Source organism: Callorhinchus milii, unplaced genomic scaffold, assembly GCF_018977255.1.
Source record: "Callorhinchus milii isolate IMCB2004 unplaced genomic scaffold, IMCB_Cmil_1.0 Scaffold2, whole genome shotgun sequence".
NCBI lineage: Eukaryota > Metazoa > Chordata > Chondrichthyes > Chimaeriformes > Callorhinchidae > Callorhinchus > Callorhinchus milii.
In genome coordinates, this window is record NW_024704743.1 from 77117130 (window position 1) to 77189218 (window position 72089).

The window sequence follows — 72089 nt, forward strand, 5'->3', positions numbered from 1 at the left end:
ACACTCAATTAAATAAGGAGGGGACATGTCTTGTGGCATGTAGACAACATCCATTTGTATGATATTCAACTCTGAAATTACGTGGTTTCCAAAGTATCACCTGTGTTTTCATGAAACTGACAACTTTGTAAAATATCGCATATCCAGAGGTGTTTGGTCAATGATGTACACGCTGTATGTATCACACTTGTAATTAAACAGCATTTTTGACACATGAAAAATTCCAGAATGCAGTATTAAAAGGAACAAAACATGTTATTCGTGTGACAAATAGCAATGTAGGCTGTAAATCACAAATAGCAATGTAGGCTGTAAATCACAAATAGTAATAAACTGGTATCTTTGTAAAATATTTTAATTTTTCTCAAATTTACTCTATATAATCTCATATACTGCGAATACTGAATAAAAGATTTGTTTTAACGAAAGTGTTTTTAAGACAACAGTTGAGACCAATGAAATAACACATCATTTTGATTTCAGCTTTGCAGTTTCCCTAGTTTCTTATTTTGTGAATCGAAAGAACTTCACACTTGAGTTGCAAAAATATGAGGTTTTTGTGAGTGCACCTCGTTGATATGAATATGTAATTTTAAACGGTAGCTTCAAAAAAAAAAGGATAATAGATCAATGACACTGACTGTTATAAATGAGGGAAGAGGCGTCTCCTCAGCTTAGTCAAATCCCATTAAGAGTCATCATTGTATTAATACAAGACTTTATTAAAATACAGTCACGACTTAATGAAGAACTGAAATGCCCACCTTGCATATAGATGATATAATCTCGATATTGCGGATGATGGGTTTTGTGGGGGTTCTTTCGGGGACTATTGACAGATAGGCTTCTGCATTATTACTGCCCTATTGATACCTTCACCCCCCCTAACACGACAGCATTTATATCCATTGCAGTCACAGACAACGGCGCCCCTCTGGTCCCGTTATGTGTGGTTGGCACTGAGGAGTGGGGATGAGAATAACTCACTTTGGAAACAAAATGAGAAAATCTGATTTATTTCCCCAAATGTATCACGGGGTAAGCAGGTGGGAAGAAAACGGATCCGTGGGTAAAACGTGTGTTTTCACCCAAATGAAATATGAAAGCTGGGAATGCTCAAATAAGCAGCACAAGCATGTTCCTGATACGAGGAGGATATGGGCGAAATTTGTTCCAAAGAAAATCGCTGTTGGGTTTTATCTGTTTGGGGTGTCTGAGGTGACCGTCTGTGTAACAAATGTGAGAAATCGGACGCTCAGTTTCAGAGTAATTAATTACATAAACAAAAAGTGCCTACAGAGCCCTTGTACGTCTAGACAAGTCTCGTTTCCTTATCTAAGGCGAGAGAGAAACAGAAATAAAGATTCTCGTGGGATAAAAATAAACGGTAGATGATTTAGTAGAAACATTTGACAACAATAACAGCAGTCTCTGCGCTTTTGTGTTTGCTTTAAGTAAATGCGTCTAGTTCTGCCATCTATTTCAAATTGGCATTCACCGCTGAGTTTTCAAAGGAATTGAAATTAACATATACAACGGACATAGCATAATCCTAAAATAAACATGGAATCTGAGAAAAAAACAAGACGATGTTTACTGCCCATCTTAAAAGGCAAAATAATTAGTCTTTTTTTTTCTTTTTCCATGTTTAACTGCATTCCAGTGCCAACCTTCACAAACATATCTTTCTGAGGGAAAATGTAAACCAATGGAATAGGAATAAAGCAACGAGTGAGAGAAGCCTACACCTCAATCAGCGCCTCAAACAAAAAGACAGGTTACAATTTCGGATTGGACTCCAGTGAGAGAGTTATGATCAATGGAGGTTTGTACTGCAAACTTTCTCTTTCAGATGTTGATTGAACTGCTGAGCATTTCCAGCAGTCTTTGTTTTTATTTCAGATCTCCAGAAGTCGCAGTTTTTCTTTTTATCTCCAATGATATAGGAATGCAAAACATGCACGATCCTGTGGAGTTTTAAAGCATTCTTGGAGCTAATAGAGGTAGCAGGCGATCATACTTTACAGACGAAAGCGATCTTATGCAATTATGTAAACTATTGATTTTGTTCGAATAGCTGAAACATGCATTATGTAAACGTAATGTTCTGCAAATGTAGTTATGACCTAACTTGTTAGCGGTGCATTTAAATTTGGTGTTGGACTTTTGTAGAGATTAGAGTGCAGTGGTCTGTGTCAAGGAATGGATTAACCCCAGTGAGAGAGTCTGGTGCAGATCACAGCACTGAAGAAGGCTCACACTAACTTTCCTCCATCAGCTTCTAAACAATACTCATCCAGCATCCAAACTCTGGTCTGTATCAGAAAATCAGTGAGTGATCAATTTAGCACTTAGCCAGTCGTTGGCTGCTGGTAAGGCAGGTATTATTTCAATTATAGGAGGAGTCAATTGTTTTTTTTACACACCTGAAATAGTTCTAAAAGAAACAACACAGTGACAGGTCGGTCGCTGAGCTTGAGAGGGAGCAGAGCAATTGGATCAGAGCACAAATTGGATGTTGAGTAAGAATGCAATGGCCTCTGGAGGAAGTGACTAAATGTTTGTGTTTGGTTTAGCTGATCTTTCAGAATTGTCGGTTTAATACAGCTGATGGCCATGTTCTGCGGAAATTGGACCATTTAGGAGTTCCAGGGCACTTCTTCATATCAGGAATGATCACACGTATGAGAAGTGTTTGTAAATGCTTACACTCAAGTTCAAAGTTTCAGAGTCTGAGAACTAACCAGGGACACTCAGCCGACTGTGAGAGGCGGAACAATTCCTTGAACCTATGTTCCAGAAGATGTCACCCCTCTGGTAGTTAGTGAGGTGACCATTCATAGGGTAGCAGTAGACGGGAGGAAGATTCTGTTAATGTTAACTTGTCAAATAGATATGTAGCAGTGAACATCAATGACAAGGACAACATTCCAAAGAGAACTGGACTAAGGGAGAAATCAAAATATAGAGTGCCTCTACTGAGCAGGCGGACACCTGAAAGCCAGCAATGTTGGTATCAGTCTTCACATGTGTCTCCTGAAGTAATACCATGTTCTTTCCAGTCCAGTACCTCAGTGAGTAGTACTCTCCCCAAATGTTATGGTTTAGGCCACATGTTAGGACATTGAGATGTCTGAGTTCACAGTCTAGTCTGACACTCGGTGCAGTGCAGTGTCAGAGCTGCTGATCCTCCAGATGAGATAGATGGACGTTAAAAATCCCATAACATTATTTGTAAACTGAACGGTGTTTCTTCTGGTGTCCTGGCCAAAATGTGTTCAGATAAAATTGATTATTCACATCATTGGTGTTTGTGTGCGCAAAATGGCTGAAACTTTCATTTACAAATGCACAGTAAACTCTTGTGAAGCGCTTTGAGATGTCTCAATGACATGATGGCACAATAGATCACAAGACTGATTGAAAGAAGATCAAGCGCAATGATTATAAGTGAGGTGGGGAGGTCTTAAACTAATATGGCAGTTGGGAAGGGGAAAAAGAAGAGTGAGGAGAAAGGAAATAAACATTGGGGGGAAGGAGAAATTAATGCAGAAAAGTAATGTAAAAGGAGTAAATAACTAACTAGCTTAGTCTGGGGATGGACTTGGAACCTGATATTCCTGGTTGCAACATTTTCAGGAGAGGAAAAATCAGAAAGGTGGGTTGGCTAATCAAGATTTCACTGCAGCATTGGATGATAATAAAGGATGGTGTAAACACGTTTTTTTAAGAAGTTAAGGAATAAGAATGACCTTAGTCTTCAGAATTTATGAAAGAACACTAAGAGTTGAAATGAGACTGAAAAGATGTGAAGAGATGAAACAGTGTCTTTCACATCGGGAAGACATCTCAAAGAGCTAAACAGGATATACTGCAAAGTGTAGCAACTGTATGTTTTTATAGGGGACCACAGCAGTCAATTTGCAATGTCTCACAAAATAGCCATAGAGTGAATTATCATTTTTTTATTTGGGGGTTTGTTGGCCAGGACACCTTCTCTTTTATAAATGGTATCATCGAATTGTTAATTTCCACCTGAATAGGCAGATGAGAACTCAGTTTAACATTGCATCGAAAGGAAGATGTGTCCAACAATGCAGCACATCCCGGCAGTGTCATGAGTTCAGTGCCCCGATAAGGAGCTTGAACCCAAGCGATGCACAGAAATAACAGTGTCATAATAATGGGTTACTTGAATTATCCAAAATAAGATGCAATAAAAATAATATGTGGCTAAAAAGTGTTTCTACAATTTGTCCAGGACTACCTTTTTGATCAATATGGTTCTAGTCCATCAATGTAGGAGGCACAGCCTGGTCTAGTTTGGTGGAATGGGCAGAAAAGTAATCCAAGAGGAGAACATTTAGCAAGCAGCTAAAAAAATAATTAGGTTTGATTAAAAAAGAAAAGGAGGGAGAGCAGTCAAAGATAAGGTAATGAGGTGATAAGAAAAAGCAATAAGATTGTAATTAAACAGTTGGAAATCTTCAAATATAAGATAGGTAGAATTCATATCAGATTTAGTTCCACAGAAATAAAGAGGTGCATCAAAAGCTACGGTTCCTTTTTTGAATCGATTGGAATATAGAGAGAGAAAGGGGAAAAAAATAGGAAGTTTTAAAATTTTCAGAGGATGAGGAAAATTAACATTAGCATAAAAGGAAATAGTAAATGATTATATAAACACATAAAAAGTAAAACAATAGTAAAGAAAGAGTAAGACCAATTTCAGATAAAAAAGAAATCTTGTCTTGGAGGATAAAGGAATAGCAGGGGTAATAACTCCTGTTGACCTCAGGAGTATGATACAAGGGTATGATAAGGGTAGAAAAGAATGAGGTATAACAATATGACTTAACAATATGATGAAATTCAAAGTCTGATCAACTTAACATAGCAGTGAATAAAATAAATACGAGCTATAGCATAGGATAAAATTAATAATTACCTCGAGAAGCATGGACAGACAGTGTATGTAAAAAAAACTATTGTTGGACAAATGTATTAACTTCTTTGAGGAAATCCCTGGTATATGAACAAAAATGAATGAATAACTAACACGTGTGTGGTAGTGGATGTTGTAGGTATGGATTTGCAAAGATGTTGGAGTACTAAAACTGACCCCTGAGTAACATCACTGTTTACATCCCTCCAAACTGATCCATTTCCCCTCTAATCCGTTTTCTGTCGTTAAGACAACCTTTTATTGACACTGCTATTCTTTTTATTACCATGCATTTTATTCTTTTTAACTAAGCTCCTAAAATGACACCCTAAGGTGTTCAAAATATGAGTCATTTTGATAAGATAAATAGGGAGAAACTGTTTGATGAGTGGATAATTATAGAGAGCATACATTAAATAATTCCCACCCCCACCCCCAAAAAAGGGAAAGGTTAAAGGACGTGTTATCCTTTACGTACAGAGTGTTATTTGGACATGAAATGTACCACCAATACAATGGTTGAAGCAGAATCAATAATAGCTTTCAAAAGGGAACAAATATTGGAACTGAACAAATATTATATGATTTATTTATATTTATAAATCTAAATAAATCTAAATGTTATAAGAGGATATGGGGACCGAGGGCAGTGGGGTTTAAGAGGGCAGATGTGCCAGAGAGGAACTGTAGGGTGAATGGGTTGGTTCTGTGCTGCTCTCTTGAGAGTCTCCCATCGACTCCCTCCAGAGTGTACCCCAAAGCGCACGCGCACTCAGCTCCGAACGACCAGGCCAGGTCTGCGCAGGCGCCTAAAAAAAAAACACACCAGTGCCCGTTATCGGCCGGAGCAGCAGCAGTGACGTCAGCGGTCGTTGATTGGCCGAGTTCCGAGGGCTCCTGGATACGGAGGCTCGGAGGCACCATATTAATTGACAGTGCGGGACTCGATCTGGAAGAGTTGTGAAGCGAAGTGCTGAGCGTGGGGAGGATCTCCCGGGGTGTGAGAGGAGAGGAGAGGAGAGCAGAGGAGAGGCGGAGACCTGTGCACCCACTCTGGTGGCACTGCAAAAAACCCATCTCCGCAACTTGAGTCAGCAGAACACTAACTAACTTTTCATCAGCAGTTTTGCTTTTCACTCAAATCCCACCAATATCTTTCCGATTGACTTGTTGGACAAAAATTTTAAATTGGTGTTTTTTCTCCCGCACAAAAACAAGACAAACCTCAGTAGTAACAGCCCATCCTGACTTTATGAAATAATCGGCGTCTTGAGAAGTTTGGACATTTTTTTTTGGGGGGGGGTGGTGGGTGGGGTAGGGGTGGGGGTGGGGGTGGGGGGGAAGAAGGTGGTGTTCTTCCTTTAATCATGGAGTACATCATTCCCAAACCGCAGCTTTCGTCCCGGGCTAATGCTTTCTCCATCGCTGCTCTCATGTCAAGTGGAAATTCCAAGGCGAAAGAAACCGAAGAAAACACAATTAAACCACTTGGTAAGTCAAGGCTTTAACCCAACTTTCCAGTGTCACATCTAAATGAGTCACTTTTTTTAAAAAAAAAACAAGAGTCACCTTTCCCTATATTGTTCTTAAATATCCCAGGAGCTGAAGTTAAGTTATTTTGAATGGGGGGGGGAGTGGGGGGAAGGGGGGAGGTGGGGGGTGGGATGAGTGTAATTGTTGGGAATAATGTGTAATGAAGCGGGGCGTGAATGTTAGCCAAGGATCAGAGATTTGTTCATTAATATGCTTCACCATTGAGTGCATCTTCCTTTTGCCGTCAATAACATCAACTGTATTTTCAACAAAGCGTCGAAACAAAATAATTATAAACAAAGTATTTATCGTAGTGCTAAAACCAATTGATTGCGTGATGCTGGACAGAAAGCCGTATATATCACGATATGGGGGGGATTTGCTCCGAAGAAAATCGCTATAAGTTCAGTAATTTTATCTGCGTGGGGCGTCTTAGTGGGATTGTTAAATTTCTCGTTACAAAATATATTCGGTTCTCCTGAAGTTGGTCTGGAGATGTTAAACTTAGCTGTGAATGCTTTATTTCCTTAATAACACGTCTTTAATTCGAGGTACGATAGTAGTTGCAGTAATGATATATGTGGTCATGGTTTGGTACGGTTTGATTATCACTACGAAACTGATTTTCACTGCAACATGTAGACTATGTAGTACATCGCTTTTACCGCTTTTTTTTGAAACAGAGCAGTTTGTGGAGAAGTCGTCTTGCGTTCAAACCTTGGGTGACCTGAGCAGCCTGGAACACAAGGATTTCAGTGAGAATGCAGCTGCCGTCTGCACAGAGCCGCTCATCCCCACGATCCCCACTGTCCCCAGCGAGGAGATGGCCAAAATCACCTGCAACCTCGAAACCAAAGAGTTGTGGGACAAGTTTCACGAGCTGGGCACTGAAATGATCATCACCAAATCTGGCAGGTGAACCAAACAAACAGCATTATATTTCTCCAGTCAACCAATTGCGATTAATTAATATCATAGATTGGTTAGTAATGTTGCATTAAATTTCTGTCTTCCACATAGCGTGACATTATTTATTTAAAATCTGAAATAACTATCAATTATCTATCTACCGGTTGATCATTTCATATTAGCAACAGTTTCAGATTAAGTCTGAAATACTGTATGTATATATATATGGATATAGCTACCATTTGAATGGCATTGGGCATTTGCAACACATCGTAATTTTATTGTAATATATAAATCTGGTAACGTCAATGCTCACTGCGCCATATATCTCCAACTGCGCTCTGCAATCTTCCATCATATCAAACATCATGACCAACTTGCACTTACGCAGGAAAGCGTCTCGAAGCGCTTTTATGGGAGAAGTCATTCATTTTCTATCGGTATAATTCTAATGTGCTGTCAGCCACGGCAATGTCGAGATGTTTGTGTAATGAACATGAAACCTTTTATGACTAATCTAATTATGCGATACTAGATTTTTTTGACAAGATTTCGGGATCACATAGGTCCTTTTTCCCCACTCTAAGTGCCCGTACAAAGTAGGATCGTTGTCAATTTTTGAGTGTAAGTGACTGAAAAGCCATCCAGGTTATTATACCAAACTTCCTTGTTCTCAGTATGATAGTGTTCTGCATAAGACAGAAACCATTTGTGATACTTCAAACGAAACGTAGTTTAACTGCGGGACTCTTACCCTTTTGATGTAACTTTAATTACGTCGAAACAAAGCGAGGCTTTAAATGAACAAATTAGTACCGTATTGTAAAACAACCAAATAAATCGAAACCTGAATGAGACGATCAGTCTTAGAGAGCAATTATAAATAACACATTGTAATGAATACATAGTAAACAGAACCATTGTAATAACAATACATTGATGTGTAAATGATACATGTTAAATTAACTCAGTATTACCATATAGGTTTTTTGCAGTGTAACTAGAGTAATTCTGTTCAATCCAATTGTTATACAGTGTATTAGGTGATTGCAGGGATGTTTTTCTGCGGCAATGTTGTCCTTGGAGTGTAAAATACATTCCACAGCGCAATTTTTTTTAAAAAATCTACCTTTTATGCCCTTCTCAATAGAACAATGCACATTATTTTCCTAATATTTTCCGCGATATTTTAATTTCGAAATTAATTACTGAAGCAAATAATTTCAGATACTGTACATTAAAAGTGGCGGAAATCAATTGAATACCGTACACGAACACGAATCCATTCCTGCCTGCACCCACGCTATAGTCTTTTTTTCGCTTCACAGTCACGGGGGGGGGGGGGGGGGGGGATCTTAAGATTTAAACATGATGTATAAACAGCAATAAGTATTCGATAGTGTGAGAGGTTGAGAAGACACATTGATGAATTAAACGACTCCCCCATCTTGTTTCAGGAGAATGTTTCCTACTATCCGTGTGTCATTCTCCGCGGTTGATCCCGAAGCAAAATACATCGTCCTGATGGACATCGTGCCTGTGGATAACAAGAGATATCGCTACGCATATCATCGCTCCTCTTGGCTTGTGGCCGGGAAAGCCGACCCACCATTACCTGCGAGGTGCGCACATAACAGTGCAGTGCTGTGTTAAAGCAAAGCATGTGTGCAGAGCCAAGCCCAGTGCATAGCCCCGCAAACCTATATCTCGACGTACCTATGTCTCAGCATGTTTCATTCGTTTAATTATTAAAATTACACCCCTCTCCAGTTTATGCATTCACAATAATATTTTTTTGATTCACAAACCTACAACAGCAGCGCTGGAAATACCATGGAATTCAGAAGGGTGAAGGAGAGGGGGTGGGGGTATCAACTTTAGAGAATGGGCGTTATAATTCCCCGCCTGTGAAATCTGATCTTAGACCCAAATATGCTGCCAGTATTTTTTGTTGGTCGGAAATATTTCGTTAAATACGACGCAAGAAAAGTAGCGCTGCCTTGGGAAGGCTGTTTAATGGCTGGTTGTGGGTACACTGGGAATGGTCGTATTACAATTCATGGAAATAAGGCAGAGTTAGAATGTGTTCAGAGGAGCATTTTCTCGGCGTTGTTGACGAGGCTGGTCGGCGGGGGGTGGGAGGAGAGGGGGGGGGGGGGGGGGGTGTTGTGAGGGTGTAGGAGGGGGGCGGTTGTTCTTGAGCTAATAATGCTACAAAGGCAGTGAACTGACTGAATTGCCTCGTTCACTTCTCTTCACCTCCAGGCTTTACATTCACCCCGATTCCCCTTCACAGGGGAGCAGCTGCTGAAACAAATGGTGTCCTTTGAAAAAGTGAAACTCACTAACAACGAGCTGGATCAGATTGGCCACGTGAGTTATACCTGGTCTTTCATTCCATAACTCAGCACCAAAGGCCAATCTGGACTAAAAGGCACAAGATCAGTGCATGTTGTGGTCCAATTGCCAAAATTATTTCAAATAACTTACCTTCCCAGTTGGACTTTAGTTGTTAACAGGGTATGATACCCACCTGAAAATGTGAAAGCGGGGACGCGTGTGTGTTTCAAATAATCCAGGGGCTCAAGAATATCAAAGTGTGAAAATATAAATATTGTGGAGAAAGTTAAAATTAATCTGAAATACAGTATAAACGTGGAAAATGCTAGAAATCCACAGAATTATCTGAAAGAAAGATCTTTTTAGGTTTTCGGGTGTGAACTTTCATCAGAATATTGCACCTTGCAGTGAGCTTTTAACTATCGTGAAATGTAAGGTGACCAGCCATTCAAAGAGCTGGGAGTGTTTCTTTGTGTTTTGTTATTACAGTCGCCTACAAACTCAATATAATGTATTCAATGACTGTGAGATTTGTGTGCACATTGGTAACAAATTGGTTTCTGGCACTTCTTGGTCTGCTTTACAGATCACTTTTCTCTTACATTCCATTAAGCTGGAAATACTGAGGTTGTCTTTCTAAATCTGGAGCCCTGTCTTGATTGTGCCAACCTTCTTTTACAGTTTTACTCTTTGGTCCATTTAAATGTGACTGCACTAGACTACAATCTTAGCAATGGTAAGCATAGAGATGCTTCCATTTGCCTTCAGCTATTCAATATTCTCTCAATCAATGGTGGCCAACCATTTTGGGTGTTGGCCAACAAAATAAGTTGCGTATTTTGTTACAAATTCTGAATATTTCTTAATTTATGGCATAAACCTCTGCCATTTTGTTATTTATATGATTACAGTGTTTGGCCAACCAAAAAGCCTGGGTTAATAGAGGAGGACAAACTATTCACAACCCAGGATACATGCTCATTTGTCATATTCTCCAATTCCACAAACAGCATGGAGTTCAAATGAATGAATAGAACTACAGATAGTACCCAATGTAGTAGAGAGCCAATTATCGGCCCAAATCAGGACGGTCCTTCATCTCTCCTCCTTGGTTGTAGAGCCTTTCATCCACACCTTTATCACATCCAGGATCAAATATTCCAACACCATGCTTGCCTGATTCCCCAGTTCCTCTCTACACAATCTGCAGGCAATCCATAACTCTACAGCATGTGTCATCTGCTGCACCAGACTCAGTGGGCCCATCACCCATGCCCAGCTGATCATATTCAAGATCTTCTTGCGCATTTTCAAATTCCTCAATGGCCTTGCCCAACCAACTCTACCTTTGGAAACTCCTGCAACCCTATTGCCTTTTCTCTCTATTTCTGTCTCTAATTTTCTATCTTCTGTCTCTCTCCCTCTGATTTTTTTTCTATCTCTCTGGCTTTCACTCTCTCTAACTTTCTTCTCTGCCCCCTATCTACCCAGCACTACCCTCCACCTTACCTGTACCTAAATAAAAACTTACTTTTATTTACCAGCTCACACAGGTAAATGAAATCTCTCTTAACCTTGCCTGCATGTTCACAATTTTTTTTGCCAATGTCACAGCCCTGTGTTTCATGTGGGTATGCAGTGTTCTACTGTAATCCTAAACAATATATAAAATTGGCAGTTGGTGAGTCTTAATTAGGGTTTAACATGAAAATAAGATGGTGCCGGGTGCCACTTAGATTGCAAATTTTGCATGTGCTGATCCTAGGTTAAAATTTGTATTATGTACCTGATAACAATGAACATTAGTTCATATTTTTTAATCGAATGAAGACGTTTAAGGGCCAAAGATATAGATCAGAGAGGGGAGAATTTGTGAGCCACAGTGAGGTCATGGCCATATTTATGGTCAGAAAGAATATGGTTTAGGAAAGTGATCACCTCAGGTGAACTTAATCTCATCAGTGTAAAGAAGAGCACAAAGAGCGAAAATAGTGTACAAGATTGGAGGTTTACATTACTGTATATTGCTGTGTCAGATATAAATATTGTTTTGGGCCTTTTTCTTATGCCAACAGTCTGACATGCTACTTTTATGTTGTCAGTTTGTCTCTGGAGACAAGCCTGTCTTGAAACAACTAAAAATATTCAGTAGGCATTTTATCTGGCTCCAGATCCAGCAAGACCAAACTAGGAGTCAGATTGTCAGTTGCCTCTATATTCCAGAGCTCCAACTCAATACTGTAAACTTATCAAGTCAGAGCAAGTAGACCAGACAATGTTTTTGACACCATCATATAAGTATTGCTCTGATGCCATGAGAATTGTTCATGTGTGAACTGCCACTTCAGAGGCTCATGGCACTTCCCCTTGTCAAATAGTAGTTGCAGAATCACAAAAAATCAGCCAAATCTTTCATCCTCTTCTAGCATTATCTGACAGGAGAACACCAGCCAACAATTCTAATGAAATTCATGCCTGTGTGAACACTTTGGCATTTTCTAGAAGCTTACAAAAATATGTTCTCACCTACGGAGATTATTCAGGTGTTGTTAAAAGCAGCGACCCCAAGAACCATAGTATAACACACATTTAGATATTTTCTCACTACTCCGTCTTCCTATTGTATCCCTCTAGACATTTATTTTTCCCTCAACTGGCCTTTTTGAAATGGGTTTAAGGTAGAATTTCACACCTTTTAAAAATATGTGAAATGTTGGGCAAGTTTTCTTACTCCACATACCTCTGCTTACCTAGCAGTAAGGAGGAACCTGGTTGTTAGTTGATTGGCGGATCGCTTTTCTGGAGATAATAATGCTTCAAAAAACAATAATAATAATTTGGACACTCAATCCACTGTTTGTAGGATACTGCAGTGTGCAATTGGCTGCGACATTTCACCCATAAGACATACAGTCAATTCACTTTACAATATATTCTGTAAAGCCCTTTGAGACGTCTAGAAGACGTGAAAAGCACTATATCAAATACAAGGATTATTATTATTATATATTGTTTTACCTACTCTTGTTGTCTTTTCTTCATTATCTATTACCACTATTTCGCAATATGCTACATCTATATATTCAATGATGTTTAACTTCCAAACCCCCGAGTCCTCCTCTCCACGTTCGGTGGCTGTGCCTTCAGCTGCTATGCCCCGAGGCTCTGGAATTCCCTTCCTCACTCCCTTCACCTCGTCCCCTCTCTTCCTATTTTCAGGTCTCTGCTGAAGACCTTTCTCTTCGACCGCGCCTTTGGTCACCTTCCTCCCCCTCCCCCTGGCTCGTTACTGTAAAGCGCTCTGAGATGCCGTCCGGTGTGGAGGTCGCTACATAAATCCAAGTTGTTGTTGTGTTGGTTACTCGAATCCTAGTTTCCCTCTATTTTAAAGCAGCTTTCCCTGCCACCGTTTAGTTTGATGAAAGTTCATATCAGACATTAAACAGTCGTTTCTCTTTCAAATGCTCATCGGCCTGCTTTGCATTTGTAGCATTTTCTATTTTAAAATGTGAACACATCTGATTAAATGCCAGTCCTCTTACACACAAACACACTATGTTGTAAACGTGAGCACAGGGAAAGCAACATCAGCTCGAATACTCCAGGGTATATAAAAACCTATGAATTTCCTATATTGTAAGAGAGAATGAGATAGCATGTTCACTGAACGGGGACATTTAAGTAAACAATAATTAGAGGGCTTTTTGTCACAATTGTTAGCTTGGTTGATGTTTGGTTCAATGGATCGAAGCTACCATGCTAAGGCTCATTGTTTTAGTCTCCTTTGGAAGCCCTGTGTAAGGGTTGTGCAGATTTGCTTTCTGAAATGTTGTCGATGAAACCTCCCAAGGAAGGAAACAAAAGAAACAATAAGTACATAATCAGAAGGAACAAAACTCTGAAAATCTGAAACAAACATCACAAAACTTCGAAAATAGTAATAACAGGTCAATTGCAATCGGAAAGAAAAAAAAGTTAACGTTTGTGAAATATTGAACCAGATTTCTCTCCATGAGAGTAACTTTAACCTACTGCGTATTGATAGCATTTTTTCTGTGTTTTTTTAAAAAATTATAACGTATACTTATTTGGCTACGAGTGTAACTATGATGAATGACTTTTGCAGATAATATTAAACTCGATGCATAAATACCAGCCCCGGGTGCACATTATTAAAAAGAAGGATCACACAGCCTCTCTGGTTAATCTGAAGTCAGAGGAATTCCGCACCTTTATCTTCACAGAGACAGTGTTCACGGCAGTCACCGCCTATCAGAACCAACTGGTGAGTCTCACATCTGAGTATTTATTTTAACTAATGTCCTATCAGCTCGAAGGCGATTTGCAACTGAGTTTTTCAACAATCACTCCAGCACCTGGGAATAGTGTTCCAGAGTATAATCGGGAGCTCAGAACATTTCACCAAATCACTAAATGCCAAGTCCGCTTTGAAACCATTTATTCTTCCTCAAATACGTTCTTAACAAAAATGAGTTAGCACATGGACAAGAAACTGACTTGCTGCGTTTTTGGCAGCTTTCACAAAATCATTCAACAAATCTCAACTCTCATGATTTGCTACATCTGTAAATATGTAGACGTGGGTACATGCAGCAGTCGGTATGAGTTTGCCTATAAAAAATACTCAGTCACTACACTTTGCACCAAGGCAGTGAAAGTGAAGCGCTTTGAGATGTCCTCCGGACCATAAAGACGCTACGTCAAATGTAAGGAATATTATTCTATCTTGAACTTTCCAAATGTCATCAAAGCGAGAAAATTCACTGTTAAAAATGACTTCCAAACAGGTAAATTAATATTTTAAAACTTAAGTCAGTTTGCACTCACTCACTCACACACATATACACACACACACACACACACACACAAGTATATAATACACACACAGCACATGTGTAAAAATGGGCCATAATATACTCGAAAATGATTCGTTTCTAGACAAATCGTATTTAAATTGGTATAAAGTGAGAACACCGCAATCAAACGAGGTTCGATGTGCAGAGCAGAACAGCAGCAGAGCAGATTAGATAAAGTACAACTCAACATGATCTTGTACCCCTCCGACCACCCCCCACCCCCCCAACCCCACAATTTCACAGCACCTAAAATATTTTCCCTGTCGCTCGAGTCGCGGGTTGTTTCCCGTACAGCATTCTCTCGCCAAACTGTGCAGAGTAAAGGGAGGTGAGTGCAGGAGAAAATTACAGAACGACTGAAATAAAATGCTGAAACAAACACCTTCTCTGTCCTCTCTGAGCTCTGCACATCCGGAATACGTGGCAGTGGCGTTAGCTTGTCTGACTTATAAGGTCACACAGTTTCAGTTTAGATATTCAAGCGTATATTAGCTATTATTTTTTTGTCTTTGATATAGGATTATTGTAAATTGTGTTCATTCACTTTTATCCACTATTTTCCCTGCAATGTGTGGGTTGTGTTTCTCTCTTCAGATTACCAAACTGAAAATCGACAGCAATCCTTTCGCTAAAGGATTCCGGGATTCTTCAAGACTGACTGATATAGAGAGGTACTGCTTCCAGGAGTAAGGTTATTTATTTACTCTAAGATAAAGTACAACATGATCATTTTTTTTAATTTTTGAATAATCATTTCTTTCAACATAAACATGAATTAAATTCCCCCCCCGTTTGCAGTTCTGATGATCTCTGGTTAGACTTCTCTCTCTCACTCAGATACTCTGATCGCTTGGGAGGATGGTACAGACTGTAACAGTTTAGCTCCATATTAACAGGCTCTGGTAAATCAGCAGGTCTTGTTGATATGTTTACATTCAGGAGAGTTACCCCATTGACCAGCCGACAGCCTAGTCAAACCTCAGCCGTGTAACAAAAAATAATAGCTAATATTAACATAGAAAATAAATTACACGCTGCGAGATTTCTTTAATTTTAAAAACTAGCTAATGAACAAACAATCTGGGAGAAACTCAAAGCCTTTCAAGACTCAAAGTGTCTTGGAAGTCAGTACAGCCGTGAGTGTTAAAGCGGACACTGTACAACTAGAGAAATGCCAGTAAAGAAACTGTGGGGAAAATGCAGTGCTCTCTGAGGCAGTGGGTGTTTCTATGTGATACAGATCATCAGTAAAACGTAAAACTAATTGCTTCTGCGATAAACGCCCTTGTGAAGAAGGAATGTCTTAAATCTTCGCTAACTCTTCCCTGTGATCAATGTTCTGCAATGTCATCACTTGCAGGGGTAAAGGACTGTAACGTGTCTGTTTTTAATGTTTTGCCTTTTTCCTGGGGGGATTCTTTGAACCAGTTTTGTTTTATTGGCATGCATGCACGCACAGGGTTGCTGAAGTACTTATTCGGTACAGACTTGCCGAAAAGGTACCCCCGGGTTGCCAAGGATGTTAGCGTTAGAGTTTATCTGTGGGATCCGCGTACTGTTCAGTGTCTTATTGAGGAAACGCGGCCCTGTGAGGGAAGCGGACATCTGCAATGTGAAGTACAGTATCCGATGTCAAAACGGATCTAAAGCACATACTAAAGCACATACTAAAGCACATACTGCACCCGACTCCGCTAAAAGCCGAGTCTCCTGCTGCTAACACCGAGGTTACGGCGGGGCCGGTTTTGCTAATGTCTTTATTTAAAAAAAAGTGTTTGACAAAAAAGGGATTCACCGCAACTGTGGCAAGTCAGCGATTGCATAAACCTCTCAACCACTCCTGGATGGTTTCCAGAAATCCAATTAAGCTGTATTTGTGAGGAATTCACAGTTATGTATTTTATATATAAATAGTTATATATTTTCTCATATATATATATATATAGAGAGAGAGGTAGAGAATGACATTTACGATTCCCTTTTGGCTTCTGATAACCTTACCTCATTACATGTAGGAGGAGATGGGACCCAAAAACCAGCATCAGCTAAAACTGTATTTGGCCAAATGCCGCTAGATCGGGTATTTGCAATGTTTAGGCGGAGAAGTAGAAATGTCTGCAGCTTTGCAACCGCTCCGCCCGCCCGTCAGTGTTTAAAAGTCCCATTTGTCTAAACACTCTTCAGGGAGAGAATTGGATCTGATCAATTGCTCTTCAGAGACGGCAGAAATGTGATTAGTCTGCAGTCAGCTCCAAACGGCCCAATAATTCGATCCTTCCTTGTAACTGATTGAAAGCTGCAGCAAACAGCCCATTCATTCCCTGCCCAGACCTTCAGATAAAACATGTTTAAATTATAAATTGACAGCTACTCTATTCCCCCTCCCAACCCCCCCCCCCAGCGAGGCAAATAGCAGAAAGCACAAGCAAATGGTCAGATGAAGAGCCGTCCATAGACCTGTTTACGGCTAATGCGGACTGTCGCACTTATTTATGGCTTTGAAACGAGCAAAAAATGCATCAGTTGTGATCTGGAATGGCACAGCTCGGTTTGCAGATCTCCAAAGCGCCGAAGCCAATTTAGTCCATGTGCGGGAGGGATATCAGCGTTTACTGTCAACTGTTACTGACTTCTAATCATGAAAAAAAAGCAAACGACAAACCCAGTCACAGCACATGTAAGTGAGGCATCCGATGTGGGAAACGCAACGAAGTTAAAGGTGAACGTTTAAATTGCGCGTTAAGTGTTAAGATTTTATGAACCATTAGCATCTTGTGATCATCTGACCTCCACCTGTCTGTGTGTGTGTGGGGTGGGGGGGGGGGGGGCAGGAAGAAGGGGGGCACATGAGGTTTCTGTCACACAGTGTAATCGAAATAATAATGCTAAACAGAGTGTGTGCACTGGTGTGTGTTAAACTTGTTGCGATTTTGTGTTAAATTGATTGGTGAGTCCTCTGTTTAACATAACCTAACATTCCTCTGCTCTGCTACTGATTCTGATTCTAACCAGTGAACCATCTCCCTGCAATGAACAAGAAATAACCCACAGTGTTTTAAACCGATTTTGACGGAGGATACTGTATTATTAATTAACGTACGCAAAAGTCATATTTATATAGAGATGTAACAGAATTGTCTTAAACTATTGCAGTGTTATATACTATATAGTACGTTGTGCTTATCTATCGAGATACAGTGTGTACATGTATTCCTGTTCGACGATGCTCGGGCCACAGACACATATAAAATACTTTTAAACAACAGATAGTTAAACAGATGTTGGGGGAGTATAACAACTGTACCAAACACAAACCATTTCATAGTGAAGTGGTTCAAATCATTTTGCTCCCAAAGAGCTGTCAATTATAGAGAATACGGTGAAGTCACCTAGTTACCAACAAGCTTAATTAAAGTGAAGCCAGAATGGGTTTTAAAATTAACTTCCAGTGGGTTTTCTCAGCAAAGCTGTTAAACAATTTGATTAGGGGAAAGGCAGGGTGAAGTTTCTGCTTGTGAATGATACATTGGCTGCAATTCAGTGCACTGGTTCAGTGGTATGGCCCCAGAATAGATTTGTAACAGAAATGCACACAAGAAAAGAGAGAGACTTGCTAAAATAACAGCAATATCCTTGTACAGTATATGGGACATAGTAATTAACAGGGAATGGCCTAGCAGCACTGTGCTTCACTGTTTGAAATGAATTCCCTTTCTTTGTATTTATTAAACTATTATTTTTAGTAATTACATAGCTAATTGATGTGAATATAATTTATAATACATTTAGGAGACTCCATACTGTTGATTCTTTGTGTACGATAGTGACAGTGTTAAGACTACTAGTGGCATAGTCGTGCAGTGTCGTGCATGTCCATCAAGTCCACACCAGCTCTCAGAGCAAGTCCATTGAAACCCAATGCCCTATCCTTATATCCCTTCAAGCCTTTATCTTTCATGCGCCTGTCTACTTCCGTCTTGAAACCCACAATGAACAATGGATTCTGTCTCTGCCACTTTACTTGGCAGGACATTCCACAACCCAACGGCTCTCTGTGAAAAATATTCAGCAGACTCCCAATACATGTATCTGTTTATCTATACTAATAGACAAAATGGCTGTCTGTCTGCCAAGAATGCAATCACTGATTGACGTAGAGACATGATTTATACCTCATCAGAAAGGTCTTGCATAGGGGAGCATCATGGGCATATTTTACTTTGGGGATCTCCTATCATTGATAAGCTATATTAAAAATATATATTAAAATCGCTTTAATTAAGTCCCCCAAAAAGTATGCATCGTATTCTGCAAAAAGTAGAGAAAGAGATCACACACTCTTCTAGAGAGATACATCTATACTATTAAAGACAAAATGTCTGTCTGTGGGTAGGAGTTCTCCTAACCAGGAGTCCTCCCAAACAGAAGTCCTCCCATAGTAGTCCTCCCACTGAGTCCTTCCAAAAGGATATGTGTGGAAATATGTGAACAAGGAATGCCAACAAGTTAAATAGCACATTTTCTTAATCTTAAGGGATAAGGTTGCCTAAGAAGTAAGGATCAAGCCTTTCAAGAAAAAATAAAAATGGCAGACGAAAGAGCGAAGGCCGATTAAATGAAATTGGTTGCAAGCATAGCTGCAATGGGTACAGCTAGTATATATATATAATGTCAAATGTAAGGATTATTATCAATACAATAATTATGCATTAAGAATATTTACTTAATAATTAACATGCATATATGAGGGGTCAGAGGTCAAGTGACTTTCTCCTTCCATTAGAATCAGTCTTTTGTCAAAATAGTCAAAATAAACACATTTCATTCATTAGGTCTGCAATGTCCTTCAAAGTTAAATGTAATAAATTTAACAGCATTTTAAATTTTGCTACTGTTTTAGTGTAGAATTATCACTTAGGTGGGGTACATAGAAGGTACTAATGCCTATGGACCGATAGAGATGAGGAAATGAGAAAAAAAGGAAAAAAGTGATGTGCTGCTAAACATGTTTATCTTGTATCTGCTTAAACCAAGTATGTGATAGACATTAAACACTAATACTAATTCTCCTTACTGCAGGGAAAGTGTTGAGAACCTAATCCAAAAGCACACCTATGCACGATCACCAATACGGACTTATGGAGGAGAGGATGATGGATTGGGAGATGAGAACCAAGCAGCGCAGACCAGAGGTAAGATGCAGTGCAGGGAGCAGAAAAACGTTTTGACTTAAAGGCTATAATTATACCTGCATATTGTTGTTTTCAGTACAGTACTAATTTCCTTTGCTTATTCCTATAACACTGAATGAGAAAAACTGTTCCCAGCATTTGCATCTAATGGAGTTTTATCATTCAGTGCTCATCAAAATTTAGTGTTTGTTTTGCTAGGCCTTTATAATCTGCTTTTCTGCTATGAAGCGGTGGCGAAAAGCCATTAGCCTTAGTGGTCAGAGTAGGATTTGAGCTCCAGGCTCAACATCAAGCACTTTCAGGTCAGGTACAGCATCATGTTAGATACATAATAAAACTCCTCTCTGTTCCAACAATGTACCTTAATGCCAATCCCTGAAGAGCAACTCCACAAAACAAATGGGGCATTTCCAGTTCCACACCATTAGTCTCTCTGAGTGTAAGTGGCAATTAATAATGATAATCCTTACATTTGATACAACTCCTTTCAGGTCAACAAACTTTGCTCAGAATTTATCACTAGTAGGAACTGAGTGGGTTGACATAGCCCAAAACTTTTTTCATGTGGACCTATCCACAAAAGGATAATTTTGTCTCACCAATTCATGACCCAACTGTGCAGCGCCTTGGGACGTCCTCCTGATGTGAAAGGCGCTTTATAAATGGAATCTTGTTGTTGTTGTTGTTATGTTAGTTTTAAACACAGCTCCAGAGTTACCCGTATAGACCCACAGTCCTTCAGTATGATGCAGTATGAAATATACAGCATACAAAATTTGATCTAACAGAACAGGAGTGACCCACTAATTAAACACACTTATTTACCACCAAAAAAAAACAATGAATAAAATATGTCTATGTTTGCCCCTCATTGTCTAAATTCTACCCTCCTTTCCGGACTCCTGCTGGGCACAATTCCATGGGCACTGGCCACACTTTGGGAGCTCACCCAAATGACCATGCTTCATTGGGTGAACCTGGGGACAGTGAATGTTGATACAAGCAAACATTAGGGATATCAGAGACAAAACTATTCCTATTCTCAGCCAACATCTGCACACATAAAGTTTCCAGGATGCACCACTGAATAGTGATTAGGAGTGGGCATGTGACTGATTTCCCTCCCCAGCCCAGCCCAGTCTGGGTAAAACACCCAATTAACTCAGCAAAGACCAATGATAAAACCTGGGATCTTCTCAGTTTGTCATGGTTTGATTGCACCATGGGCAGTCAGTCATCAGGAAAATTTTTTTTTAGTATTTGAAAACAGGAATATAATGCTCAAGTCACCACACTCTCCCAAGCATAGTAAAGGACAATTGTATTCATCAGCAATTCATCAGAAGTGCCTCCATTTTATAAATCTAGAGAGAGTTTTTCCAAATGTGTAGAAAAGCTCTTTGTAATAATCCTATACATTATCATATTACCAACTATTCATTCATCCATGAGAGTTTACTAACTAAAAGTTTTAGGTTACAAAGTGTTCTTTAAAAAAACCCAATAAGGCCCTAAAACATTAATAGTACAATTTTCTGTATCTTGAAATATCTATGATTCAGTTTGTTACATTAGTGTGCAATATAAATGTTATAATTTCTGATATGCTGACTTTACGATTGGCTAAGAGTTCAGTAAGTCACTTAGTACAAATTGTTGTTGATTTGCGCAGATCCAGGGACACTTTAAATTGTTCATCAGAAATGAGTGAACTGCTATCAGCATCCTGACAGAATACATTGGCCACTTTATTTAAGAATACCGTATATGAACATGAAAGAGACACATAGGGAGAAGACACCTTTGAACCCATGAAAGCTCATTCCTTTATTACGTTATCTTTCCTGATATGAAGCTTTGACCTGAATATCGATAATATTTTGTCTCGAATGCCCTTGCTTGGTAGAATTTTCTACATATTTATTCGTTTTCCAGCAAAAACAATTCTTTCTAATACCTGCTTTAAAACTGTTCTTTTCTGATTTAAATATATGTTATCTTTCACCTGCAAAATACAGCCCACAAAACTTTATAGAGTATCCTGTAAAGGCATTTGAGACATTGTCAATGTGAAAGGTGCTAAATTAATTTTTAAAAATGTACTTTGTCCTACTTTCTTAGACTAACCTGAAATAATATTCTAGCTGTGACCTATCTATGTACTCTATATTTTACATATCACAACCGTCTTTTTTCTAGTTTGTAAAAGTAAGGTTCTCATCTTAATTTGTGCAGTTTAGAGAGAAGGTGATTGAGAAGGGATCTTATTGAGGGATACTAAAATAATATTAATGGTCAAAGACAAGATTGTCTTTTTTGTATTGTAACCCTTTTAAACCAGTTATCAGTTTTGATGCTCTTATCTGCACCTTTTCGAAAGCTTGTGGATCGTTTTGCGGTAACTTGAATTGATCACAGCTTTGCTTTGAAAAGTGTGAGATAATACATGCAAAGATAGTACATATTTGCTCTTTACTGACATCATTCAATAAACAACAGTTTTACTTTAAACTAGTTGCAATTATTAGTGGCACTTGTTGAAGTTTCATTTCTTAAATATTTTTGTAAAAGGCAGAAAAACTAAAATAAACTATAGAAAACTGCAAAACTGAATAAATGAATGGTTACTACTAATGAATAAATAGTGGCCATGGTATTTCACATTAATAAAACAATAATTATTTCACATAAATCTATGGTAATGATTTTGTAATTATGAATTCCACAAATTTAATCCACAGCTAAATGATCTTTTATAATTATTATTGTAGAAGCACCACACTAAAATGGGTTAAGGTACTGGATGGATTCTTTGTATTAATTAAATATTCTAAAATAACCTTCTACATTGGCAGTGGTTCTGATCTCTTGTCTTGATTCTAAATGGTTTTGTTTTGTTTCTTTTACAGGGTCAGCATTTACAACTTCAGATAACTTATCCCTGAGCACCTGGTTAACATCCTCCTCCGGTTTCTCAGGTTTCCAGCACCCTCCGTCCCTTGCTGCAATTGCCACAAGCACGGCTTCACTAGCAACGCCCATTCCCCATCCCATGCAGGGTTCATTGCCTCCCTACAGTCGGGTTGGAATGCCCCTGACACCATCTGCAATCGCAAGCTCCATGCAAGGAAGTGGACCCACATTCCCCACATTTCACATGCCCAGATATCATCACTATTTCCAGCAAGGGCCGTATGCTGCTATCCAAGGACTGCGACACTCCTCAGCTGTTATGACGCACTTTGTTTGATTCGTTAAATAGTGGCTCATTTCACACAAGGGAATGTGGCATTTAGGAGTGATGGACTGAGCTCTTAGACATGCCTATGGTAGAGCAATTCAAAGGCACAGACTGAGCTATCACTCCCACAGATACATTGTCACACTGCTACAAATTTCAGAATGCATTGATACAACTGAACTACCACTCCTAGAATGCATTGCCACCAATTGAACAACAGCTGCTACAATGCATTATTGTAAAACAACTGCAAACTTTCGAGATGCAGTTTCTCCTTCAACCCCTTCTTCTAACAGAACCTGTCACTGGAATGAATTGCGAACACTACACTGGATTGTGAGAGCCAAATCGGGTTGCTTTAGGTGGCAGTCTGCTCAATCGGTAGCACATTCACCTCTGGGTCACAAGGTTGTGAATTCAAGCCCCCATATCAGGGCTTGGACTCATGGTCTAGCTTGACACTCTACTCCATACTGGGGGAGCACTGTATTGCTGAAGGTGCAGCTCTTGAGATGAGATGTTAATCCTAGTCTGCCTATTCAAGTGGACATTAAAGATCCTACAACACTATTGAAATAAAGAAGTGTCACCTGGCCAATGATACTCCAACTGGAATTGTGACCTGGCTATTATGGGACCCTACTGTGCAGAAAAATGGTTGCCATTTTTGCCTACAAAAAGAGTTACTACCTGCAATAATTATTGTGAAATGCTTTTGAGATGGTTCAATGCTATGAAAATGTAATTTCTGATTTGCCACATGACAATATACCATACCACCATAGTTCTTATACTACATTCCTAGAATAGAATGCATTATGATGGTGAAACACAAATGTCTAAGGTTTGTGCTGTAATGCACTGCGCAGAATAACGTAAAGACAGCCCTCTTACCTTTAGTTGCCAGGTCAGGTAGATGAAATAAAGGGGGAGGAGAGGGGGAAACTGAAGAATGTGTATTAAAAAAAGTCATTATGGGAGACAGCCTGGATATACAGTGGGAGATGCAGTTGAAGATGAAAAGGTGTTGTGGAGTTTCTAGATGAGGAGAGATTGAATGGGCTTCGAATAACAATGGGGAACAGGAAATATGTTGCTGTTCATGCTGCAGGCAGCAATATTGTAAATAAACACATGCTGAATATATGGCTTAACCGTTGATAGTAGACTGGAGAAGGGAAAAGCTGCAGAGCATCACAGGTTACAGCCTCTGCCAACTCTGTAAGTGGTGTGGCAACTTATTCTCCAGAGACTGTAAGTTCATTAGTTGCCAATTTTTGTTGGTTGAAAAAATCAATAAAATCTCTTTGGGAATAATTATGCAATCTCATTTAATTTAAGTTGTGACTTTTGTCTCATCTAATAGCACTCTTGCCTTTAGGTCATTCTTGTCTGTGGGTCAGTTAGTTGTGGGTTCAAGTCCCACATCAGGACTTGAATTTAGGGCTCCAGAGCATTACTGGGGGGAATGCTGCATTGTCAGATTTGCCATCCTTCAGGTGAGACATGAAACTGAGATCCTGAATGATTTTTCTTCTGGATGAACATTAAAGATGCCATGGTACTATTGAAAAAGAGAAGGGAATTTCTCCCATTTGTTCTGACTAACAATCCTCCAAATAAATTGGTCACTCACCTTATGACTGTTTGTGGGACTCTGCTGTGTGAAAAATGGCTGCCGCATTTGCTTATATAAAAAAAGTCACTATACATGACAGTAATTACTGTAAAGTACTTTCAGAGGTTTTTAACATTATTGGCGCTATAAAAATGCAAGTTCTTTCTTTAAAGGCCCCTCAGCCAGTTGTGATGTGTGTAATAGTTACATAAGCATCTCCTATTCAGCAAATGTGTGTGCGTGCCACTAGATACCCAATAGAATGTATCAAAGTTGCGCTGCAGCTTGCTGTGTTCATTGTTTAATGTTTATACCATTTGTGAGCACGTTCACTCTGTTCATTTTTTAAAAAATACTGTGTTTTGCCTCATGTAGATTATATCAGAAGAAATTGTGGAAATACATCTATTAAGAATTGTTTTCTAAAAGTGCAATATATTTATTTCTGCAGGAGTTGATATATCTATGTAATGTAATATTTGAAACATAAGATTAAAAATTGAATAATATTTGTAAACAGCGACGGAAATGTCTGTATAATCACAAAATAAACGTATCATATATCGGGGACGGGATGCGGTGTGTTTCATAATACATTTGATGTGGATCAAATGCGTTATGAAATGTCACAAATTTCACTGATCAATGCAAAGGTGTTTGTGTCATTTTCTCTCAGAATATGCCACGTTTGCTTGTCAAGGTCTGAGTTTAACAGTGGATGTTATTTAGTCATGGATGTGGATTAATTATAGCTTTTTTTGTATGTTTTTGTTTGTCAGACATGTATTTTGATATATCACTGCTCTTTGTCCTTTGCAAAAACAAATGAAAATCTTGTCAGCTTCTAAAAGTCCAAGTTTTCCAGTCTTACTTTTATATGAATGTAAAGTATAGTCATAGGCACTCAGTTACGTTCATCAACAAGGCACAAGAGTTCTCCATTTCTCAGGTGAAGTCTGACATTTCTCAAATGAAGCCTGTAGTCCATGGCTGGATATCCTGTGCAATACCTTAATTGTACCTCAACTACTAAGCTACCTGATGTCAGTTGAGGTATCTACATTAATGTAGAGCTACAACTACCTTGGGTTAGGGAAGAAAAAAACAGCCATGGTTCTCTAGTAAATAATCACCATCCTGTGCTGGAAGGCATACAGATGTCAGAATCAGGTGAAGCACGATTGAGTGTGACTGTGATAGCTTTCCCAGAGTTGAATAGTCAAAGGTTCACAAGTGAAGAATAGTCACTTTAGAAAGGTACACTAAGCTTGATTCAGATCCCTTTGAATAGGAATAGAAAGATGTGAGGAGAAAAATACATCTCTGATTTAGGTCCTCCATTCATAGTCTCCAGCATGTAACACTTGTACCAATGCAAATGGGGAGAAATTCCACTTGGGTCTAAAATTGTTCCACTTATGCACTCTCTTAGATCACCTAGAACCTGGCAATTTTTTAATTCAGCCTTAACTTCTTAAAAGAAAGTTAAAGAAAAATGGCTTCAAAATCAAGATTGTATTGGAGAATTTGCCTAATTCTGATACTCTAAAATATTGCATAACTAAAGTAAATCTAAACCAAGGTGGAAATTTCTCCCCAATTATTTCCATGAATTTCCTCCATTGGTACATTTATTTGTGTTTCAGTCACTGGAAAAGCCTGCTCAGAAAGCTCCCTGACCTCTGAGGTCATGTTGATGGTCAAAGACACTGACCTGTGAGTTTATCATGACCATCAACATAAGTTAACGTAAACCATATTGCTTTTGGAAACAATTTGATTTTTATTTCTCCCATCGTTGTTAATTTTCAGTACCTTATTGCTGTCCGGCACTTAAAATATAAACCTTTCCAGTGACTGTCACCAGGTTATTCAATTACAGGGAGCTTCACAGTCAAAACTGATTCTGTCCTCACCCAGTATCTACATATAACACCAACAAAGTTACTGTACTAAGTGCTCTGAGATGGTACCTTACATGAAGGATCTGTATACACATTGTACACAAATACACAAGATATACATATACCCAACTCAAGTGTGTAAGTGGGACCATGTCAAATAAGTAAAGAATTCACCCACAAAACACTCAGTCACTACAGTTTATGATATATCCTGTGAAGCACTTTGAGATGTCCTACCAACATGAAAGGCACTATACCAAATGTAAGCATTATTGTATGTACAATTTAGAGCCTAAACTATTCAGTTGACTAGAATCAGCTTGTGTCAGATATTGAAAAGTTCCACTTTGGAATTATTTATTATTTTATTGTTTGTTTTACAATTTAACATTTGCTAGCTTTTGTTCCACAATAAAATAAAGATAAACATCTTTTATTTCTGTGCAAATCATTAAACGTAGTATCACAGTACATTTGCTTTTTGGAAGGCTTCATTAACATACAAACAGTAATCCATCAGTATATAGTAACTAATGCAAACTTATTTTTATTCAAAAACCCAGTTTATTTAAAACTATTAGCTATTTTAGACAGAATAATTAGCAATGGATTATTGTGGAGCTCACAATTTGGTGAAAAACTTTACATATAACTCTACATCCCTCATCCAATAAATTTTTACTAGTGATTGAGCAATACAGATATCTACAACAATCACTTGCATTTCTACAACAGCCTTCACACTGGTAGCATCTCAGAGAATTCAATAGTCTTCCCATATTTAAGATTGCAAAAAACAATTACTTCTCAGTTCTTGTAAGAATTTAAATAAAATCATAATTATTCTGGCTTTTAAAGTTCTCAAGATATTGATACATTTTATGTCACCTTTAGTTACTGTATATAATTAATTAATATAAAATGTATCAATATCCTAAATGAAGTGTATAACTTTACAAAAAATATGTGGTAGGTTAGAGGAGACCCAGTTACCATTCTTTCAACAACATCAACTTGCATTTACATAGCGCCTTTCACGCGGTTTGGTGTCCCAGAGAGTTTCAAGTGAAGTCTGAAAGTGTCCATTAAGCACCTTAAAGTTCACTAAGCAATAAAATCTATATGGGGAAAATGTCAGAGAATGCCCTTAAGATGTTTTAAACTCTTTGGCTTAGTATAGCATATGAATAAAGGCAATTCGGCCCATCAACTCACTCGTTCTAGTCAGGCAAAACCTACCCTATCAATCCCTCCCACGCTTCCTGCTGGAAAGTTTTAATTAGATACTTCCTAAGTTTTATTTCATGTTATTTTGAATGTGTACCTATTACTGAATACTTGAATACAGTAGCAATCTCAAGCACATACTTATCCAGTTCTGTTTTGAAGAAGTTAGTCTCACATAATCAATTATTTTTGTTGGACGTCTGTTCCTCATATCCACTAATCTATGACAAGTGTAATCTTTAGCCATGTTTGAGGAATGTTGATTTATAGTTATAGTTTTGTGCTCATGATTGAAGTCAAACAGCGTGATTATCAACTATGCCGCCTATTATTTTGAAGAACTACAATATGTTCCCTTTCAATCTTTATTTTATTAATGTACCTAAGTTCTGCTTTATTTATTTCTTCCAGTAACTTAAACCCTTAAATTCCAGAATCATCTGTATTGTTCTTCTCTGAGCTCTCTTCAACATTTCAATTCCATTTAAACAACAACAAAATTACATTTGTATAGCACCTTTCACGTCGGGAGGACGTCCCAAGGCTCTGGACAATCAGTGTTTCGGACCCGAGCTGAGGGTTGGGATCAGGGATTATGGAGGGCAGAGGGGGGGAAAGAAAGGTGACCAAAGGCACGGTCGAAGAGGAGGGTCTTGAAATAGGTCTTGAAGGAGGCAAGGGAGGGGGTGAGGTGGAAGTACAGCGGGATGGAGTTTCAAAGGGTGGAGCAGAGTGGCAGAAGGCCCGCCGCCAATGGGGGCTGAGCGAGGCAGAGGATGTGAAGCAGGCCGGAGTCCGCTGAGCAGAGGGAGTGGGCAGATTGGTGCAGGGATTAGAAGGTTATTGATGCGGGGGGGGAGCAAGGCCATGGAGGGCTTTGAAGGTGATGACCAGGTGAGGACTGTATCCTCTGTGTGATGGGATGACAGTGCAGAGCAGTCAGGGATTTCGACCTAAGCCGGGGGGTTGGTATCAGGGAACGTGGAGGACAGGGAGGAAAGGAGGGTGGCCAAGGCACATTCAAAGAGGAGGGTCTTGAGACATGGCTTGAAGGAGGCAAGGGAGGGAAGGATGGGGGTGATAGGGTCGCAGAGCCTGGTGTGGGAGAGGACACGGGCTGCAGAGTTCTGGATGATCTGCAGCCTATGGAGGGAGGAGTTGTGGAGGCCGACAAGCAGGGAGTTTGCATAGTGAAGCCTGGATATTAAGAATTTGTGGTATGAGGGTCTCTGTGGCCTGTGGTGTGAGACAGTGGTGAAGTCGAGAGATGTTGCGGAGGTGTGGGAAGGCAGAGCGGGACATTCAAAGTTAGAGACCGACACTGCACAGAATATGCTAAGAACATCCTGTTCTCCTTTTCACCTCTGTTAACAGGTAACCCTTGTTGCTGTAAGCAAGACAATATCAGAGTCTAAAATACGGGCTGGGCTAATACTTACTTGGCAAATATATAAATTTATTATATGTTAATTACATTAATTATGTAATTAAACTCCAACAAAAATGGTTACAACTGATTGTGTAATTTTATTATACAATAACATACTAAATTATACTCACAGAGCCCCTTTCACATCGGGAAGATGTCTCAAGGCCCTGAGCAGTCAGGGATTTCGACCTAAGCCGGGGGGTTGGTATCAGGGAACGTGGAGGACAGGGAGGAAAGGAGGGTGGCCAAGGCACATTCAAAGAGGAGGGTCTTGAGACATGGCTTGAAGGAGGCAAGGGAGGGAGCGAGGTGAAGGGACTGAGTGATGGAGTTCCAAAGGGTAGGGGCAGAGAAGCTGAAGGCCCGACCATCAATGGTGGGGCGGGCTGGGTAGGGGATGTGGAGCAGGCCACCAATTCCTGAGTGGAGGTAGTGGACAGGTTGATATGGGGTTATCAGATCATAGAGGTAGGAAGGAGCAAGGCTGTGTATTTATTAATTATTAATTATTAATAATCACATAATAATTCTGACTATATTAGTTATCACATAAGAAATGGCAACTGTATACATTAGGAGATGGTTGAACGATGGCTGCTAGAAATTTGCATTTTAGATCCTATTGTTTCAAATAATATTGTACTTATTTCCAAGATTTTTACCAATGTACAATGGTAACTTTCTGATTATACTTATGGAATGAAATAGTAAAATAATTGCCTGAAATCTAATTTGATGAATGGGCTCATATCTTTGGAATTTCCTATTTGATTACAATAGAATCCATTTTTCACAACTCTTCGTCTACTTTTCCATACAGTGACTTAATTCTTATCGGTAATGAGAACTTTGGTAACATCATTCACACCAGGTAATGAGAATTTAATGACATCAGTGGAATATATGCATTGTGGCCATGCTTAGACTAATTGTCTAAAATACTTAGCTATATTATATGGGATGATTTCCCTTTCAAGATTACATATTAATAATAATTATAATCCTTACATTTGGTATAGTGCCTTTCACGTAAGGAGGATTTCCCAACTTGCTTCATGGAATATACTGTAAAATGCAGTGACTATGTGTTTTGTGGGTGAATGCGACAGCCAATTTATGCACATTAGTATAGCACAAACAGCCATGAAGTGAATGACCTGTTTTGTTTGTCAGATTGTTGGCCAGGGCACTGGGAGAAAACAGGACATCATCTCTTTTCGAATTATGCCTTGGGATTTTTAATGTCCAGGCAGGTGGGACATAGGTTCAAAGTCTCATCAGAAGGACGGAAAGATTAGTGCATTAAGGATAGCTATTTGGCAAAGAAATAGGTATCTAATAACATGCTAAATGTATATCAATGATTGGCATTAAATTGCATAACTCTCCATTATGCCTTCCATTTCATTATCCATACTATAATCCAACTACATCTAGCAACAACTATATTACATCCATCTAAACACAGCCAACAAGATTCATATCACCAGGTCTATAATGTGTCCAGCTGACTCAGCTGGTAGCACTCTTGCATCTGAGTCAGACGATTCTGGGTTCAAGCCAGATCTGGGAACTCATGCAGTCTAGGCTGACACTCGAATGCAGTGCTGTTTTGTTGGAGGTGCCATCCATCCTTTGGGTGAGATGTTAAAACTGAGGCCTACCTGCCTGTTCAAGTAGATGCTAAAGATCTCGTGTGACTATTCAAAAACAGAATGGAGATTACCTTGGCAAACAATCCTCCAAATGAAATTAGTTATTCACTTCATGGCTGTTTATGGGACTTTGCTATGGGCAAATTGGCTGCCATGTTCCCCTACAAAAAAAAGTCACTACACTTCCAAGTAAAAATCATTTAATAATCCTTGCATTTGATATAGCGCTTCTCACGTCGGGAGGACGTCCCAAAGCGCTTCACAGAACACACTGTGAAGTGAATTGACTGTATATTTGTGGGCGAACGCGGCAGCCAATTGCGCACAGCAATGTCCCACAAACAGTCGTAGATTGAAAATGACCAATTTTTTTTTATTATTGTTTTTTTTTTGGAGGGATTATTATTAGGCGTGTGGAGTAAGGAAACTTGCCCAAGGTTTCGCCCTCTGCCTGGAATTGAACTCAGGTCTCTCACTTGCAAAGCGAGTGCTCTAACCACTGAGCTACAGGACTCCACAAAGGCACTTTTTGAGGCACTTTGAGATGTCCTCTCAACGTAAAAGGTCCTATAACAAATGTTTGTATTACTTTACACCACACCATACCAAATCAGTGCAACTCAGATTGTTTTAAGAATGTAAGAACATAGGAATGTACAGAACAGGACTGGAAAAGATCATTGGGGTCCATCTATCGAGTTGCAAAATACAGAAAAATCTACACTCCTCCAACTCCCATACACTTTAACTGATTTCTTTGCCAAATAGCTATCTAATAATCCCTTTAATTTATTGACACAATCTGTAAATGTGTAGTCCATCGCACACATTCTCCACCATGTGTCTAAACTGCTTAAATCGGAACTGTCTGTTTACCTCCCCTCTTTCAGACTTAAGACCGCGATACGGCATTGTTAAGTTTCTGATCCTGTCATATAGATTATATCTTTTTCTTCCTTCTCTGTCCTGCTCCATAATGTACAGCCCTAGTTCTCACATTAGCCAACTATTCAGATTAGTTTATTAGGTATAATCCAAGTTTAAGGGCTCTCCCAACAGTATAAGAATTGAAATTGTAAGTGCATATGATATGTTGTACCATTCATTACAATGGGCAAAAAATACAACCCTTTGATAATTCTAGAATGAAAAATCATGTCAGTGTATGAAGGTAAGGGGAGGGGAGGTATCGTCTTCAGACCCCACTTATAGGCATTACCTCTCGTACATCCACTGTAGAATGTCCTGCAACTTTTCATTCAAGTTAGCAAATTTAATTAAAGCTGACTCTCTGCTGAAGGCTAAAGTCAGACTGGAAAAATTTACAACAAATACTTAAAATATTAACTCAATGGGAATCTTTTACTTTATCAGATTAAAAATAATCGTTGCAATTGATATTAATATCTTTCACAGCAGGAGGACATCTCAGAGTGCTTCACAGGATTTACTATCATGTGTATTGACTGTGGAATTTTGTAAGCAAACACAGTAACCAATTTGCACACAGTAGTGCTCCACAAACAGCCATGAAGTGAATCACCAACTTTATCCTGGAAATTGTTGTATAAGAAACCAGTGGAGTCATGTAGCTCACTGGTTAGAGCGCTCACCTAGCAAGTGAGAGACCTGGGTTCTATTTCCGGCAGGGCAAAATGTTGGGCAAGTTTCCTTACTCCACACACCTCTGTTTACCTAGTAAGTCAGAACCGGGTTGTTAGTCGATTGGCGGATTGCTTTTCCGGGGATAATAATCCCTCAAAATAAAATAATAATTTGGTCACTTCAATCCACGACTGTTTGTGGGTCACTACTTGTGTGCAATTGGCTGCTGAATTTTGCTCACAAATATACAATCAATTCACTTTACAGTATATTCTGTGAAGCGCTATGAGACATCTAGAAGACATGAAAAACGTTATATCAAATGCAAGGATTATTATTATGACTAAGACACCTCTGCTGTCAATGGCAACAACTGAGGCATATGGATAGATAAAAGGGGACAGATAAATACGTAGGAAGTAGATGTATCAAGGGAAACGGAGAAAAGGCAGGGTCATGGAATTGAAATAACTGCTATGATGTAATAAACTGGTGGAACAAGCTCAATGGGTCTCCTCCTGTTCCTGTCTGTTTTAAATAATCAGGACAGAAACCTAACTTTTTGTGCAAGCAATAACACCATCATTAAATGAGGTGGCAAGGAGCTTCTGTGAAATAAGGATTTCAAATTCAAACCAAGAAAGTTACGCTCAGTCTTCACCAGGACTCAAAGTAATATCGGTCAAGATGCTTCAATGCGTACGTGGCTATTACTAGAAAGCATTTGCTACCCGACTAAGCAGATAGCTGCTCCATATTACACACAGGCTCTGCACTGACAGCACAGGCGTCTGCTACTGATCCCTTTCAAGTTATCATTATCTACTAAAACTCTAAGTACTAAATGTACAGACTGAAGGCACCACAGCAGGCATAAGCTAGACTGTTCTGTTCAGCAGAATGGAAAGTTTAAGAGGGTTACCGTGAAAGAGATATGTTTATTCCTTGTACACATTGGCAGTCGTTGGACGCACTTTTATGTGATGTCTTAACAAATTAAAGACCTCTGACAACACTTGTATGTTAATCTAATTTTCTAAGTTACTTACTGGCCTTAAAACAAAATGAAAGCCTATTGATGTTGCTGCCATAAATTATTAATTGTGGATGTAATGCAAAGGATCTATCATCATTAGATTAGAGCATCACAGGACTCCGAAGTTCATTATGGGCCTTTTAACATCCTCTCTGTCTCTCATGTTTCCTGATTCATCCTAGTTAGTATATAGAAAAAAAAAGGATTCTAATCCCTTGTGGCAGCTGTTCCAGAAAGGGCATGTAGACCTGGTCAAAGTGACATAATAGATCATTTGTAACGTTCTTTATTCATGTCTCACCGTACTCTGGCATCAGCTGAGAAGAGTATAAACTAAAATTATAGTCCAGATAATTCTTTGTGATTAGAATGTTTTTAACTGAATTTTCAGGTGCGCAATAGAGAAGGAAATAAAAAAGAAAAAATGAGAAAAGAAACAAAGGAGGACCACCCTTCCTCTCCCAAGTAATATTTGAAAACTGATGTAATATAAATCCATATAGAGAGGATTTCATTGTCCAATAACATAACAATACCACATGAAGGAGTGGAGAACAGGAGATTGCCGTGCACAGAGCATTCCAGAAACTCATCATCCGTGGTGATTCTTGTGGTGGTGCTCTTGCTGACTTCAAATCCTGGCAAAAGAAATCACTTTTGCCTTTTAACCAGAAAGAAATCTGTCCAAAGACAGCTATCTCCAAATCTCCCGATACCGAATATGATTTTGCAACTTCTCCAGCTGTATAACATTATTTTGTGTGCGATCTGAACATCCTTGACTTAAGGTCAGTACTGAAGCCAAGTCATATGTGTAGTAATTTATATCAAGTTGAAAAAATAGTATATTGAATTGTTTCAAAATGGTAGATGTTAAAAGAGGAAAATCCGGGGCATTCATCAATATCTTCCACTCACCTCTGTTGTCTTTACAGCTTTTAAATTTGCAGCCAGACATCTCCCCCTGTGACATCACAGTGTTCTCCCCTGTGACATCACAGTGTTCTCCCCTGTGACATCACAGTGTTCTCCCCTGTGACATCACAGTGTTCTCCCCTGTGACATCACAGTGTTCTCCCCTGTGACATCACAGTGTTCTCCCCTGTGACATCACAGTGTTCTCCCCTGTGACATCACAGTGTTCTCCCCTGGACATCACAGTGTTCTCCCCTGTGACATCACAGTGTTCTCCCCTGTGACATCACAGTGTTCTCCCCTGTGACATCACAGTGTTCTCCGCCATGACATCACGGTGTTCTCCCCCATGACATCACGGTGTTCTCCCCTGTGACATCACAGTGTTCTCCCCCATGACATCACGGTGTTCTCCCCTGTGACATCACAGTGTTCTCCCCTGTGACATCACAGTGTTCTCCGCCATGACATCACGGTGTTCTCCCCCATGACATCACGGTGTTCTCCCCTGTGACATCACAGTGTTCTCCCCCATGACATCACGGTGTTCTCCCCTGTGACATCACAGTGTTCTCTGCAATGACATCACGGTGTTCTCCCCTGTGACATCACGCTGTTCTCCCCTGTGACATTGCGGTGTTCTCCCCTGTGACATCACAGTGTTCTCCCCTGTGACATCACAGTGTTCTCCGCCATGACATCACGGTGTTCTCCCCATGACATCACGGTGTTCTCCCCTGTGACATCACAGTGTTCTCCCCCATGACATCACGGTGTTCTCCCCTGTGACATCACGCTGTTCTCCCCTGTGACATTGCGGTGTTCTCCCCTGTGACATCACAGTGTTCTCCCCTGTGACATCACGGTGTTCTCCCCCGTGACATCACGCTGTTCTCCCCGTGATATCATGCTGTTCTCCCCTGTGACATCACGCCGTTCTCCCACGTGACATTGCGGTGTTCTCCCCTGTGACATCACGGTGTTCTCTCCTGTGACATCACAGTGTTCTCCCCTGTGACATCACGGTATTCTTCCCTGTGACATCACAGTGTTCACCCCCTGTGGCATCACAACATTCTCTCCTTGTGACATCACTGTGTTTCCCCCCAACCCGTGACATCACTGTGGTTCCCTCCACCCCGTGACATCACTGTGTTTCCCTCCACCCCGTGACATCACTGTGTTTCCCCCAAAACCGTGACATCACTGTGTTTCCCTCCACCCGTGACATCACTGTGTTTCCCTCCACCCTGTGACATCACTGTGTTTCCCTCCACCCCGTGACATCACTGTGTTTCCCTCCACCCTGTGACATCACTGTGTTTCCCTCCACCCCGTGACATCATTGTGTTTCCCTCCACGCCGTGACATCACTGTGTTTCCCTCCACCCTGTGACATCACTGTGTTTCCCTCCACCCTGTGACATCACTGTGTTTCCCTCCACCCTGTGACATCACTGTGTTTCCCTCCACCCCGTGACATCATTGTGTTTCCCTCCACCCCGTGACATCACTGTGTTTCCCTCCACCCTGTGACATCACTGTGTTTCCCTCCACCCCGTGACATCACTGTGTTTCCCTCCACCCTGTGACATCACTGTGTTTCCCTCCACCCCGTGACATCACTGTGTTTCCCTCCACCCTGTGACATCACTGTGTTTCCCTCCACCCCGTGACATCACTGTGTTTCCCTCCACCCGTGACATCACTGTGTTTCCCTCCACCCCGTGACATCACTGTGTTTCCCTCCACCCCGTGACATCACTGTGTTTCCCCCAAAACCGTGACATCACTGTGTTTCCCTCCACCCCGTGACATCACTGTGTTTCCCACCACCCCGTGACATCACTGTGGTTCCCTCCACCCAGTGACATCACTGTGTTTCCCTCCACCCCGTGACATCACTGTGTTTCCCTCCACCCCGTGACATCACTGTGTTTCCCCCAAAACCGTGACATCACTGTGTTTCCCTCCACCCCGTGACATCACTGTGTTTCCCTCCACCCTGTGACATCACTGTGTTTCCCTCCACCCTGTGACATCACTGTGTTTCCCTCTACCCCGTGACATCACTGTGTTTCCCTCCACCCCGTGACATCACTGTGTTTCCCTCCACCCCGTGACATCACTGTGGTTCCCCCCCACTGTGACATCACAGCGTTCTCCCCGTAACATCATCCACAAACATGGGGCGAGTTCCCACATCTACATAATGACAATGAATCTACTTGTCTACTTCTGCTCTTCCAGTCCACTGATGTTCTAACCACCTGGCAATCAGACAAGTTCTGGATGAGCTTCACTTCCTTCAGCTCAACTTCTCAGCTAATGCCAACACTTCTTTGCTCCAGCATCCTCAACCGTGCTTGCCTCTCGATCCAAATCCAATCATAGAATCATAGAATATTATTACAGCACAGAAGGATGACATGTGGTCCATGGTACCTGTGCCAGCTCTTTGGAAGAACTATCAATCAGTCCCATTTTCCTGCTCTTTCCCTATATTCTATTTATATATATATATATATATAAACGCCTAATAATAATCCCTCAAGAAAAAAAACAATAATAAATTTGTCACTTCAATCCATGACTTTGTGGGATGCTGCTGTGCACAATTTGGCTGCCGTGTTTTGCCCACAAATATACAGTTAATTCACTTTACAGTCTATTCTGTGAAGCGCTTTGAGATGTCTAGAAGACGTGAAAAGCGCTATATCAAATGCAAGAATTATTATTATTATTATTATTATTATTATTATTGCAATGTTTCCTCTTTAAGTACCTATCCGATTCTCTTTTGAAAGTTGTTATTGAATCTGTTTCCACCAAGCTTTTAGGCAGTGCATTCCAGACTATAACAATTCTCTGTGTAAAAACATTCCCCTCATCTCCCCTCTGGTTCCTTTGCCAATTATCTTGAATCTATGTCCCTTGGTTACCGACCCACCTGCCAGCAGAAACAGTTTCTCCCTATCTACTATAACAAAACCCATCATAATTTTATAATAATAATACCAATGAGCAACCTGGTATTCTCTTTCTTCCCTCACATCTCCCTATCTTGACTAAGATAGCTTTTTTTACATCTTCTTCACATTGTCTGCCTCCATTCCTTTTTCATGCCTAACTTGGCCTTTGTCACCTCCAGACTTTTCAAATACCATACACAACCTCCAACTCACCCAAAACATGTTAGGAATCTAGTTTCCTTCTATTATGTGATGACCAGAATGAAAATGGTCATTATAGGGCTTCAGTTGAAACAAGCTCATAACTAGAGAGCAATAAACGTTGAGAGGTGGGGGCAGACTTGCATTGAAAGAGACCATTCATAAGAATCCTGGACTCTCACAGTTTAAAACTGTACCCTGCAAGGTGGTATTGTTTTATGTGAATAATATTCTGTATTATTTTTCTGTCTTTAACTAAGGCTTTATACTCTGGAATGCATACTGTATACTTTAGTCATTTATTCTGTTACATTAAAGAATCATGATTTGGATAAAACACTGCAGTCTGAGAGAGTATGGATATTTCATCCCATAAAGAGGAGAGTGTGAGCAATTTATCTTGATATTCTGTTGTCGAATCTAGGATCTGAGGTTATCATTTTTGCCTATGGTTGGGATTCAAAGATAAGGCTGCATTTAAAAACGTGCAAAATTCTGGATACTCTGAAATGTTACATAGAGTCAATCTAGATCCAGGTGGAACTTATCCCCAATAAATAATCCTTATAATAATCCTTGCATTTAGTATAGCGCCTTTCATGTTGGGAGGATTTCTCAATGTGTTTCACAACATTTACTGTAAAGTGGAGTGACTGCATTTTGTGGGAGAATGCAGCAGCCAATTTGCACACAGCAATGTTCCGCTATAAAATGAATGGCATTTTTTTATTTATTTTTTATTTGGGTGATTGTTGGCCAGGACATTGGTAATAGCTCGCTTTTATTTTTAAATAGTTATGGGAATTAGATATGGATGCTATGGGAACATCCACCTGAACAGGCAGACAGGAATTCGGTTTAGTTTTTCATCTGAAGCACACGCAACCCAGCACTATATTGAAGGGTCAACATAGACTGTATGGCTATGCAGTATAAAGTCAGTGGTACACTATTTTTGATCTACCTAAAAAGAAAAACGGCTTCTGAGTGCATTCAATAATCTGAAATAAGATCCTAAATTCATGACGATAACGCTCAATCACAATTTGGCAGAACTCCCTTATCTTTGATTTGAATTTTTTCTTCTTACCTTGTAATTTTCTCTGAAAGTCTACATTCACTTCATACTAATAATAATGATAAAAATCCTTGCATTTGATATAGCGCTTTTCATGTCTTCTAGACGTCTCAAAGCGCTTCATAGAATATGCTGTGAAGTGAATTGACTGTATACTTGTGGGCAAAATGTGGCAAAATTCTGTCAAGATAGTGGTTTTGCATAATCAATTAAAAATGACCTGTGAATGGATTTTTAACAGCTGCAAAGGAAAAGTCTTGAGTACAGATTCTAATGTACAAATTTGGCAGTAGTTAGCCAAACCTATGTAGTCCAAACCATTTATTAATAGTGTGGGTTTTGAAATTGTGTATGAATAGTCTGGTCCTTTTCACTTTTTAATGAAATGATTCCATATAAAATGTTATACAACACATAATAACTGGTGCACAATAACAATGTATAATCATATATCACGAGGGTCTTATTCTGTGCAGCAAAATTGCTGGCTGTGCACTTATAACAAACTGCCATGAAATTTTAAAATGTTGTAACTAAAGGTACAAACGTGAAATGTAATTCTTGTTATTTATAAATGGTAACATGCTTACTAAACCTGGCAAGCAGAGCAAATTGCCCCTCCATATATTTTTAAGAACAACCAGTGTGTACTTATGAGTAGGTGACTGTGGAGATGTAATTGTGTTACAGCATCTTTTAGTGTTCTGTGATTTAACCATTTAGTCATGATTTCTATCCTCAATATTGTGGGATATAAAAGGAATCAATTGGTCTACTAAAAGGAAGCTAACTCAAAATAGTCAATGATAGAGTTGGTCTCTATCATTTGGAGAATCAGGAGAACAAACTGCACTGAGGACTGTGCTTTGTAGTGCTTGTTTTAATTCAGAAGCCAGAAAGCTTGTGATTGTCATTAGGAAAAATAACTATTGTATAATTCTTCAACACTTTGATAGATCAACAGGGAAGAGATGAGAGATTAATAATAATAATAATAATCCTTGCATTTGATATAGCGCTTTTCACGTCTTCTAGACGTCCCAAAGCGCTTCACAGAATATACTGTAAAGTGAATTGACTGTATATTTGTGGGCGAACGCAGCAGCCAATTGCGCACAGCAATGTCCCACAAACAGTCATGGATTGAAAATGACCAATTTATTATTGTTTTGTTTTTTTGGAGGGATTATTATTAGGCGTGTGGAGTAAGGAAACTTGCCCAAGGTTTCGCCCTGCCGGGAATTGAACTCAGGTCTCTCACTTGCAAAGCGAGTGCTCTAACCACTGAGCTACAGGACTCCGATTAGTAGGCAGTTGATGACTAACCCACCAAATGTCTTCCCCAAACATTGTGATACTATTAAATGTTCTCAGCGGTACCCGAGTAGAGAGTTTCAACAGGTCTTTGTTGTAAGATAAACGTCCTTTTTTTACAGGAAGCCTTTAGCTAATGATCATAACTACATCATCTTTCACCCACATGTTTAAAGGGGTGCCTTCTATCAGGCTTAATGCTGGCCCTCTTATTGGGTTCTTTGGCTATGACACAAGCTTAGTGACGAGCTGCCAAATGATTGTCGTAGCCGACTTTGTTTCATGAAGGTATTGATTAGATTTATAACTAACCACTTCCCCAATTGTTTGCTATATTGATCCATTTTGTGCCAAAGACAAATTGTACATACTAAGAAACCGTGTAGAAGCCAAGTATAGTGTGCATGAAAATGATGCAGAACACTAAATTAAAGAGGAATTGGGGCCATTTTTTTAGATAAAGAGTGAAACTACTACTTAAGCGCTCTGATTCGTCGTCCAGCGTGGAGGGCGCTATATAAATCCAAGTTGTTGTTGTTGTTGTTGTATCTACAGAGAAAAAGCTTACCAGGAACATTGTCCAGGATTATTGTGAAAACAGACTGTGTATTTTCATATATTGAAATTTATATTCTATCATAACAATCAAACCATATTGCAGAATTAGATGTTTTATTTGAATATCCAAGCAGTGGGTAATAGAGGCAACATATACATAACCAGAAAGCAAAGAGTGGAAAAAGACCCATTGGATCATTGCGTCCTGTAGCTCAGTGGTTAGAGCACTCGCTTTGCAAGTGAGAGACCTGAGTTCAATTCCAGGCAGAGGGCCAAACCTTGGGCAAGTTTCCTTACTCCACACAGAGCCTAATAATAATCCCTCCAAAACCAAAACAATAATAAATTGGTCATTTTCAATCTAAGACTGTTTGTGGGACATTGCTGTGCGCAATTGGCTGCCGCGTTCGCCCACAAATATACAGTCAATTCACTTTACAGTGTGTTCTGTGAAGCGCTTTGGGACGTCCTCCCGACATGAAAAGCGCTATATCAAATGCAAGGATTATTAATATTATTATAATCCCTGCATTTCATCTCCCAACCAACAGTTTAGCTGCACCTCTTTTTTGTTGTCAGTCACTCAGTCCCCTTTCACCAGAGACAAAAGAATCTGTGGAAACCAAAACACCCCAAGGCTAATTTGAAGGGAAACAAGTCGCACTGGAAAATGATGTATACAAATATTTTAAAAATGTTTAAATTTGGAAATTAATTTTCCTTGATTTGAAGAAAATTGGAATATCCGACAAATAGTGATTTTTACGAATTAAAGAAACCAGCATGCCTTGATATGAAACATTACATTTTTCACTCTAATATGGTCATATGATCAGTAATTTTCATTATTCACTCAATGTGGCCATTTATAACCCCATTTCTATCAATGTTATACCAAGCAGAGCTGCAATAGGAATGGTTTACATTTCTTTTTCCAAAGTCTGCATGTTATGATTGCAAAACCCTAAACAATATGTTCCTGATCCCAAAAAGCAAAATACTACAGATGCTGGAAATCTGAAATAAAAACAGAAGGTGCTGGGAACACACAGCAGGTCAGACAGCATCTATGGAGAGAGGCAAACGTTTCAGGTCTATGACCTTTTGTTAGAACCGCTTATGTTCCTGATCTCATCCAGTTCACGGCCCAGGAACAAAGTAGAGACCAGACATTTCTCCACAGAAAGAGGAAATATTACCCCCCCACCCTCCCACCCCAGGAGTGCTCCACCTAATATTGTAGTGTTTAGGTATGGAACAATTAGATAATGAGTCAAACAATGATGCAAAATTTGCAGGATGATTAGGAAAACCATTATATTTCTGTTAAACCTTAACAGAAAGTTTGTTATTTTCAGGAACGAGAGACAGCTTAAGCTTCAAAAGCTTGAGATTGTAGAAGGAAGAGGAGACTGTAATCAATTAGCGTAGACCAAAGTGTGATGACTACTGATTTCAATGCATGACGATACAGGAAAGACAAACATACTTAATGGAGCATTTGGAGCTACAGAGGAACGAGAGGTGAACAGTCAGAGAAGCAATGATCATTATAGTTTTGTCACAGTCATTCAAGGACCATCAGACACCAAGTGTTTGCTCTTCAACCATGCTTTTGATCTCCCTGCTACCGCCCCTGCCCCCTCTCACCCACCACCCGACCCTCAGCTCGGGTCCGTAACTCTGTCTGTCCAGCGCCTTGGGACGTCCTCCCAACATGAAAGGCGCTATACAAATGTAATTTTATTGTTGTTGTTGTACTCTGTGTGAGAGAAGTGCTGGAGGAACTCCCCAAATATGGGAAAACATTCAAACATGGAAGTAATTGTGAAAGGCGCTCTATAAATGGAATCTTGTTGTTGTTGTTGTAATTCAAACATCTTGTAATTGAAATGGAAATGTTTGGTATGAAGACAAAACCGAACATTTTGGAGGCTGGTTTAGTAACAGGGAGATTGGAACATTCCATTTGAGATTAAAAAAAATAGTATGGCCCAGAACATTGATATATCAAGAAGGATTAAGACTTTCGCTGACAAAGATAATATAATAATAATCCTTGCATTTCATATAGAGTTTTTTACGTCTTCTAGACGTCTCAAAACATTTCATAGAATATACTGTAAAGTGAATTGACTGTATATTTGTGGGCGAAACGCGGCAGGTAAGAGGTGATACCTGTTTGTTAGACTTACAAAAGACAGAAGCAAACTACGCTGAAGAACTGAAAGAGGCAAGATTATGATTTCCATTGAATGGCATGGAGCAGATCAAGATTCATGATTGAGACATTTGATTAACCTCTTTAATCCTTAATTAATTAATAATTAAGCCTTGCAAGTGAGAGACCTGAGTTCAATTCCAGGCAGAGGGCGAAACCTTGGGCAAGTTTCCTTACTCCACACGTCTAATAATAATCCCTCCAAAGCAAAACAATAATAAATTGGTCACTTTCAATCCACGACTGTTTGTGGGACATTGCTGTGCGCATTTGGCTGCCAAGTTTCTCCCATAAATATACGGTCAATGAACTTTACAGTATATTCTGTGAAGCGCTTTGAGACATCTAGAAGACGTGAAAAGCACTCTATCAAATGCAAGAATTGTTATTATTATTATTTTTATTATTATTTAAGGTAGGTGTTGAAAATCGTGACTTAGTGTGTTTTAATTGATGCATTGTTGAAAAATGTACCCAGGCAATGTCTTAAAAAAATTTAAAGTAATAATTTGGTCACTTAATCCACGACTGTTTGTGGGACACTGCAGTAATAGGCTGCCGTGTTTTACCCACAAAACATATAGTCAATTCACTTTACAGTATAGTCCATGAAGCCCTTTGAGACATCTAGGTGATGTAATAAGGCGCTATAACAAATGCAAGTATTATTATTATATTTATTATCATCTGGTTGCTTTTTTTCCAGCACAGATTACAATTTTCAGAATAGGCTTATAATATAGTCTGTACTATATTTATAATGATTGAGAAAAAAAGAGTTAGTCTGGCTCTGACCTGTGGCCAGACTATAATTATAACATTGCCTCACTGGATTTTTCAACATTGTACAATTAACACACAATAGGTTACGATTTTCATTCATGCACTTCAAAAAGATTAATGCAAAGACTGAATTTTTAACCTGTTTTACCTCATGGTTGTTTGCAAGACATTGCTACGTGCAAATTGGCTGTGACTTCCACCTACAATGTACACAGTCACTACACTTTAAAATAAATTATGTGAAACGCTTTGAAATAATCTCCTGATATGACAGGATTACAAGGACTATTTATAGAAATCCATACAAATTTACCTTAAAAAAGAATTTATATGTAATTCTGTTAAATTTAGTAATACACTGTACCGAGTTTGAAAGATTGAGTGTAATGCTGAATGATAGAGGAATTAGGCCTATCCAGCATCAATGTGTTTCTTTGTAAATGGCATTTGTTGGAGATATGTATCTTCCTCAAGAACGAAAGAAAGATAAGTAGCCATATGTTGCATAAGGATAGGTGCCCTATTCCCAGTGGAAAGTGGTCAGCCCTTTCTAAGATAGTAAGTCGCTCTCTTTCAGGATGGACATACGATCTGCTCACAGAATTCTGATAGGATTGCCAAGTATACTCTTTGAAAAATGTTAAACTAAACTTTGAGTGTATTTAAAATTCAGGATTTTATTTTATAAAGAAAGACGGGTCAATTACAGAAGTCAGAGTTTGAGAAAGTTTTAAGAATTTTTTTGTCAAGGGAACATTGGAACAGGAAGAGGCAATCTGATTATGTCAGATTTTTTAATCCCATTTCCTGCCAAGGATCTATCTACCTCTCTCCTGTTTAATTGATTTTCCAGCCCTTTTGGGCAGTGCATTCCATATTTTCGCAACCCTCTGTTTGAAGAAGTGCTTTCTGATCTAAATTTTAACCCTTCTAGTTTTAATTTTAGGTTTATAACCCTTTGTTTGGGATCTCTCCAACAGAGGTTGAGAGTCGTGCAGCTTTTTTCACTTTTTTAAACACTTTAGTCAAATCACCTTTAATCTTTTCAGCTCCAAGAAATTTAACCTAAGTGTACCCAACCTCTCAGCATAGCTAAACAAAAGTATTAATTTAATGAATTATCACTCCCAGGTTATGCTTCAACTGAGGTTCTTGAGGATTCTAGTGAGAAGTAGACTTGCACAGGGGAAGGGGTAAAATTTGGATTAAATTTAGGGCTACATTTTGTTCACCACTTTACTTTACTTTTCTACTGCACTTTACATTTAGTATTCTATGACTCTACTGATCCTACAGTGCTGGTTGATTGTTATTTGAATGTGATTGTTAATTGTTAAATAAGATTATGTATAATTTGGTGAAATGAATCCTCCTTTTGATTTCAGGCATTCCAAGGCAGGACTTTCTTGAATTCCCACACACAGGAGATAAAGGGCATGTCAACTCCACTGAAGAAGCTGGCCTCCACAAGGAAAGCCACTATAGATCAGATATAATTTGTTCAGACAGGATATTAATTTTGAATGCCTCTATTTTCCTCCGTAAAGACTTTAGGAGGGGACCCAAATCTTCAAGCCAGCCTCTGGTTGGAATATGAGGAAGCAGGTGTTTCATGTCATTACTGTGTCCAAGTCTAAGTGAACTTCATTCTTAGATATCGCAGATAATCCTTTGACCACTTAAAAGCAGGATCCCAGCCAGCCCCTAAAGTCACATTTTTGACAAAGCAGCAAATCACTCCTAAATTATAAGTTTCTGCGCATGATTTAAACCTTTATTTTTTTTACCCCAAACAAACTTCCTGTGCATTCTTTTTTGTCCTTGTATTGCTAACGCTCAGAACAAACCTTTGCTCCTGTTTTTGTACCAACAATATACTGTATAGCAGAAAGTGCCAAAACCAAATGGGCCCAAAATTTTCCAGTCCTAGACAACCTCCTCTCCTTCCTTAAAGAAAACCTAAAATTAATTTTGTACAATCTTTAATTCTATGATCTTGGAAAACACAAACACAGCAACAGGGCAGGAGAAGAAACTCAAGAGAACGCTGTCTGAAGGCAAGTCAAAATCCATATGTGAAGCAAGGCACAAAGTCTAGGCTGCAATAAATCAAATTAAAGGCAAATTATAATTTACTTTCAGGGATATCATATCCTATACCATTGAATAAGTGGTATCTTCAAGTCTGTGTGTCAACCTGGCTCAGTTGGTAGCGCTCTCACCTTTGAGTCAGAAGAGTCATGTGAGACTTGGAGCTCACATAGTCTGAGATGACACTCCAATGCAGTGCTGGTGGTTTGCTGTATTGTTGAAGGTGTCGTCCTTCAGATGAGACTTTAAATCGAGGCCCCGTCTGTCTGTTCAGATGGCTGTTAAAGATCACATGACACTATTCAAAAAGAAAAGGGAGTTTCTCCTGGTATCCTAGCCAACAATTGCCACCCCACCAAAGAATTGTGGCTGTCAACAGCTTGGATGGCATACCACCACCACCAACACCACCACCAACAGTAAAATTACATTTGTAAAGCACCTTTCATGTCGGGAGGACGTCCCAAGGTGCTGGACCGACAGAGTTTCGGACCCAAGCTGGGGGGCGGGATCGGGGAGGATGGAGAGTAGGGGGGAAGAAGGGAGATCGAAAACATGGTCGAAGAAGAAGGTCTTAAGATGGGTCTTGAAGGAGGCAAGAAAGGGACAAGGCGGAGGGACTGTGAGATGGAGTTCCAGAGGGTGGGGGCAGAGTGCAAAGGCCTACCAACCAATAGTGGGGCGAGCGAGGCGGGGGACGTGAAGCAGGCCAGAGCCCACTGAGCGGAGGGAGCGAACAGGATGGTAGGGGGTTAGGAGGTCGCAGAGGTAGGAGGGAGCAAGACCATAGAGGGCTTTGAAGATGAGGACCAGGATCTTGAACTGTATCGTCTGTGTGATGGATACACGTTTACCAGCAAAAATCCCACATCGCTCAAGTATCACGTAACAGAATAAAAATAAAAATAGGCTTTATCCATCCCAGACCATCTTACCCATTCAAGCTTTGCCTTTGAAATGTTGAGGACATGTTTGCACATCAAAGTCCCATTCGTGAGTTGGACAAAACTCAGCTATCAACTACGCCTTGAATTATCAGAGACATCAATCAGCTCCAACTCAACCTTGCAAAGACCTCACTTACCTCCTCAAAGGAGGATACATTTTAAACCAGACTGCATGGTTCTGTAGTTCAATCACAGTACTTTCTGGTTCCAAGTCCAGTGATCAACTAATTGAATTATCTAGAGATGTTACAACAGTATACAACAGGAGGGAACACACGTACACATATGTACACACTCACACAGAGATACAGATTTGGACACACAACAAAATTACATTTGTATAGCGCCTTTCAAATTGGGAAGACCTCCCAGGGGGCTGGAAATTCAGTGTTTCGGACCTGAACTGGGGGTCGGGATAGGGAAGGCTGGAGGGCAGGGGGCAAGTAGGGTGACCAAAGCCACGGTTGAAGAGGAGGGTCTTGATTTGGTTTTGAAGGAGACAAGGGAGGGGCCGAGTTGGAGGGAATCCAGAATGGAGTTCCAGAGGGTGGGGACAGTGTGGCTGAAGGCCCACCTGCCAATGGTGGGGTGGGCAAGGAAGCGGACATAAAGCAAGCCGGAGCCTGCTGAGGAGAGGGAGCAGGCAGGTTGGTAGGGGATTAGGAGGTCGCAGAGAAAGGGGGAAGCAAGTCCATGATGGGCTTTGAAAGTGAGGACCAGGATCTTAAACTGTATCCTCTGTGTGATGGGAAGCCAGTGGAGTTGGGCGAGGATGGGAAAAACGGGATCTCATGTGCATTCATTATGCTTAAGAGCGGCATTGTTAGGGTTAAACCAGTGTTCATGATAAAGATATGTGGTAGCAAAAGTGTTCATGAAATTGCAGTAAAAGCTTGCCAGAGTTTTGGAAGATATGTCAGTGGTGTGGAGGTCCACTCTGACTCCTTATTAAAAGAAATGATTCATCATGAAGGTACCGGCTGTTCCAATAGCTCAACAAATCTGTAAAATAGTCATCTGGTGCAAGTACCGCAGTGGTTGACAAATCAGAGCTGGGGCTGCTAAAGTCTTGAGATGAATGTTATTACACTGTTGATTGGATGAAGCTGATAACATTCTTATAGCTGTAACAGATAAAGGATATGAAAGTAGAATTCAGAAATGGGATGCTGAACATCTGTGAATGTTATTTCAGGAGATAAGAAAGTCTGTGAGAACATGCAGCTCCAGAAGATGGAAGACTGAAATGGGGGAGAACATATGCACCATGGACACATCTGTGTGTTTAAGATGCTTTTATGAACTATGATAAAGGCCAGAAACTAGTAATGAAGAAGTATTAAAAATATCTGAAAAACATGGACCTTTCTGCACTTGAGTTATGCTGTGCATTCTGAGAGTTCATTTTAGTTTGGGGAAAAAAGGTGGGATCATTAGGCAAAACAGTCCTTAGTAGCCATTCGGGAAATCTTTTCATCTCAGTTCTTCAGCTATTAGAAGGAATTTGATTTCAGTTTCAACCTAAACAACATTCAAATGGTAAAGGGAAAAGGAATTCTCTTCAGTTAAATGAGCAGTTGAGTCGATCTCCCAGTTATTCTCTTTGGATGAATAGTTCTCACAGCATAATATTCACAAATATTGTGGGAATATGGAGTGTGCTGGTCCCATAAGAAGGCCTTAGATGCAGAATCAGTTGGGATACTGAAACATGAGTAGATAAGATCCTTGGGAAGTAAGGGTAATAAGGAACCTGGAGATAAGTGGTGAAATTGAATAAGTAGGTCTTGTATCATCTAATCCTTGTTAACAAGAGGTGTTCACTCTTTTAAAGTCATAGATCATATTTTCACTCTTTATATATAATTGTACTTTATTCTTCCACTGAAAGCTCTATATCTCTTCACATAGCATTAGAAATATTGTGTGCAGTTTTCTGCACCTTATCAAACAAAGGATATTGGGACACGGAGAGGATGCAATCATACATTCACAAGGATGATGTTAGAAATGAAAGGATATAACTATGAGGAGAGGCTAGAGAGGTTAGGACTCTTTCCAATGGATTCGAGAAAATTGAGGAGTGATATGATAGAGCTTTTTAATATAAAAGGGTTTGAAAAATTAAACTTTTTGCTGATAGGAGATTCAAAGACAAGAAGACAGGAATTCAAGTTTGTGACTAGGGAAGTAAACCAACAGCAACTTGTATTTATATAACACCCCTCACGCAGGTAGCGTCTCAGAGCACTCAAAGGATATATTCAGAAGAGCTTCCTCTGGAGCAGCGGTCTCCAACCGGTCGATCGCTGTTAGGTGTTATCTCATACTCAATAAAAACAAGAGGAAGTTTACTGCAGTTTAAACAATAAAGTTTATATTTTTATTTCACAATGCATGAAACACTTTGTACAGCGTGGTTTTCAATTAGAGTAAATAACTACACAGTTCTATCTGTCGCTCCTCCCTTATCTTTTTGATCATGCATGAGAGCGCCACCTAGCGGTGATTGACTTGTTGGAGACCCTGTTCTAGAGGATTGTCCAAGTATGTAGTGGCTGTTAAAGCATAGTCGACTGGAAGCATTTAAATGAGAATTGATAAACACATGCAAAGGAAGGATGTTAAGAGGATATGGGGAAAGAGCAGGGAATTGGGATTAGAATGGACAGTCTCTTGGGAGGAGTAAACATTGACTTCAAAATGAGCCAATTGGCCTCCTTCTGTGATGTACATTTCTATGGTTCTATGGTTAAGATTCAAACACCTTTATTCAATTTCCTCGGTTTAACATTTGAATGAACTTTAGGAGCTGAACTTGGAATTACTGTTCAGAATTGTTTTATTGGGACATCCTCATGACGTGAAAGGCGCTATACAAAAGTAATTTTGTATTGTATGTGCCAATAACATGAGGCATACACAGGCTTCAACTTGATTGGCGGACACGTACTGCAGGATTATAACCTAGTTCATGTATTTGATATCTTCAATGGGAAGTAAAATTTTGTTTAAAATAATGTGCATTTTCTTTTACCCAATTATTTCGTGAATATCATCTGACTATTTGAAATTGGTGGGTACTACAACCAAGCCTCACCCAGCTTTCTTTCAAACTCCATTTACCCATACTTTCCAACAAGAATCACAAGAGAGAGATAGCCCAGGAGCAGCACCCTGTCTGATTTTCAATTAATTACTCAGACAGATTGGAGTTCCTAGCCAGGAATAAAACTCATTGTTTTCTCGTCTGCGTGATAGTAATTCCACCACGTGAATCTTCCACCTATAGATGGTAAATTTCTATGAATAAACTGTCGATAAACATAAGAATCCTAACATCCACCTCTTTGCACCTTTGATATTGTCCACAAAAATATCATCACACCACTTTACAGTAAATCCTGTGAAACATTTTGAGATGTCCTCCTGACTTGAAAGGTACTATATCAAATGTAAATATTATTTTTGTTATATTTATGGATGTTCTGGGAGATTCACATATATGCCATTTCAATCCAAAGATGCTTTACAGGTAAATGCCAACAGCCCATGTTGGTTCAGCCTCAGGTTAAGGTCAACCCTTTATCGTAGATGTAAAGTTGGGGAAATAAGATAAGTGTTGTGCACTCAACAGGTCTTAGAGGCAAACTGCAAATTCAAGATAAGTATTTAATATAAAGAGACTCTTTCCCCTATTTAGTTTCCAAGTACTAACTCATGTTTATCATCCCATCTACACAGGAAAAACAGTTTTCAAAGGGAATGTTTTCTATTTACTGAGAGCAGCTTTGTAGAGACTTGAAGCAGCATTTCTTTCACCAGATGATCATGTTTGATGTTTGCTGGGTTACATGGAGATCCGGATGGTGTGTTTCATAGGATGCTCTTTAACATAAAGAAAATCCTCTTCTGTTCTATCATTGGCAACAATTTATTGCTAAAGTTATTCCTTCCCACATCATTTTGCACAAAAAACATTCAGTCAATTCACTTTACAGTGCACTACTTTGAAATATCTCAAATACTTGATAAAGCTCTATATCAAATGCAAGGATTATTTTTATTATTATTATCATTTTGAGAGTCCCTCTGTATGTTAAACAAGAGAAGTAAATTCTCTATCACTGATATAAAGATGCTTACCATTCACTTTGAGGATGAAACAAACTAGACATTGAAGAAATGCTCTGTGAATTAAATATAAATTATTTCATTCAGAGCAAGGTGTAAAATAAGATAACATTAGCCTATTGATTAGAGTTTTTGAAGAACTTTCTTACACAGAGGTTGGTGAGAATGTGGAAACTCACTGTCAGAAGACTTAGTTGGAGCAGAAAGCATCAACGCATTTAAGAAAAAACTTGTTGCATACATGAGGGAAAAGGGAACAGAGGGGAACGGAGAGAGGCTGGAGAGGAGGATTAGGATGGGTGGAGGCTCATGGGGCGTATAAAATTAGTTGGGCCAAATGGCGCGTTTCAGTGCTGTAGAGTCTACGCAATTTAATTTAGACAAGGCTCACCTAACGGACACTAGTCTTACTGAACTTCAGAAAAGGGAAGGGATGTCTAAATTGGACTTTACTCTGTATAAAATCTTTTTGTGGTTCAACTCTTTAATAGGAAGAGTTTTTACATATCAACCCGGCACTGGCCTGACCCCTGCCTGAAGTGTAGGTCATTGTTGCATTAGATAATCGAACAAGGAGTACATTTCCTGACTCTTGGTTGGGGAATTTACATGGCATCAGCAAAGGAAAGGAGAAACAACTCTTAATTTGTTTTTGTTTTACATCATTCAGTTAGTTAGAAACAGTACGTTTGTTAGCCACACTCTTAGTTTGTATTTGCCAAAAGCAATTTCAAATTCTCAACCAAAGTAGACTTTCTCTTTTTTACTATAAGTTTAATTTCCGATTCTATTTTTCAGTGTGGTGGCTCTCTGCTGAGGTTGGTGAGGTCTCATCATTGTGAGAATATGGAACAGACTACTTCAGAAAGTCATAGATTATTGTTGGATACACAGTAGCAGATTGATGTATTCAAGAGATAGATGGATACTTGGTAAATAAAGATATTATGGGACATGGAGAAATTGCAGGAAAATAGAATTTAAAAGTTACTAGTAGCAGAGCGGGCTCATCCAGTCAAATGCCCCATTATATTTTATGTTTCTAGTAATTTTAGTGTAACTGGTGGATTGTTTTGTACAAAAAGGTTTCTTGAAACCACACTGCCCTCTGCTGAATAGGATAGAAACTGCACTTTAAAGGGGTCAAAATAACACTTCCAATTATTTCATTACCACCCAAACTAATCAAGGATTTGAATTGATTTAGGGAGGATGTTTTTTGTGGCATTCAGTTGAGCACAGTTTTTGACAACTGATACATCATGGTCAGGTCACACCACATATATCTTCAGAAGAAGTGAGGTGACCGGCTCATTTCAATAACACAGAATTCGCTGGGAACAAGCAGCAGGTCAGGCAGCATTCATGGAGAGAGGAAAATGAATTAATATTTCAGGTCTATGACCTTTCGTTAGAACCTGAAATGTTAACTAATTTTCCTCTTTCCATGGATGCTGCATGACCTGCTGGGTGTTCTCAGCAACTTCTGTGTTTACACCAGATTTCTAGCATCTGCAGTACTTTGCCTTTCATTTCAATAACAGTCTACCACATTTGCAGAAACTGAGCTGCTAGACAGCTGCCAACATGTATTCTATTGTTTTTAGTCAAGAGAGCATTTTTTGCTAACATTTACACTGAGGTTTCTCCCAAATGCTGATAAGATAATGTGTTCCAAGAGTAATCTGTTCCCATGATCCTGTAGCTCAGTGGTTAGAGCATTCGCCTTGCAAGCAAGAGAACTGGGTTTGATTCTGGGCAAAGTGAAACCTTGGGCAGGTTTCCTTACTCCACACGCCTGATAATAATTCCTCAAGAAAAAACAATAATTTGGTCACTTCAATCCATGACTGTTTGTGGGACACTGCTGTGCGCAATTGACTGCTGCGTTTTGCCCAACAAATATACAATCAATTCACTTTACAGTATATTCTGTGAAGCGCTTTGAGACATCTAGAAGACATGAAAAGCACTATATCAAATGCAAGGATTATGTCTTATGATGGGTCAAGCACACCTGCTAGTGGTCAGTCAAGGAAAAGCACTAGTGAAGATTTGTGTAAAATGGTTAGAGTAAGTGTGCAAATGTCAATTTTGGCAGGAGAATAGGGAGAAACTCTATAATAGTATTAATACACAAGTATAACAGTATTAATTCTTTGGCAGTGAAATATAAATTTGTATGATCTAAATTTCTTTCTGATATTACACTGCAATTTATAGACACATATTTTAAAATGGAACATAAAATTGACCTTTTTGTGGACAATTTAACAGTATAATCAATATACATGACATCAAATATATCCAAATTGACATATACAGTGTGAGAATGCTCATTGCTTATGTGGCTTTGGTTGCCAAAATGTGTGGACATGCCATTACATTCTTCTGAAATATCTTAATATAAAGCTGACATTCAATTTTTTAAAATTTTTGCCCCTTTTATCTCTTTGTGTCAATAAGGTTTGATGAGCAAGTGAAAACCCTGTGGCAATGAGCGAATCATGAAAGAAGTCAGTTTGCGCACAAGCGGTTCGGGTTTGATGAACTGAGACGTCATCACAACTCAACAACATCCTGAGCAACCAATTAGACTTTTCATGGATTGCATTACTTGCCCCAATCTGGGGAAGGGCCGAGAAAAGGTGACCTGAAAATTGCTTGTCTCATTCCCCGCAATCCCTTCACCTCACCCCCTTGCGTGCCTACTTCTTGGCCCCTCTCAAGATCTTACTCTTTGACCGTGCCTTCGGTCATCCTCTTTGCCATCTCAGTCCTTGGCCAAAATTTACACAGGTATTCATCACTAAACACTGGCAATTTGGATTCCAGGTGGTGACATATGTACAACATACGTCACCACCTGGAATGTCCTGATGCTGTCCCTCTTCTGTAATATCGTAAAGACAATGCTGGTAACTGACTGGGACAGAGCTGTGAGAAAAGCTTGGCCACTCTCCTGCCTGAAACACACATTTTAAAGAAATGGATCATCCTCCATTCCAATGCAGCTGAAACTATATCCTGCATTAGTCACCTCCTGCATTGGCTATTCCAATGCCCCCCTCGCTGATCTCCTTAGCTCCACTTCCACAATATCCAACTAATTCAGGACCCCTCCCATGTTCTCACCCACACAAACTCCAGATCCCTATTAACAGCAACAACAAAATTACATTTACGTGCGCCTTTCACGTCGGTAGGACATCCCAAGCCCTTCTTTGCCAGGCTCCATTGGCTCCACAGAACTCATCAATTTCAAGTTCCTCACACTCGACAAAACACTTCATGACCTAACACCTCCCCAACTCTCTGACCTGCTTATATCCCATTCCACTACCCACTGCCTCCATTCAGTCGGCTCTACAGTGCACAAGCTGAATAGAATGACTTTTCAAAATATTTACTTTCTTGCTCCATTTTCACATCAATCCTAATATTTCCTGAATGAGGAATTGCTTCTCTAATTCTATGGTATAAATGGTATATATTTGTTTCATTTGGTCAGCTGGGTGTCTGAGACACAGAAAATAATCACTATGCTAAGAATATCCAACCCAACCTACAATGTACGTGGAAATTGCTGTTTATCAGGATGGAGTGCCCAGAGGGACACCAGATGAATAGTAAGTACTAGACAATTCTCAGTACAGTGATCGGTGACCAGCACAACTCGGTCATAAAGGCAAGAGTGGACAAGTTGTGCTGCTCTTCAAACAATGTAAGTGTATTTATTTTATGTATTGTACTAGGCTTAACACCCACTTTACTGAAAGGCTAAATACTAGTAGAAACCAAAGTGTTCTTATATTTTCAAAACAAATTGTCTTTTCTATTTTGCCTCAAAAGGCAAAGGAAGCAGATTTCACAATGTCAGGTTCTCCAATGTAAAAAAAAAGGGCAGATATGAAATTAGCTTGTTTTTGGTCCTGTATTAACCATTTTTTTCACTAGCAAAAAGGAAAATTAGAAGCAACCAAAGGAACTTCCAACAACTGACATCTTCACCTCTGAACAGAAATAGGTAAAGGTAAAATCATTCTTTGTACAGAAACAATGTCATTACTGTCCATTTACTCTGCTCACAGAGCTTGAATCTGCAGTTCCAAAAGGTTCCACATCAAACCTTTTATTATTCGATAAGTTGTATTTAGATTTGCGTAGTTGTAAAGGTTTAGACTTTAAACCAAGGGTGGTTGGCATGTTGAATTCTCTGCCACAAACCTTAGTTAAAGCAGAATCTGTACATTTATTTAAATAAAGGGAATTAGACAAGAAAGTTGAAAAATTAAAAACAGAAAAAGTATAGAGTAAGATTAGGTGGGGAAAACAACCAGACTTGATCGATCAAGATCAAATGGTCTATTAAAGCATTCTTTGATGCTTTAAAATAATTGCATCATCACTGTAACAATGCCGGTGCTTTCTTTCCAGGCCCTGTTAATCATTACTCTGACAATAGGATAACCATTGTTCCTAACATTTTGAGTAAGAAATCAGAAATATACCAAACTTATAATGTTCTGAAAAGCCAGCAGGTGATGGATCACAAGTTCAATGATTGGTGACAGTAGCCTGAATGGGACATCATTATGTATAGGCCTTTATCTCCACATTAGTAATATATTTCTGTGGTGTCCTTTATCAAAATGCGATTTACCTACTTTTACAAATATAAAATTAGTTAATTTCAAAACCAGTTTAATCCCTTGTGTGCAAGAATCCTGAAGTGTAAGAATGTTTATTGAAATACCATTATTTGCTTTATTGGTTTCTAATAATACAGTGTGACAATATTTGGAAGTGAAAGATGTTAGCATGCTGCAGGCAGACTTTATTTGGCTCTTTATTTTCTGTAAGTGGTTCCAAACTGTGCTGTATCCTTTGTACGTAGCAGTTATTGCTCATCAGACTGGCCACAGCATTTTTCAATCACACTACTTACAAAACTATGCTCTCACCCTTGTGTGGCATCAGGGACATATGCCATTTAACATCAGAGTCACATTGTCATTCCAAAATGAAAACTGGCAATATGTTGATAATGATCCTCGTTTATATTTTCAAACTCTGAATTCCTTTGATACAAACAAGGAAGTAAAAGAGTTCTAAACTTAAGTCTTTAAATGTAAAATAACATTTTAAAAGCATATATATAAACAAGTATGAATCAGTTTGATTTGATCTTAGCCTTTGTACTCCAAACCAGCACTCACTGCAATAAAGTTTCACCACAAATTGTGAACATTACAGAATATTTCACATTGCTGCTGTTGTGCACCAATATTAACCCTCAACATGTCCATATAAGCATACAATAAGTCATGGATAAATATTGCAACTTTTTTGTTCACTTGCATACGAGCAGGTTCAACATCAAACTTGCAAGTCAAATCAAGCTACCGAGCACAATGAATTTGGGTTTAACAATCCAAATTACATTTTCAACTTTGCACATTAGATAAATACTGGACCAGGTGGCAGCATTTTTCAACAGGGTGCTGTGGTGCAAACTCGCCTCGAAGGAACAGGTTTCTTCAACAATCAGAAAGTGCAGCAATTTGATGTGCATCCAAGGGATGTTGAAAAGCAGGTTTCGTTTTTAGAATCTGCAGTTACAATGTTAAAAACATTTTTTTTTTAAAGTAGTCTCTTGAATTAAATTGGGTTCTTGTTCTATAGGTGCAGTTCAACATTGCTAGTCTATATTTATTTAGCTCTTTGTGTTGTCTCTTACCAGCAGACATCCTGGTTAGCTTGTTTGAAAAATAATCAGCACCCAGTTGCTACTAAATCATTGTAGCAATTACAACAAAAACATGGAAGACAGGTAACTTTATTACATTTTATCTTTGCTAATATAAAACAATAAAAACAAAAATAAACTGAGAAAAGCACACATTTTCCATCTTTGTGCTTCAAGAATTAGGGTGTTTAAAAAAGTATACTTTATACACCCTAGGTATTTCATGATCAGAAGAGAAAGGTTTTGCAAACTGAGCTGTGGTAAAATTGCACTGATATTGGTAACACAAAAAAAGATTTAAGTACAGTCCCACACTTCAGTCTTTTTTTTTAGTAAGTGCCACTCAAATATACAGTTGTGTTAAGTAGTAAGTTGAAAAGTCCACTGCTTGTCTAGTTGCCAACTTGGGGAGGGCCTTCTGGGATGAGTGAGGTAAAGAAAGTGGTGATGAATGACCAGGCAGAAGCCATAAAGCCAGGTGGTTCTGTTCCTGTTGTACTTTCTGCTGTATCATCTCCACTGTCACCACTTTCACCACTGTCGCCACTCTCATCATCAGCACCTACATCCATCAGTCGTTCCTAGAAATACACATTGTAAATTAGAGGCAGCTTTCCATGCAACCTTTCCATTCAACATCCTCAAATTGACTCAAGCCTAACAGAGAAACCATTCTCCTGAAGTCAACGAAATGATTCAGTCCAAACTGGTTATGCAAATTTTAAAGGACACAATTAAAACTATAATTTCTGTACTGTTTTGTAATAATCCTCAGTGATAAAGAATGGAATGAAGTTCCTGCCATTTTGATCCCACTACCCTTCAGAGTTCAGTAATTAAAACTTAGTAGCTAATGAATACATCACTGCACAAACAGCAATGAGCTGAGTATCCAATTAATCTATTTTTGGTGAATCTTGCATAAAGGAAGAATAATTTTCACATGGAAGAACCTAACAATTGAGACAAACTGACCGAGACTGTTGTCTGGCACCAGACTGTTCACTATATTTTCATCAAGAACAGGACAAATGTATCTAATCTGTATTAGTAATGTGTAAGTACAACAAAATTGTTCCAAAATTAAAATTCATTATCAGCACTTTAACTCAAAACACCCATCTGAAGGTTTACTTCTGTTCTAGAGCTTGCTTGGCATACATACCTGGAGTATTGCTTTTGACATTTTACAAATGAAACTACAAAAGTAGTAAAACAATGGCTTGTTTAAATAGTTTAATAAGTACCAGAAGATGATTGAATTGCAACGCAAGTAATACACTTTCAATGTGTAATGAGATAGATGATAAAGCATCAGTAACCTGTTTACTACACTCACCATTTCATGCACTTCATGAGCATTATCTTCCTGTCCATCTTGGTTGAATTCCACCGGATGATTCACAGGCTGGCGATTCTGCCCATCTTGTCTAAATGGAAACCATCCAGCTTGGTGCCTGATTTTTCAAAAAATGATTAGTGAACGTCACAATAAGTTAAGAACCACATTAGCTTTTTATTATTTTATTATTTAACCGTTCATAAAATAGTTGCCAATTCCATCTTTCACTTATAATACAAGGTACAAACCTGGCATGTCACTTTCAGAGCAGCACAATAGATCCAGGGAATTTCCCACTTGAGTGCCTGTTTTGCAATTTTCTATTGCTCACAATCGTTAATGTATAAAAATGTTTTCACTGTAATCAAATCCTACTCATGTGTAGTCCCAGCAACATAAAGCATGTTTTCTAAACATCCAAATAATCCTTGTATTTGATATAGCGCTTTTCACGTCTTCTAGACATCTCAAAGCCCTTCACAGAATATACTGTAAAGTGAATTGACTGTATATTTGTGGGCAAAACACAGCATCCAATTGCGCACAGCAGTGTCCCACAAGTAGTCATGGACTGAGTGACCAAATTATTATTGTTTTTGGGGGGATTATTATCCTTGGAAAAGTGATCCAACAATCGACTAACAACTGGGTTCCTATTTACTACAATGTAAACAGGGGCATGTGGAGTAAGGAAACTTGCCCAGTGTTCCATGCATGCCAGCTACACATGGAAATTCCCACGTCTGGAATGGAATACACCCTCATTCATTGAAGGAACACTCTGCTTACTAATACTGCAGAGTATTGGGTACAAGTTCTCAAAAGCCAATGTTTGGGGACTTCAGAGTATGTATTGGTTGAGTATGTAGAACTTTAACCAGCTAAAACGGCGTAGCTTGCCACTGAAAGCACTCTGTGGCCAGTTTTCCAGCTGCCTTTCGAGCCAGGACCACCGTACTCATTAAGGCTTTGGATTGCAGGGTTAAGAGGAGCTGAGTGGGAAGATCCCTGCTCCTCCAAGTCTCATTGATAAACCAACCTGGAGTAGCCAATTATAGTATTGGCTATGGAGTAACAAGTCATGAAGTGAATGACCAAATTTAGCTGGAGGACTCATGAGACCAAACACCACTGCAAGTTTTATTTTTAAGCTACCACTAAGGTACTGTGTTTGTGCATGCACAGTTCTACAAGAAGTTAAAAGTTAAAATCATGAAAGCTTCTGATTTTCACTTGAGAGCAGATTACCCAGTTTCAATGCGAGTGGCACACAATTTACATTTGGGAGTAAGAGTGGTGTGGAATGAAGGATCACAAACACTCAATACAAAAGGAATTGCTCCAGTTTTAAAGATCAAAGCCTTTCAAAATGAACTGAACTGTGTGTCACACAAGAGATGATGTAGCTCAGCCATAAGAACGTCTCGTAAAGGGATTTATAACAACAACTTGCATTTATATCACGCTACTTACGTAGGGTAGCATCCCAGAGCACTTGATATCGACGGAGCATAATGCCGAGTTGGCAGGAGGAGGAGGTGACCATAGGCACGGTCATATAAGGTCTTCAGGCGCGACTTGAAGATGGAGAAGGAAGAGACAACGTGTAGGGATAGAGAAAGTTTTTCCAGGGTCTTGGGGTGTAGTGGCTAAAAATGCAGCCATCAATGGTGGAATGGAGGGCACGAGGGACATGCAGAAGGCCAGAACCAGTCAAGAGGGTTGTGGGTAGGTTGAAGAGGTAGGGAGGTGCCAGGGCATTTGAAGGGATTTGAAAACGAGTGTGAGGATCTTGAAATCGATCTGTTCAGCAATAAGCAGCCAGTGGAGCCTGGCTGGAATTGGTGTGATGGAGGTACGGAGTTTAGAGTGGGTGAGTACGCGGGCGGCGGAGTATTGGATCAGCCTGATCCTATGCATGGTGGAACTGGGAAGACCGTCAAAGAAGGGCATTTGAGAAGTCAAGTTGGGAGGTGATGAAAGCATGGACTAGTGTTTCAGCTGCGTTTGGCGTAAGGTACGGTCGGAGGCAGGCAATGTAGTGGAGGTGGAGGAAGGTGATCCTGGTCAGGGAGCGGATGTGGGGATGGAAGGGCAGCTGTGGGTTGCATCTGATGCCGAGATTGTGCACTGGTTCAATAAGTCTGAGGGATAAGATGCAGGATAGAAGATAGAAGATATTGACGGGAGCCAATGAGTATGGCTTCCCTCTTGTCAACATTCACTTCCATTCAGGCCCTGATATCTGCCTGACAAGCCTAGAGAACATTGGTGGACCCAGAGTCGCAGCTGGAGGAGAAGTAGATTTGTGTGTCATCTGCATAGAGGTGGAGTTTAGGAACCACATTAACTGGAACTGACTGACCCAATCTTAATCAACAGATTATGACCAGAAGTCAATGATTTTGCTAAGTTTAAACTGAAAAACATTTACCAAACCCCGACATCAATTTGTTAGTAATTACAGCCTTTAAAGGCCTATAGCACTGCTAAATAATCTCTTTCTCAAACTGTTGACAATATTAAGAGGATTGCGGTACATTTACAGAACAAAGACATTTAATTTCGAGCAGGAATCTAAGTCTCCAATGATAACGGTTACTAAAAGAAGGGGTCTAATGCCTTCAAACATCACATTTTTGTGCAGACCATATATATAATATATATTATATAATTTATATTATAATATATATACATATATATATACACACACACTACATAGATATATAGAATTTTAATTGGGATTGAAAAAGTAAATCTACAGCAATATTTTCAGATATGCCAAACAATAGAGCAAGAGGTCACAAATCAGGACTGCAAAGGGTAATTTCCAGACAGACACCAAGAAAGTTTTCTTTACCCACAGGGTAAACAATTTGGATGACTTATCAGGAAGTGTGTTGTCCATTGCCAGGCTCCACTGGCTCCCAATTACTGAACAGATGGATTTCAAGAGCCTCTCATTCGTTTTCAAATTACTTCATGCCCTTGTACCTCCCTACCTATCCGATTTCCTTATGCCCCCACTCACCCACACCCTGCCTCTGCTCGGCTGACTCTGTCCTCCTGTTCGTCCCTTGCCCCCTCCGCTCCACCATCGGTGGCCATGCCTTCAGCCATAACACCCCGAAACGCCGGAGCTCTCTCCCTCAATCCTTCTGCCTTGCCCTCTCCCTCCCAACTTCCAATCCCTTCACTCTCTGGCACCTCCCTACCTCTCCGACCTCCTCTCTCCAATCCACCAGCTGGCGTTTCCGCTCGACTGGTACCTGCCTCCTGCTCATCCCTCGCATCCTCCGCCCAATCATCAGAGGTCGCACTTTCAACCACTACACCCTGAAACTCTGGTGGACTATCCCTCAATCCCTCCGCCTTGCCCCCTACCACTTTTTCAAGTCCTGCCTGAAAACCTTCCTCTTCAACCGTGTTTATGGCCACCTCCCCCATACAGCTTGGAATCGGGTTCTGCCACTGTTAAGAGCTCTGAGACGCTACCCTGCATGGAGGGCGCTATATCAGTGCAAGTTGTTGTTATTGTAAAGACTTTCCTTTCTGATCGTGCTTAAGATCACCTCCCGCCTCCCGCTGTCTCAAGGGTCAGACTCTGCCACTGTCAAGCGCTCCAGGACACTACCCTGCATGAAGGGCACTATATATATGCAAGTTGTTGTTGTTGTGTGTTGAGGTCAGAACTCTGAACTCACAAACATCATGTTGAACTGGGAGGACATGGGTTTTTGGTATTCTGAAAGGTTGAGATAAAGCCTTTTTCATCAGAACCGCTCTCGCAATCTATCAGTACTAATATTGGACTGGACCAGCAGCGATGTGAACAATTGTCCTTGTTAATGGGAGTGTATTCTTTGAAGTTTACTGAAAATAAATTTGCATTTTTCAGTATTCATCTTTGTAGTAAAGCAACTGAATATTTATTTGCAAACCAATTTTTTGTGTTCAGGATCTTCAAAGTGATGGAATTGGTCTGGATTTCTTCGAAAATCTTTGGACTTTTTTTGGAAGATTGACAAAATTATTTGATGAGGTTACTAAAAACAGCAGCTAATATTTCTGATCCTGCTCATTTGCAGAATCAGATTTCATTGAAAAAGGGAAAAGCTATTTGTTGAAAGGAGAGAATCCTTTTGGGAACATTTTTGAGTTAAACTGTGAACTCAATCCTGAAATAAGATGAGTTATTACTTACAAGTAAACCAGCAAAATGGCTCCCATCACCATCACAAAACGGCTGAAGGATGAGTAGAAATACACAATACTGAGTAGTATGCCTGCTCGGGAGACTGTGTACATCCAGTCTAGCCAATCACGATTCAAGTCCTCTTCATTCATCACTGGGCCTCCCTGTGCATTCATTTGAATATTCTGGTTCACAGGTCGATTCTCCGGGACAGCCGCAATAGGTGCAGCTGGAGCTTCATTTGGACGATTTGGCTCAGGATTCACAGGCTCAGAGGCTGCAGGTATAGATTGCTGTGCAGTGGCAGGTCCCGAGAGCCTAGCTGCAGCTTGGCTAGAAGAAAAAGACAGTTTGTGCTCATCAACATGATACATCAATATGAAAAACCTTTGCACTCTGTCAGTAAAACATACTAACTCAAAGCCCTATTTCACCAGGCATCATAAGGCATCATTTTACTCCAAACATCAGAATGGTATCCATATTGATCAGTGAGAATATTAGTTTCTTACTCCAGTGAGCTTCTCATTGGCAGTCCCAAATCACAGTATTGCATGCTGTTCAGTGCTGTGGACACACTCCCTATAGTTTAAACTCTCTCACACTATTCAGTTCAGTAACTCTCTTAGGCAGATTCCTTACATCTTTAAGTGCTTACGAAACACAACCGTTTCTGAATCACCTGGCATAGATACAAAGAAAATGAGTATGTCAACAAGATTTGAAATCGATGACTGAAAATTCTTAATTAAAAATATTCTGTAATCTCCTTGTCCTCCTCTAATCCAAACCCCCCCTTCCTCCACCTCCCACCAATACACAAATAAATTATCCACAAAAAAATCCTCTGTCGAGTACTCTGGGGGAAGAAAACTGAAATATTTTTTCACCAAAGAAGCACTGTTTGGGGCGACATTTTCTAAGTGTGCTCTTCAGAGGTTACCTTATGCTCCATTGCAGATTACAGAACTTGCTCAAAAAATGGAATAATTTTTAGTGAAATATGTTATAATAATAATGCTTGCATTTGATATAGCGCTTTTCACGTCTTCCAGACATTTCAAAGCGCTTCACAGAATAGACTGTAAAGTGAATTGACAGTATGTTTTTGGGCGAAATGCAGTAGCCAATTGCGCACAGATATAGCAGTCTTAAGCAAAGAGTAACAAAGGCATCCATCAATGGTGAAAGACATATGATGTCATGAGCTGGATTTCTCTATAGCACAATGTCCATAGGATGTGGTTTATGTGTAATAATATAGAAAAGCTATTTTGCCTTTGCCTAAGCAGTACAACAAATTCTAGCAGAAGATGGAAGGAAATACATTTTCCACATTCATTATTCAAGAATAACTTAACCTTTGTGCAAATGGGGATAAACTACACCGAATACAGACTAAAACATGTAAATCTAACCAAATCAGAAATAAGTATTTTCTAACAACAACTTGCATTTATATAACGTCCTTCATGTGGGGTGATATTTCGGAACTCTTAACAATGGCAGAGCTTGATGCCGAGCCCGGGGAGGGAGGAGGTTTCTATAAGCACGGTCAAAGAGGAAGGTCTTCAGTCATGATCTTAAAGAGGGCAAGGAGGGGGAAAGGTGGAGGGATTGAGGAAGAGAATTCTAAAGCGTAGTGGCTGCCAATGATGGAAAGGGAGTTAAGGGATGAGCAGGCGGCCAGAACTAGCCAAGCAGTCGGCGGGTAGTGGACTGAGAAGAAAGCAGATCGGAAATTAGGAGCTGCCAGGGCATGAAGGGATTTTTAAATGAGTGAGAGGATCTTGAAATCGATCTGTTCTGTGATAGGGAGCCAGTGGAGCCTGGCAAGGACTGGTGTGATAGGGTGCAGAGTTTAGTATGGGTGAGTATGTGGATGGTGGGAGAATTTTCTAGATTTCTTATAATAATAATCCTTGCATTTGATATAGCACTTTTCACGTCTTCTAGACGTCCCAAAGCGCTTCACAGAATATACTGTAAAGTGAATTGACTGTATATTTGTGGGCAAACGTGGCAGCCAATTGTGCACAGCAATGTCCCACAAACAGTCATGGATTGAAAATGACCAATTTTTATTATTATTTTTTTTTGGAGGGATTATTATTAGGTGTGTGGAGTAAGGAAATTTGCCCAAGGTTTCGCCCTGCCTGGAATTGAACTCAGGTCTCTCACTTGCAAAGCGAGTGCTCTAACCACTGAGCTACAGGACTCCACTTACAGCATCATTAAAAAGTAAAACATCAGAAAAAAATGCAACTACCAATTGCAAAGGAAATGCACAGAATTTAAACATCTTGTTGTTTAAGAATATAAAACAAAGCCTAAAACAAAGCAATAATTACATTTTTACAGTATTCCTTCCTCACAGCTGAGAAATGAGTACTTACTACTGCATGTAGTACTGGCGTGCGTACATCTGCTGCCACCAAAGGATATGCTGTGGGCTGTACACAGAATACATTGGAAAGCCACCTGGAATCCCTGGATGCGTTGGAAACTGACCAACTCCATGTCTGGAAGACACAATGAGATACCAATGGCTACTCAAAACTGATAAACTTGGGAGATAATGACAGTGAACAGTGCCTACTTGGACTAGAATTTTGCCCTGGCCAGGGTATTTAATGTCTTGATTTATATTGTAGACAGAACAAATTTTACTTTCATATATTGTGGATGCTACAAAATATGGGATTATTAAAATTTTATTTCAAAGTAACATTACATTTCAGTTCAGGTATTAATGAAGAGAAAAAGTTGATGAGGAGTGTTATGGAACAAACATGCTCCAAACAAAAGTAGTTGATGATGCATCCATTAGCTCCTTCAGAACTGGATTGCCATTTACATGGAAATGCTAAAGCAATGTTCCACAAACAGCCATGAAATAAATGACCAACTTTATCTGGAGTATCTATGGCTAGATACCAGAAGAAACTGCCTTCTCTTCATGAATATTGCCATGATTTCTTTAACATCCACCTGAACAGGCATCCGCGCTCTCGGTTTAATGTCCCATCTGAAGGGCAGCACCTCTAACAATGTAGCATTCCCCACTACACAACTGTACTGGAGTGTCAGTCTGGACCTGCGAGAGTTTAAAATTCTGAGATGGGGCTTGATCTCATTGTCTCCTGACTCAGGGGCGAGAGTGCAACTAACAGCCAGGCTGACACCAAATAAAAACCAGAATATAGACTCAAATAAACAGGACACAACTGTGTGCAGAGGAAAGAAATCAATGGTCCTTGTGGAAATGGAGTATTGATGCAGATTATTCTTCAGAGAATCAAAAGTAGGTCAGGTGAAGCTCATCAGCAAGAAGATTTTGTCCCGTCTTTGGAAGGAGCAGGGCTAATAGGCTAAGTTCCCTTTTCTTGTCCCCAATCTTTCCTATACAGCTGATTTTGGCCTTGTATTGCATTTTGACCTTTCAAACAGATTTGAGCTTTATATACTGTATATTCATTCACATCCAGAACATACAAACAGGATAAAAAAATTAGATATTTGAGCAAATCTGCATGATTTCTAACATTTTTGAATTCTAAACTGATTAATTTTAGTTCCTTGTTACCACCTCTTTTTTACAGGTATGAAACTAGTCTGCGGCCATACCAGTAGAAAGTTAGTGTAAACCCTACTGGTATGAAAACTTACCTCCTCAGCCAGAGCCTTGCAGCGCTTTCATACCAGTATCTCCCTGATGTAAACACAGCAGCAGATGTGAAACCAGTATCGGTATTCCATCAACCTAGTTGTTACTGTGGTAATGGAGATGCTTCCCACAACAAAAGCTTCTTCACTCCTTCTCTGCTTCTCTGGTGGCCACATTCACTGCAGTCTTATCACTCAGAGCCCCCCCTGTTAGGTCTGAAGTGTAAACAGGGCAGACTTATCTTAACAGCATGCATGTAGTTTTACAATGCTTAGATTACTTTTCTAGACACAAAACTCAACCACAATACAATCAGATTCAGGTTAAAAAATTTAGATACAAATGGCATGGTTTCTACTATCAAAACCCTCAGTGCTCTGAGACAGTATCCTACGTGACAAAGAAAGCTACATAAATACAAGTTGTTGTTTCTATGTTGCCTAAAATACTGAACATAGCGGTGGCCAACCTTTATGGTTTGCCAACAAAATAGATTTTCTGGATTGAAATTTCACAATTTATGCCATTAATCAAGAAATACTAAATCAACAAAAACTGAACAAATACCAACGATGAACCATGGCTTATCTAGATTTGCGTGAACGTTTAGAGGCTATGGATTAGGGTCTCAGCAACCCGAGGAGAGAGGTAGTGGTCAGAAGTGGGAAATGTTACAGAGGTGGAGTAAAGCTGACTGGGTCTGCCGGGGTGGGGGTGGGAGAAGAGGATTTTGGTGTAGTTACCAGAAATATTTGTATCACCAGAGCGGATCCAAAATAGATGTCATAGAAATTAGGAATAAACACCAGAAATTCACTTCTCCAGACTAAACTTCCCCTTCGCAACTCTTGGTACACAGAGGTCAATTACAGCACTCCATCTGAGATCAGCTAACTTAGGGCAGACCGGGACCTGAACCTCCAATCTACTGTATGGCCTAGTACTGCACTGGATACCTACTAGGACAAGCTTTACTTTACATTAAGTATTTCCTCAGAATATCTTCCTGTTTAAGTCTTCGCTAAGAGTTAAACACGTTTTATAACAAGCACTGATGCTGAATATAAAACAAAGTAATCTAAGCATTCAAATTGTACTTTTTAAAAATAATTGATTTATTAAGGTGTTCCATTCAACAATATAGAAAACTCCTACAATGATATTGGAGAGAAAAAGAATGGTTTGACAACTCCAGCCATATGGAATACACACAAAGATATAGTTGAGATTTTGTTACATCAGTGCACCACTATTTGATTGTGGTCAAGGTCATTCCACAAGATCAAGGCCACATGTTTTGGTAAAGGACATTTGAAGAAGGCAAGAGAAATGCACAACACTATTAATATAAAAACACATGCCCAAAACCACGAAATTAAGATGCTTACCTCATACATGTTTAATTTAAGATCACTTGCCCAACCTACAGACATCATTTGAGTGAACAATTCCATAGAAATATGCAATTCAGCCTTGTTTGATTGGTTATGAAGCCATAACACGCTAGTTCACACACTGTTATGTCCACATCATTATGGTACAACCAAAAGATACGTTTAAATTGAGTGGAAAGAGGCCCTGGACACTTATCCCTCCTACACAGATGAGCTGACCAAATTTGACCTTAGGCTTCCTCTTTCTTTGGTTTGAATCAGTTCAGAAACAGATTTTGAGACCTTTGGTTTTCAGAAATCCATCACCATGTTTAAGAGTATCCAAACCAACATATGGAAATTCCAGATGTTCATTGGAATGGAGGGATGCATCCTGCTTACCTAATTCTGCATAGCATTAGGTGCAGGTTGGCAAAAGCCAAGACTAGGAGAACTCAGGTCCTGAATTCAGTTATCCCAGAAAAGAATGCTCTAATGTTACTGCTGCTATACGCTTGCTTCAGATCACATTTGGTGCAAATACGAGTCAGTATTAATTTTATTATAGTATTTACCTTAACACCACTTACCCTTGCATTACATGCTGGAAACCATTTGGAGGAACTGGAGAAAGGTTACGATGCCTCAGATCAGCAGAACTAGAACCTGTCGATCCAATTAAGGATTCTTGACTGGGAGATGAAGAGGGCGATGTAGCAACTGAACTATCAGAACTCTGAAAAAAAGTAAAATCCAAATAATTTGCTTTATTTTATTTCTAATAAATTGGAAAATGAATTTGTATCCAGGAAGTACTGGATCATTTAGTACGTTTAGCGTTTTTTGTTTTGCCCAAATTTGATTACTTCTCTCTCTTCACTTGAGAGTCACAAAGGTTGGATCATAAATAATAATAATCCTTGCATTTGATATAGTGCCTCGTCATGTCATCGACATCTCAAACCGCTCCACAGGATAGACTGTAAAGTGATTGTTGCTGTATATTTGTGCCACAATCACAAATTGATTGCAGCAATCTTCATCATGCTGTTAGTGGTGACTACTGTATCCAAGAAATGGGTAACAATAATGCAGGAAAGGTAGGATTGTACCCAGCAACTTTCTTGCTCGATCCAACCCAAAACTGGGGAATAATTACTGTCAACTGAAATGGCCAAGAATGGAGGTGGGTCAGCAGTAATTGGCTGTGATATTCATTCAGCTCAAATAATTGGGCCAGGAAATACCACACTCTGTGCCAGCAACAAATGCTCAGAATAAAATTTCTAAACAGGAGTACTCTCAGAAAGTGAACAGAAAGAAACAAGATAAAAGCAAGACGAATAAGGTTAACTTGTCATAATATGGTAGTTTGTGTCCATAAATTCAGACTCCCATATTTTAACGAGATGTGCAAAAAAAAAACACGCCGGTCAACTTTTCACATTGTCATGGACGTCATTTCTTATGTGAATTGACTGCAGCAGTGCATCCTGTGCAGCACTTAAAGCAATGACAGCTGCTCTTCTTGAAACCAGCAGCTCAGCACTAAGGCAAAGTGTACATCACTTTTGGTATTGTGTGGACCTATAATTTATAAACAGACTCCCGCTATAATTGAGGCTCATTATAACTGGTTTGGCTTGTAGACAAATCCAATTTATTGTAATCTAAGGAATATTCGAAATAAATAAAAAATAATATTCCATTAATCTTAATATACTGTTTTCAGGTGACTATTTTAACATAATCTCCAAATAAATAAAGCAATCAACTTTCCAAATATCACAAAGGCAAGGAGGCTGAGGTCAGTAAATCCCATGACCAGCAACTGAAATACTTTTCAGATACAGAGCTGACAAGTTAGCTAACCCAGAAGAAGCAAGTAAGTTAGAATTTGGTGAAAATCAAAGGGCGAGTTGTTGGAGACATCACTTTTTAATCCATAAATGAGACACTGGAATAATTTAGTATACAATACCAATTTTTAATTTCGGAAAAGGCACTTTATGCAGGGTTAATCGAAAACTGACAAGACATTTTTGAATGACTGAGTACAACTTTGTTCAGATGGAAAAATTATAAATCTTCCTCAGTTTACAATGTTACATAGGTGGCAGACTTCTTGAGCAGGTTTAAATTATTGCTTCACAAGTTTTTTGAAATATGCACATTTTAAAAATAGCTATTTATTTTGAATAAAATGGAAATACATTTACCGTTGCATCACCATTAACTCCTGTGTCACCATTAGCTCCAGCTCCAATGACTCCATTGCTCCGATAACTAGGTTTGGGTGATCCTGGGGGAGTTCTTGAAGAGCATACTAGGTGAACCATGTGATACTCGTCTTGCTACATTTCAAGTGAGATGAGGAAGAAAGAATAAGTCAATTAGGAGTTTGAGCTTCAATCTGTCGAGCTTGTGTGGCCACTTTGTTAGATCATGACAGACCCCACTCGTTTCTGCATCCATGGCATACATATTGTGGCACTGCATTCCAAATTTTCAAAACCCTTTGAATGGAAAGAAATTCATGAAAATCCACATCCAAAGCTTTCTTGGGATGGCACTGAATTAGTTAGCAGAAGAGTGAAGATCTTGTAGAATGGCAGACAACAGCAATTGGGGACAAATTTGTATGATGAATTAAATAAATATTGAACAGGTCAGAATCAACCAGAAGACCAAATTACTAGCAACTTTATCAAGGATAGGATTCAAGCATATGAAGCAGAGCACTCATCCATATTTAGTTATCTAAGAAAACTGAACATTTGCACTAGTTAGGTTTAATACATCAGAGTCCAAAAAATATTACCACTAAAATTTAGAGCAAATGTTAGTCCAAAGGAAAGAGTTCTAGTGATAACTAAATAGGAACCAGAACAGGAAAATACAGTAGACAGCTTGGTAGCTGCATTAATTGGGAAACCCCAATATAAGTACCAAAATAGTACAAATATCAGGTCATCACACAAACTACGATGCTTATATTAATCAATACTATTTTTCACCAATCACCAATATCAAAAAGAGCAATGGCTGAGTCAAATGTTGTGGAACATCCCTACGTATATCATACTTTTCCAACACTAACACTGTACATTAACACTACAAAACAACCAAAATGGGACTTTCAGTTGAACCTTCAACCTAGCTAAGCATAACCAAAACTGCTTGTAGAAATAAAGCAGCACAGATACAGAGATTTGAATTACCTTTCTGAAAATGTCTTTCAACTGCAAATGATCAGGGAGAAGTTTTCCAGAATACACAAGTCTCTGATCCTTGGTGGACTGTGCAAGGAGAGAGAAGGGAAAAAAAACAATTTTAAAACATTCACCTTACAAAACACTTAATATTCACTTCTGCTAATACCTTATCCATGGCGTCTTTTAATAGAAAGGACGTCTGGGTTTCTGTACCATATGCTAGGAGTTCCAGCAATTTATCTTCCCAGATATTTTGGTCAAAATCAAAAACAAATAAATGACTATCAGTCTATGTCCTAAGCAGTTAATAGTCGGCTAACTAGATAGTCTATGTTATTACACAGTGGTTTGGGTCCATAAAATCAGATCCCGCATTATAATGAGCGTTAGAATAAAAATGATAACTGTTGGCCTTGCTTCTTCCGCATTATGCATTCTATGGGCAAGAAGCATTGACAAGATTGAATGCTGCAAATGCGCAGGAAAATAAACACTGACATAATTTCCTGCAGGTGCAGGAAGCCAGTCAATCAGCACAAAGAGCTTCCAGTACACCGCTGTCCATGGTACAACTGAGCTATAACTAGACTCTACAATACAGAGGTGTCTTATAATGGAATCCGGCTGTAATTTGTATCCCTTCAACCTGCGCAAAGATTTCTTATGCTTGATAACCCGAACTGTTCATATTAGAAAAAGTTAAAATTCAAGCAAAAGATATTCTTCTCAGATATACTGATACTTTATTCAAAACGAGGAACTGTACACTATTGCTACTTTACCTACCCCCAAATTAAGTTCATGTCTGAATTTCTATTCTTGAGCAAAGCCTTTGAGGGCACCAGAGGCAAGATGGCATAACTTATATATTATAAGCTCCTAAGTTTTAATGTATATTAATATCTGCTTAAAATATATCAAGTTGTATTCCACCAAGCTACTATTCTTAACGATATTTTCAAGGCTTGTGTAAATTAACTGATATTCACAAATGAGTCAGAATCGAGTTAGCTAAGTTTGTTACACGGACCAAATTTGACAATGAATCGTGATCCATTTGGGTAAGTTATACAAGATTCCCTTCCGTAATTAGCAAAAACAAATTTATAATAAAAGCACTACTATTAAATTCAACTGTACTCAATTAAATTTCAGTTAAAAAACATAGTAATCCTACTGTCTGAGTTAATCATTTTACAAGCACGGTAATCCTTATTTAAAAGTCAACTAAAACCTAATGGAATGTGACTGTACTATATCTATTTGAACTGTGTAAAGTACCCAGACATACACATAGATAAAACTTCCAAACAACCACTTGCATATAATATAATGCTCTTCACAGAAGATAATGTCTCAAGAGCACTTCACAGGGCAGGGTCGGTCACTGAGAAAGGGAGGAAGAGGTGTGACCATAGGCGTAGTCAAAGAGGTAGATTTTAAGGTTGCATTTAAAGATTGAAAGAGGGCAATGTGCATGGATAGAAATGGGGAGTTCCACAGGTTGGGGGAGCTGATGACTGAAGGATCAGACATCAGCTGAGCGGAGGATGCGGGCAGATCAGAGATAGGGAGGAGCTAGGGCATGAATGGTGAGGACCATAGGAAAGGGAGAGAACCTTGAATTTGAGTGGTAGGAGAAAGGGAGCCAGGCGAACATTAAGGTGATGGGCTTGTGGAATTTGGTATGGATGAGAATATGAAGTACCTGGAAGGTCTCCCTCCACCCCGCCCCAACCGTTAGAGATTACAATAGTAATTTGAAATAGAATCCGAGAAATTTACAATACAGAAGGAGGCCATTCAGCTCACTGAGTTTACAC

General features: G+C 39.4%; 2 protein-coding genes across 3 annotated transcripts in view; one reads left to right on the top strand and one right to left on the bottom strand.

Annotated features, from left to right (window-relative positions):
* Positions 1 to 6269: 6269 nt before the first annotated feature.
* tbx20 (T-box transcription factor 20) lies at positions 6270 to 24615 on the top strand. Its single transcript, XM_007900887.2, is given in 9 exon segments — positions 6270 to 6436; positions 7162 to 7393; positions 8845 to 9009; positions 9653 to 9669; positions 9672 to 9760; positions 13854 to 14012; positions 15199 to 15290; positions 19684 to 19796; positions 22706 to 24615. Coding segments are annotated over 9 exon segments (1332 nt in total). The 5' UTR covers positions 6270 to 6312; the 3' UTR covers positions 23047 to 24615.
* A 30863-nt stretch (positions 24616 to 55478) lies between these two features.
* herpud2 (HERPUD family member 2) overlaps positions 55479 to 72089 on the bottom strand; it is a 24658-nt gene continuing 8047 nt past the window's right edge. Inside the window, exons 2-8 of one of the 2 annotated variants that reach the window (XM_007900889.2) lie at positions 70273 to 70350; positions 69271 to 69405; positions 67642 to 67787; positions 64408 to 64533; positions 62021 to 62344; positions 57814 to 57931; positions 55479 to 57055 (exon numbers count right to left, since the gene is read on the bottom strand). In XM_007900889.2, the coding sequence (XP_007899080.1) occupies positions 56867 to 57055; positions 57814 to 57931; positions 62021 to 62344; positions 64408 to 64533; positions 67642 to 67787; positions 69271 to 69405; positions 70273 to 70350 (1116 nt within the window). In that variant the 3' untranslated portion in view covers positions 55479 to 56866. The remainder of the gene's footprint in view (positions 57056 to 57813; positions 57932 to 62020; positions 62345 to 64407; positions 64534 to 67641; positions 67788 to 69270; positions 69406 to 70272; positions 70351 to 72089) is intronic. The other variant, XM_007900890.2, reaches the window with a different exon arrangement.